The following is a 64234-nucleotide window of genomic DNA, read 5'->3' on the forward strand; positions in this document are numbered from 1 at the left end:
GATGAGTATACACAATGCATTCCTTCCCTTAGGATCTTGTAGGATATAAGCATTAAAATGACATTCTTTGTAATTTTCAGCTGTGCTCACTGTTTCTCAAGCAAGTAATCCATGGACTTTAGGGTAACCAGGGTCAGTCGTTCCCATTTGCCTGTTTGATGTGTTTCCTTTGATAGCATGTAATCTTTTGGGGGCTTTGCATATTTTGCAACTGCTGACACTTGGTTATCTTTACTACTGTATCACTTTGGAAAGCATTAATATATTCTTCTTAAAAAATAAAGTTTATAATTAGGAAGAAGTACTTTTGCTCTTTAAGGACCATGTTTCAAATTTGGTAATATAAAAGCAGTTCAGTTTGCTTAGTCTTTTTGGCCTTACTTTAAAATATTTTGTATTTCAGTGGTGATGAAATTCCAGAATCGGTCCCAGTGTCAAGTTCAAGGCCTTCAAGGCGAGCAAAAACAGTGGCACTGGAAAAAACAAGAATGAATCTTTCAAAACTTTTGGAAAGGGAAGCAGATCAATGAAGACAAAAGAAGAGAAAGCATCATTTGCTAATGCTGGTAGTTAACATCAGATTTGAAAAATGAGATTTGTTTTGTTGTTAGTATATTTAAGTCTATTATATGATCATTTAGAATTCTAGATTTTTAGGAACTTTTTTTAAAAATAGATGCTTTTGATTATTTTCCTGATATGGAGTCCATCATTCATGTAATAAAAACATAATAAATATTACCTGAACAAAACTTGGATTTTTTTTTTTTTAATGTTATAGAGGAGAATGCTTTTTGTCTGCAAATAAAAATTGCTGTTGGTGGCAAGTACTTAATAGTTAATGCTTTTTTGATGTTTAACATCATTCAGAGAACGTTTGACCTAGAGTGGTTGCTTGTGATGGCAGCAATTTTGAATGTACCTACCTTTAATGCACATACTTTCTTCATTTATGAGCACGTGGATCTGCTGACCAGGTTTTTATGGTTCATGTTAATATAAAATAGAATTAATCTTAATTGTGAATTCTGCTTTCTCCAGATATGTGTCCACTTTATTTTAAATAATGTCAAAATGGTAAAACTGAGTTACTGACATAGGTCAGTTACTTAGGTTTGTTACTTAAGTAACAAACAAGTTACAAACCTAAGCCTGGAAGCTTGCTACTGATCTTAACTTTGTTATATAAAATCAGTGATGTACTTTTAGAAAAGCATAGAAATATTCGTGGTACAAAATAAGATCCAATAAGGAATACTTAAGTACAGAAAGAGCAAAGAATGAAATACTGTGTAAGGTCTGTGTGCTGTCCTTTTAAAATAGCATACAATTGTGATTTCTTTGTAGCTTTGAAGTTCACAACCCTTTTTCTAATGACATATTTAGGAATAGTCATGGGTTTTACAGACAATAGAAGATTAAAGTCCATGTAGTAGTCACTGGTGGCTGAGCAGATTCACTCTGGAAATGCCAGTTTTTTGGTTTGGAAACAGCCAGTCATCTCTGTTACAATACAGATAATGTCCAAGGCAGATTGAGAGAACTGTCAGTTGCTTGACATGTGCGTGTCAGCTACTGATGCTGACCGTAGGTTTCTAAGGAATTTGCATTTAAAATAGGTAACTATACTGTAAATGATCTCTGGTAATTCTCAGAAATGGCTTAGGGACCCAAGGGAAAAGCAGCGTTCCCAAAGTGTAGTGCCCAACTATTATGCTATTTTCAAGCTTGCATATAGGAAATGGGCAGGACTGTGTTGCTTTTCCTCCCTTTCAGATTTTGTTGGAAACTTGTCAAACCACAGAATGCCATGACACACTTTTCTGCTGATATTTGCTATTCAGGAGCTTATGTAACTGTGAATTATTTTTATTCATCTTTTTAAACAAAACTCTGAAGTCCTGAGCTCCCTCTTTTGATAATTCTTTTCTTCAAATCCTCAACTTGTGTTCTAGTGTGAGTTTGCATACGTGCAACCACTTGAGATCAGAGAGAGTGTCCCCTTGACTGAGCATAGTTCCAAAGGGTGAAGTATATGTTTTCAGTTGTTCAGTTGATTGTCAGTCAGAGCTTCACTTGTGCTTTAAAGTTTAAGTGTTTGGGTTGGTTTTTTTTTTAATTTCAGTTATGAGTTGTCTCTCACCCTCACTGTTGAGTAGTTTGCTCTTCTGCCACTAATACACTTTCAACACCTGGTGCTAGTTGGTTAAAATGAGTTTCTAGGAAAAGCAGGAGCAATAAAAATTTATAAAGGCTTCTCTGCAAATGCCTTCCTGAATAATTTGAAGTTTTGCCTTGCTGTTCTGTTGTGCCTTGCCACACACGCAGGTTCTGTCTCTGGCATCTCTTAGGAATGCTGTGCTGAAAAGATCAGGTTTCCCTCAAGTCACCCCTCAGTGGATGTCTCTGCTGTGGATGTGGCTTCAGTGGTGTGTATTAATGGACAGCAGCCAGTGACAAACTGGCGTGAGTTCAGTGGAGGCCCCCGGGCTGCTGGGGGGCTGGAGCACTTGCCCTCCGGGGAGAGGCTGAGGGAGCTGGGCTTGTACAGCCTGCAGGTGTTGGGAGGACCCCCAGTTTACCTACAGGGAGCATGCTGAGGAGATGGAACTGAGCTCTTTGTTGCATATGATGGGAGGGGAAAAAAACAGTGGGTTTAAGTTGAAACTCAGACCAGAATATGAGGAAAAGGCAGTGGAACAAGTTGAGAACAGTTGGAACAGGTTGCCTGGAGAGGCTGTGCAGGCTCTGTCTGAGGAGGTTTGCCTGCTGTGACCTCACAGCTGGCCTGTAGCACTGCAGACCTCCTGAGAACCCTCTGTGCATGAATTACTCTGTGAACCTCTTTTGGGCTAGAAACCTCGCCAGCAACTGGCACATAATTTCCAGCCTCTCTGGGTCTTCTCCTGCCCTGCTCCCTGTCTTCTGTGCAACAGGAAATTTGGTATGCTCATGCAAAATTACTTCATCTTTTAAGAAGGATGGCTGCTTCACTACAGGGTAGGATAATCAGATGCATGTTGTATTTTTCAAAGCTGATTATTAGCAATAATCAAGGTTTAAACATACACAACTGACTTTCTCATAAAGTTGCATGTGGTAGCAATAGAGTATATCTGAAGGGAGTAAGGAGACAAGTCTGGAAGTATCTTACTGCATGCAGTGAAAAAATCGACTTAGTGTGCATTAATCCTTGTAGCTTAAAAAATGTTGCTGATTTTTATTTACTTTATTTCTGTGCGTTGAAAGTACCTAACTTGTTGGCTGCTTAATTAAGGAATAAAATGTTAATCCCTAAAATATTCTAATTGATTTAAAACCTGCCTCTTTGTTGCTCTGAACCAATTATTGTGCATCCTCTCTCTTTTTGCTGGCTAAACACAACAGGGTGTCAAACACGAGCCACAGTAGACCTAGACCTGATTCAATATCAAATGATGATAAAATAGTAGTGGTGATTTGTTGTCAAACTTAAAATGATCCCATGTTTATTTCTACACTAATTTTTGTTTCTTAAAACCAGTTTTGTGACTGTTTGCTTGTCTAACCAGTCTCTTCCGACTACACACTAAAAGACTTTCTCTTGATTAGTCTCCTTTTGCTGGTTGCTATCTCAAGACAAAGGGTGAGTGTTGCACCAAGAACATTTCTTTTTCTAATTTTGTAGTTTGTCTGACTTAGAATTGGGTAGTGAGCTTGGGTTGGGCCTGTATCTGACTCCCATCTGAAACTCACTGTGCCACAAAGGAAGGGATCATAATTGTTAAAGTTGATGAAAACAGACAGCTGCTTGGAGGTGACATGTCTGGAACAGAAAGGTTCTGGTTTTTACCTGGTCTTTCAAATGAGAAAGTTCACATGGCATCTCCTTCAGGCGCGCAAACAAGATACCGGCTGCATCAGTTCTACTGCTTGTGACTGGTTTTATGTTCCTCTTCGGACAGCCCTGACTCCTTACTGTTCTTTGTGCTTTGGTGAGGCCCCCCCGAAGGTCACTTCAGTGCCTCTTCCCCAGGAAGTTTAATTCTCTTTTTGGCTTTCTTGCCCCACAGAATACAAGTGCATTAAATAGTTGAGCTCTATAAAGACTCTAGACAGTGTGATGATGAATGTTCACTTGTTCTGCACTGTCTGACACTTCAGTGACTTGATATCCTTGTGGGATCTTGTGCAACTTACCGGAATTCACAACAATCTCATTTCAGTTACTAGATTGTAACAGTAAACCAACAAACTTCTTCACAGAAGAACTGCATCTCCACTTTTAAGTAAGATGATCATTTTAAGTGAATCCTTAAAACCTGTGTTTTATAAAATACAGTGTCTGTCCAAGGAAACTTCCTTCTGGAAAATTAGTCCTTGGCAAGTAAAGGACAGAACCTAGAAGTTGAATTCAGCAGCCTCTACTCTAGCTCTTGAATGTATGACTCCAGAAAAGAGAAATATATCATATGGTTTTATTCTAACACTTTTGTTATAGCTCTATTAATAAAGTTTTGATGAATGAAGTACATGAACCTAAGGCTGATCTAAGCATGGAATGTCTACAATTTAGTCAGCTATAACCATTTACTACTTCTTTGAGTAGAGCTTAAAATTTTGATGTTTACATTGAATTTCTAAAGTACACCAGAAAAAAAATGAAATAGGAAGAGCATTTACATCCATTTTAATTGGTGGCAGGCATAAATTCATAAAAACAAAAGGGGAAGAAAGACCATTAAGCAGAAACCTCAAAAAGTGCAGATACAGATTTGTTGAATGACAATCTTTCAAGAGCTTCTCCTGCAGCCTTGGCCTTTCTTTTAGACATTACAGTCATTAAACACTGTCACACAGAAGTTCTCAAGATAAATGAAGATAAAAGCTTACTGCAGAAACAATCTGCTTGTTCAGTACATTTCAATCCATTTTCAAAGGAGATATCCTCAGATAATTTACCTTTTTACTGCTCTGCTTCGAGGTAGTCGGTCTCCACCTGTTACAGATTTGTTTGAATTGTTGTTATCATAAATCTTTACATGGTGACCTATGCCACAAATTACAGAATATATTAATTTTCGTGCACAAAAATAAAATTGGGAAATAATAATTAAAGAACATAGAAAAATCACAATACTATTGAAGGGGAACATCTGATTCTGATATAAATTTGTACTGCAAGAATTTCATGGTGGTCAGATGTGAAACTTCATATTTAAAAAAAGAAAAAGTACATCAAAATGAATAATGCTAGTAGTGATATAAAGCCAAATCACACAAGATCATTTCAAGATCAATGTAATAAGTGCTTATTATTCAGCAGAAAAAAAAATCAGGAACAATGTACAAAATAATAGTGCAAGAACAGCTGCAATCTATTTGTTCTCATCAGTTTTGAGATTTTGGTTAAAAACTTTACAGCTGGCGAGAGATGCTGCTGAAAAACTCAGATTCCACTCAGTGGGCTGATTAAGGCACATCTTTATGGACTTCAAATGTTCATTTTCTGTGTTCATGTCTATTGAATTCTGCGGCTCCGAGACTTTCACTTGTAGTGTGCTGTGAGAAAAGAAGTGGGGGTGGGAGAGGGGGAAAAAAAAAATGAGAAAAAGTTTAGTACACTTTCTTCCTCCCAGGCAAACAAGCAAACTGCTAAGAGGCAAGATGAGGTGGTGGCAGATTGCATGTACTGTTGGTTTTTTTTGCTCTTTTACTGCACTACGTTCCAAGAAACACTGATATCAGAACCTGACTGTGCTGTACTCTCCGTGTTGTAAAAGTAGCTCGGGCTTGGTGTTGCTGAGGTCCTGCCACTTCGCAGAGACTGTCCTGGGCCGCTCTCGCGGTAGCGCCCGCCTTGGCCCAGAGGAGGTGTGGCTGCAGGCTGGCCTCTCCATCGCGTCCAGCTGACTACTGCAAAACCGTACAACAGGAACCCAGCAACAATCTGGGGTTGGGTTTTTCTGCTGACATTGTTAATTCAGTACAGCTGCAAAAGCACTAGTAGAGAGACAGTTTTTATTTTGTTTCAAATCCAGGAAAATAAGTAATACAAAGAAGGGAAGCAAATCCAGGCCTTTGTGGGGATCACTAAGCAGGCTAGTACATAAGTGTGTGTGGATTGAATCATACTCTCATCATTGCCATACAGGATCACAGAATGGAATTATAAAATGGTTTGGGTTGGAAGAGACCTTTAAAGATCATCTAGTCCAGCCCCCCTGCAATGAGCAGGGACATCTCCAACTGGACCAGGTTGCTCAGAGCTCTGTCCAGTCTGAATGTTTCCAGGGATGGAGCATCTAAAACCTCTCTGAGAAACCTGTTCCAGTGTTTCACCACCCTCATCGTAAAAAATTTCTTCCTTGGTATGTAAAGCACTGCAATTGCGCATACTCAGAATACAAGAAGGTAGAGTTTGGAAATCCTAATTTCAAAACTCTCCATCCCTACTATTTTTTTTTTTACTGCCTACCTCCTGCAGTGATTTGTGTCAATTCATTGTTACCATCCTTCTCAAAGATTTCAAGAACTGCAAGAGTAATACAAAATTAGAAATACTTCTAATTCCTGAGATACTAAAAATAAAGCTCTGTGTATTGTAATTAAGGGTGGTGGTAATGATCATGCTCTAATCTACCTGCACACAGTTTTTCCTATCAAAGGGGTGTTTAAGCAGCAAGAGTATCTCTTAATGGCTCTTACTTGCTGCATTTCAGGAAACAAGGTCCATCATGGGACTTTGGTGCAAATTATGAATCTTGATAATCAGACAAGCTGCTGAAGTAGAGTGGTCACATGGATGAACAGTCTAGCTGAGGACATTCAGTTATTATAAGGCTATAATCTAAAACATAGTAGCCTGTGTTATCAAATACTATTGTCTGACTTTCTGATTGAACTTTTTCTTATGTCAAGAGGGAGAGACAGCTTGTGTAACAGCTAAAGTGAGAATTCATTGTTATTTTTCACAGATATCTAAACCACAATTTTCGTTCTTTCACTTTTTACACAAGCTCTCCGGAAGGCTGTGACATGGTAGTGAAACAGGCATTTCTGATTTACTTAAACTAGTTCCTAACCCTTCGTAACTGGGGTGCTGCTCCCATGCCCTGCATTTCCTTGTGTCCTTATTTTTCTGCCTCTATATTTTGTCTTCTTTTTGCCCTGGACCCTTTTCCTCCAGGCACACACTCTCGTTGCTCTGATCTTTTCCTGCTGTAGGAAACACAGGGTGCAAGTGTAAAGGACAGAGAAGTAAAACTTTAGTCAGCAAGGTTACTTTCTTGAATATACAATCCCTTCAGACTTGAACCTTTGCCCTCACTTGCTTTGAGGAAAGTCAAAGCCTTTTCTCATGACCATGGGATTAAGTGTATATATGAGACGGTGCTAGGGCTGACTTTGGAAGTCTTGCAGCTATCCTCACCCCTACCGACTGTGTGCTTTCCAGGCATGGCCAAGTAGCAAAACTTCATAGGCCTGGAATATTGTTTTGCAGTCATTGGGGTTTTTTGTGTTGGTGTTTGGTGGGGTTTTTGTTTTGTTTTGGTTTGTTTTTTTTTCATGGTGGTGGTTGTTATCCAAAAGGATAACAAGAAATTGCAAACTATGAAGCAGTATGTACTTGCAAAGTGCTTTACAGACCAGCATTTCTACTGTCTTTTAAGCAGTAGATGCCCAGGATTAAGCACGGTTTGTGTAAGTGCCAGACAAAAAGCTAAAGATTCAGGCTTCTCAAATGATTTGTTATGTTACTTCTGTATATGAACTAGGATTTGGTGTTACTGTGACCTTCCCATTTGCTTGGACTGCAAATGAAAATGCAAAGTGCTGTAATACTACAAACCTGCACTTTCTGAGCAGTTGACTCTCTGAGGGACTGTTCTATAGTTTTTGTATAGGTTTCTCTAAAAGGTGTAAAAGGCAGGACTGAATTTGTAAAACTAGAACTGCAGTATATGCTCGTGATTGTCATGCAGTAATTTATCTCTTCCAGAAGAACTTTAGGAAACTTGAGAGTTGCCATTTTAAGAGAACACATAAAAACAGGAGTAGAAAAATGTTATTTTCTTTCCAGTTCCTCAGTATGGGTTACATCAACATAAAGCCTCAAGTATTTTAGGGAATTTCACCTTGATAAGGTGGAAAATAATATGGTTAGAGATTTGCATTAATATACTTATTAACCGAGAAGAACCTAATCTTTCATCTTGCTTTTCATTTTTACCTGTAGTGATTTATTTTCTAGCTATTGATGTAACAAGGTATGAAAGTGATGTATATAAACAGTAATTTTAGAGCAGAGAATGTAATTAAGGCATAAAATTAAACAGAAGCAGCTGAATTTCTCCAGCCAGAAGCATCAACATATTCTACTCTAAATTTTATTTCACACCGCTTACAAAAGGTGCACCGTGCATTAAGCATTCCTAGCAAAACAAAGAGGTGTTTCATACAGCAACCCTCCTGTCAGGAAGAACTGAGGTTACAGCCTGACACTACCAGAAACCATGAAGCCTATTTCAATAGAGCTTGGAATGAGGCTGTAGAGTATCCACAACCTCCTTCTGGAGTTCTCAACTACCAAGGCTTGCATCAGTAAGGGGATGGAGGTCCCTTTAACTTCCTAGACAACAGGCATTTACTGATCTTATATAATGGTCTCTAAAAAGGTTAGAATTTCCAATTCTGAAGCCATCTATTTACTATTCCAGCTATTATCCTCTGTTTTGTTTTTATTCACTTGGAATTGACTGTTAATCAGCTTCCACACATGGTTTGTGGAAGTCAACTACAGGTGCTTCTGTAACATGGAACATAAATTCCAGCTGTGGCATATTCAATAGTTCTGCTTTCACTAGTGAATTTGAAGACAGGCCAACAATGCTAAAAGCCCGGTGAAAAAGAAGAAAACAGTCCTTTCCATTTCTTTCTTTAGTTTTACCTAAGTTATTGTTATGATAACAGAAATAGTGATTTTTTAACAGGAAGATGTGAGAGCAGTACTATAGAAGTTGATAGGCTTCCAAGAACAAAAAAATAATATTCTTTGAGCTTCTTATTTTCTGTGCAGTTTGGATCTCTGTTCTTCAGGAAAAACAGGAATTTGACACCTGCCTTATGAAAACGACAAAGTTAAAAAAAAAAATCTGGCTAGCTTAAGTCCATACATTTGTTGAATTACTCTGTCTACGACAAGTCAAGGCCATGCAGAAAAAGTAGGAATAGGGATAAATGTTTCTTGTGTGTTTGTATGCTGTAAAACGACTACAAAGGTATCACTGTAGGGTTATATTTTTCTAAATATTTCTTTTGCAACAGTTACTTCATGGATAAAAACATCTCCTTCCCAACTAGCCGAGAGCTAGGTTAAACTGGTTTTTACCCTCTTGTCTGACAAAAGTTCTGCAAACTGCACTTGTTAAACACCATCATCAGTGATGTGCAAATTGACAGCTTGGAAAGTGTAAGAGCATTCATGATACATAGCACTGATTTGAGGCTTTTACAGAAAGGTTTCAAAGGTACTGAGTAGAAATAATAAGACTTTAGCAGCATAAAAAAATTTCTCTGTACAAACTCAAACATTTCCAGGAAAAGTAAGCAGTGGAATATATTAGGTTAAAACCTACAATGACTATAGTAGCCTCAGCATGCTTTCCAACAGAGATTGATTTGATAATGCAACATACATTGAAATTAAAGTAAACCAAGCGTGCACAATTTATTGTCTCTAAAATATAAACATCTTTCCACAATGCCAAATGCAACAACAAAGAACTCTAGAAAGAGATTTTTTTAATGTCTCTCTCCTTTCCGTTTATCAGATGGATTCTCATTGTAATAAGAAATAACATTTTTCAGCTGAGTGGATGGAATCCCGTTTGGAAATCTGAGAGGCAGAAAGAAATGCCCTGGAAATAGATGGCATACTCAACTAGATCAAAGCAAGCTGGAGAGATAAGCAATATACAGGCAGTTTTTTAAAAATCAGACATAAATACTGGGTTTAACACAGCTGGAGTACTAAGACAAATAAAACAATGCAAGACAGAACACCAAGACAATAGGTGAACTGAATGGAGACAAAAAAGACTAAAGTCAGAACTAGCCATAGTCCCAGACTGAAATTATGGTGGAAAAGTTCATTTTGCTCTTCACACTAGCTCAAAAATGTTTTATAAAAAAAAAAAAAAAAAAAAAAAGGATGGGAAGAAGAAATGGGAATAAAATACGTATGAAATGTATGAGAAAGATAACTAAAAGAGGCTAGTAGGAATTTGCTGAGCACTTGTGGCACATCAGTGAAAGAGGATTATTTACTCTAAGATTAACTTGCACTGAGACAACATTATATAGCAGTGGATGTTTGTTGCACCTTTTACATCACTAACTCATCTTCAAAGAACACAGCACCATAGTAAAAGCAAACTGACAACAGTTTCAGAGTGCACTCACAGACATAACATGACCTTCTCCCCAAACCATTCAGCTATAGAAAATGTTCTCACTCCCTTAAACATAACAGATCATAGGCAACATAAAAGGTTTAAATTGCAACTTCACCGTGAAAATTGGAAACTGAAACTAGTACAAAAAAAAAATTAATCAGACTTGTGCAGTCATGGAAGTACAGAGCTCAGTCCTGATGACTCCCCAAAATACAGGACAGAGTTGAACGTATGTTGGCAAGTTTAAATATAGACAACATTCCTGCCTCCTTTTTCAGTTATAATTATTCAAAGCAGGGTAAGTAGTTTAGAACTTGGATCCTTTTGACAAGAATCACTATGTTTTGTGGTAATACAGATTATTTAGCAGTCCACAGAAGGCACGGGGTTCTTAAAGAACAAGGAAGCAAAATATTAATGTAAACTCTCACTGAAATGGGCATGAAGAAGTTATAACATTTTAGAACATAATTTACTAGTGATGATAGCACTAACCTGTTAAAAGAAAAAATAGTCCTATGATCTCAAATTGTTCATAGCATACTGTCTTCAAAGATCTTGGAAACAAAAACCAGCTAATAATCTAACAGTTGAAAGGAAGTACCATTAATTTTATGATGAACAATTAATTCTTAGCATCTAGGCATCACTGGGAAACAAGTCTGCCTCTGATCATCAGTTCCATGAAAGAACACTACCTATATTCTACACATTATTAGAAGTAGCATACAAATAAATTTTAAAAACCCTAAACACCTGCTATGCTCATGAGTACTATTGCATTTGCCTTAGAAACATACTGTAACAGAAAAAAGTTTTTGCTCTTTTTATTCTACTTAATAATAATGAAAAATGGTTTTGAACAAGGTACAATAAAGCTAAGGCTTGGAGGGTCAGAACTACATCTGTTGGTTCAACCTGTTCTCAGAGGAAACAGAATGCCACCATCTCAATACTGTGACGAAGGCAGCTATCTAAATTTTGTCATTTGTGCTGGATTAAGATCAAATCTTCAATTCATAATAGTTTTTTGACATTACAAATCAAATTATGTTATGGAGGGATGTCATCTCAGAAATAGAATGAGACAGTCCCTCGGTGGTTTATAACCCACCAGACTTCTGAATTAAGGAAGGTCAAATAATAATTTGCAAATAAGTCATTTCCTTTTCTGAGATTTCTACTACTTAAATATAATTTAAAACCAGCTGTGAGTAATAAACTGATAAATATGAAACGTCTCAGCAACAAATATGATCTACAAAAAAATTTCTTTGAACACATGTCTATGGAATTTTAAACTTGAAACACAGGTAATAACAACCACCACAATTTCAAGAATAGATACCTTAAGTATAGCTCTTAAATCTTTACTTGCACTGTAAATTTCCTTAAATTTAAAAAACATTGTTACTAAATGGCTTGAAATTTATGCTACATGCCCAATAAAAACACCAAAACCTAACTTTAGGTACTTCTCTTTTTCCAAAGTTTAGCCTCCATTCCAAATGAAAAACATGACACATATATATAAGAGCACTATCTAAGTAAGTATAAGAATACTTTTTTGGATTAAGAAAAATATCATATGGCATTCTTACAGCTTCTAGACAATTTTTCAGCCAGGCTTTGATTTCATGTACAGAATCCATTTTTTGAATAAAGAAACCATTATTTGAAGCAAATAATATTTCAGCAGTTTGAAATAGACAACTTTAAGGACAACCCTGAGTCAGTAAAATATCCAGTATAGTCTCTGCATATTTGTAAAATCTGCACCTTAGATAATAGAAACCTATGACAAGATCCATCTGAAAAGACTGATTTCCTAAGTTTCTCAAATTTTTTGTATGCATGTATTTTAAGACAAAATGTAAATGTCATTCTAATTCCTGATGGGACCACAATTTAGAAATATTCAACCCTGGACTGCAAAGTGAAAACAAAGAATAAGAATACTTACATAAGACCTGCTTGGAAAATCATGAATGTAGTCACATTAATCACTAACAGCTTGACAACTGATATAACACATTCAAAACCAGGTAGAAATGCATAGGCTTATGATTTTGAAAGGATTTTAAGCCCTAAACTAATGTTAAATTAAGGCCATTTCTACTGGTAGGCAAGTAGCAAGAAAAGCAGGTCTAAGTCAATCATCACTGAAAAAAAGTGCTACAGCCAAGTTAAGATACCTGGCCCACCTACAGATGGGGTATTTTTACGTGATAAAAGACAGAAGCACAGATTCCTTTTATGTGTGCCTAGAAGGAGAGACAGAAAGGAGCATGTGGCAGTAAGCAGAGGATGGAGAGTAGATGAGCTGGCACAGCCACTGAAAAAAAAGTTTTTAAACTTCCCGTCTAAACTGAATTTGTGGTAAGGAACCAATAAAGCTGAACGCAGACATAAGTCAGGTGAGTTTCTGATACTGAAAGAACAAATCAGACAGTAATATGTCAGACTGACAAAAGAATACAGAAAAAAAGCCTAGGTCTCCATAAAGCATGAAGTTTCTCATTAAAGATTTACATCCTCTTTTAAGAGCAAGACATACCATTGTTTGTACTCCAAAGAACACTGAAGAATAATCTAAGCAGCCTTTACAGATGTCTAGAACATGAGAGAAATCAGCATCAGAAAAAGCTCCCCTTCCTTCAGTTATGAAAAATTGGAAAGAGAAACAGAAATTGCTTGACCTGTTCCACAAGAACAGAATGTGCAATTTGCCATGAGAATGGGAGCAGAAACAGTAACTTTTCTAGAATTATGAAGTGTCCAGAGCTGTTTGACCCAAAAGCATGGAGCTAGGAAGACAAAGTCTGCTTATATTTACATCCTGATTTTGGAAAATACATGTATCTTTACACTGTAGGAAAAAAAAAGAGAAGTTACCTGGGCTTCAGTAAGAAAAAAGTTGATTAAAAGGCAGGCATGGCTATTTAGAAAAGATTTTCCATACCTGGGCTTGAAGAAATCTACAACAAAAGCTGACTGACATCTTGCTCATATGGTACGAATCTCTTCTCAGGTGTAAGACATAGTACAGACCAGCAGAACTACACCATGATAAATATAGAGTAAAAAACAGAACAGGGAATAAAATTGGGGTGCACTCATTCTGCAGTGCTCCTTAAGAGTATGCTTTGGCACTCACAAACACACAGCTTGGAAAAAAAGAAAGCTGATGCATGATCTGAGAATCAATTAAAGTTTGGTACTAAAGGAGAGCAAAGTATGAAGAGAGGATGCGGATGAATGTTAAATAATTGGAGTGTAATGGTTTGAACAGTGGTTCAGACGTGAGTCTGAATAAAATAAATGAGTAAAAGCAATGTCATGACATAAAAAACAGTACAGCAGAGACCACAGTAAAGTACCAATGCAGGTTAGACATCTTTAACATGGGCAGCTATAGTGGATCACATAAGAAGCACGAGTCAGTAGCTGTAAAAATACAAGTATCATGATACAGAAAAAGCAGTGGGACAGCTAACACTGGAAGAGATAGCCAATGACAATGGTGTAATTTTCATTATGGGAGCTAAGCCATTATGAGAAGTGGTTAGACATCCTGTTTGGGCTCATCAGCCCCCCTGAAAAACTCTGCATGTTTTCTACACTTCTGTGAGAGGAAAAAAGGTAGAAAGCTGCAGGTCTGTAACATAGCTAGTCTGACTTACTAAAGTGAGTAATATAACAGTGTTGACAAAAATCACACACTGAGAAAAAAAATAAAGGGAGCATTTAGACAAGAAAAGAAGTCAGCTGAAAGATAGTAACCCAATAGGAGGAGAAAAAAAAAACAGATGGGAGGAGATAGGAAATTCAAAATGATACCTTATGCATTGAAAGAAGAAGATGGAGAAAGATGGTTCTCAAGAACAGCATTATTTTATAAAGGTATATTGCAACCAATCAAAACATTATTTTGAGTCATACGCTGGTTAGGAACCTGATAAAAATGTGTGGAGAACATTTTAATTATTGCTCAGTTACAAGAACTTCAATATTTTATTTGATTAGCAGTAAAAGATTTTATGTTTTCTATCTTTTCGTAAGGCAATATTTAAAAAATACTTGTGAACAAAGTAATTTAAAAATTCCAGTTAACTTCTAAATTGGGACCTCAATCTAGGTTCTATATGCAGTATTTCAAAGAGGTGATTTTCTCTTAAAATGGTACATTAGGAATATTCTCAGTTCATAGGTAGCACGTATCCCTATACAAATATATATAGGTACAGGTCTATAAATCATACATTTCTATACACTTGTATTTGTTAAAAAACGTAACTTGGATTTCCAAAAATTTTCTTTTTTTAAAAAAAATATTTAATAGTACCTTTTAAATAACTAGGAAGTCTAGGAGGTAGACTTTGTTAATGAGGACTCCAAAAACTTTCTTTGCTAGATTACACACCCAAGAACATCATCATGTTTTATATTACACTGAAACCACAAAGCATGGCACTGACTCAGTTACCACAAAGAGTACAAGCGTCAAACTGTGATGTTGTAGTGGTGTATGCATGTGAATGCAAAATGCTGTTCTTAAAATCCTGGGCTTCCCATATAAAACAATTTCCATTCAGACACATCCATCTAATTAGTTGTTGATCACTGTAAAAATATCTGGCTTAATTAAAATCTGAGGGCTGTCAACAGCTTTCAGAAACCCTTGGTATGCTTGCGAACACTCAAGATTCAAGGCCATTTTAAAGGGCAGAGTTTCATGTTGACCATAGGAAACACCAGAGAAAAAAAAGCCTTATGATAAGAAAATGTTGTCCCTAAAATATGGCAAAAATCTTATTTGTATTAAAATACTATCCAGTTACCAAATGAATACAAGGAAGAGGGAAGATGAAAAATGAAATATTATTTCTAACAGCTACCAAATGTTTACCTACATTTGAAACAAAATTTCAGAGAATAAAATTTAGAACTACTCCATAAAGCCCTGCAAACAAATATTTAGACTTTCTCGTGAAATAGTTTAAAATAATGAAAGCATTTCTACTAGTCTCAAATCTTGTCTAAACAATATATTTAAGGCACAACTGTGTAATTATAGCAAAATGAAAGGACACTGCCAGCAAATGGATAAACAATGAATAAATGCAGCATGATATTTGGCTTGAAAATCTGAAGAAGGTGTCAGATCACCACAGGGCACACTACAACTATCTTTTGACTGAGTGAAACAGGAATTAGGGAAGGAAAATCTATGTAAGTACATGCAAACAACAGCCCAAGCCCAGTCATCTCACACCACTCCCTCAGTTCTGGAACCAGAACCTGCATTTTTTGAATATAACAAACTGAAGATTCTGTATAAGACACTTTACAAAAATTTGATGAAAGACGAAAAACCACCACTAGCTTTAGCGTATATGCAATAGAGAAATGCAAACTAAGGCAGAGTACACGTGCCTCTATGAATTAAACCATCTTTCTTGAACAGGAATATTTTTCCGGAGCTCAACAACAAAATAAGGAATTGTCTCAGCATAATTAACCTTCTTTGTGATGGTCAGACTATATAAATACTTTATTTACAAGTTACATCATCACAGGCTGTGTTGATTGACCTTTATCCCTTTCTATCTAACAACAATCAAAGCTCTGCTTTAAGGCTGTAAACTCTTACCAGAAGAGAGTTTTAAAAAGGATACATACTTGTTATATTTTAAAAAACCTAGGCAAGCCTGGGAAAACTATTATTTTCCAGAGAAAGGCTGAAGCAGAAAGACAGAAGCCTGTCTATACATAGTATTACCAGTTCCTTAAACAAAACTGAAAAATGTAACCATTTCCTCAGGACAAATAGGGAAGCGTGAGTTTCTCAGTTTTTGAGGAAATAAAATAAAAAAGAGATAGAAAACCAGTACTGAATAATTTGATGAACACTCCCACCCCCAATTTACATATAAATCTGCATATACAAATCCTACACAAAGACTTAATGGTCATGATACTAAACTACAGAAATTTAATTGAAGGTAAAGGAAATGAAAGACTACAGAGTTGAGTTCTTTCAAAGAAGTCTACTATTCAAGTAAACAAAAGTAAAAATCTTAGCACAGAACCCTCAAAAGAACAAGTGGAACAACATACCAGAAGGCAGTATGTCAATGACCACAGTTTAAACCAAAATGGCACTCAAAATTTATACACCTCACAGTAGATCACATGATGGGAGAAAAAGACAAGGGAAAGAAAGACTATATAACTGCATTTGGCAAGTGAAATTCCAGAGTGTAAAATAAGATGGAGTATTAGACTGAGGTATTAGAGCGGCTGTTGTTGCATTAAGGAGAATGAGGCAAGAGACCATCAAGTTCATTAAATGAGTCAGGATTTATTATACATGTATAGTCAACTATATATCAAGTCTACGTTTCTGCCTTTATACTTCTGCATTAAAAATGGCCCACTTACTGGGAAGAGTCATTCATTTCAATATTGTTCTCACATTTTCTATTAATTTTCTTACTTTGTTTTATAGCTGGCTGTGAAAAAGTAACCTTGTCTGGCAATTACAGTTATGAAAATTTCTATCTGCTTACTCTGCATCACTGCTGAAACTTATTCTGAAGCCAAGTAACCTTCTGATGAAACACCTTTGTGAAAAGAGCTAAGACATGGCTGTTGAAAAGGATTTCTCAAAATCAACAGATTTATGATTGTTGCATTTTACCTAACCTAGTATTTTAAATTTGTTCCCCGTTAGAAGTGCAAAATGTGCTTATTCATGAAAGAGAAAGCTGAAGAATTGCTAAAGCAATCATTTTTGTCACTAGGTCATTGGTGAGACTAATGTCTTCCACAGCAGTAGGAAAGTGATTCACATTGTGTAGCCTTATCGCTACTGGATTGCACTACCAGAAGAAAGTAAGCCACAAAACTGAAATATTAATGCCATGCTAATACAGATGTGTAAAAAGAGTTCACAAAATTTTCCCTCCCAATTTCAAGAAAATTTATGGTAATGGAAGTCAAGTTTACGAAAAGTTCTGTCTATTGTCATGTTAATATATATGGTATTTTATGTGCACAATCAAAAGACCAATTAGACTTATAAAAGTACCAAGTTTTCATAGTTAGATTCCTAACTCTTGTAGTCAACTTTGAAATGATTACAAAGATTAGCAAATTCTCATTTTAAGTACTACACTAATCTGATCTTACTAAGGTAGCACTGAAAACCAGCATTCAAATATAATGAAATTTAAAATTGAAAATTTGTCTTCTCTGCCAACAAATACAATAGATTTTCTCCTAAAACTCCAGACTACTTGAAAAGCCAAATTATAAGGGAAAAAATGAAAAAAGTTCATTTTAGATGAAGAAAATATTCTAGCTTCAAAGTGATTTGAATTGATTTTTAAAAGCTCTTCTATGTGAACTCCCACCCTGATACAAAGGGTAAGTAAAAGGTATGTCATGTCCTCACAGCATGCAGTACTGCTTGCTGCTGTAGTAGGTCCACCACCTCCTTTGCATGTCATAAAACCACACCCTCTGAAGTAGATTTTTAAAATACTCAGTACATTGTAAGTTCCTAAAATGGAGCCTTTTATGGTGTCCCATTTTATTGTTGGATAATAGTTTCTCTTATTTTAGCTTGGCACTCTTAAAGCCTTTTTGGATCTAGTTTGGCCAAGTCCAAAGCACATGAATATGGTCTTCAGTGTTACAAGGAAACACACTGAACCACTCTCATGGAAAGAAACAAAAACGCTTTCCTAAAAACATGCTTACGTAATTTTCTTTGCCACCACAGAGAGCAATAATTTTTCAGTGTTTCTAAAGAAATTAAAATAGTCAGAACATAGCTTTACAGTAAAAGGGAACTGCCTCTCAACACATCAAATGCATTGTTGAAGCAACATTTCTGAAGTCAAGTAGTAACAAACAGCATACGGACCAATGTATCTACCATCCACCTTATCTTGAATAAAACAGGCAATATGAAAAAGTGATTAACTCTTCTGTTGCTACAATGAGTACATAGCTAGTTCTGGTTGCTTGATACTACCCTGAGTTGTAAGAACAATTGCTTTATTCCCACTTGCACATTCTAACAAAGATTGAGTATACAAAATAATTGGATAACAATGTTCTGCCTACCTGCTGCAATGCTTCACAATAAAACAGCATCAAAACACCTCTTTCTTTCAAGAATATTTGGTAAGACACCAAGATCAGTAAAACTTGAAGAAAAACTTTAAATATTGACCATAAATGTTTATATACAAACATTTCAAGCATGACAACAGAACAATGATATAATTTATGATACCAGATCAACAAAAATACAGTCCAAAGAACATATGAATGAATAATGATGTTTTCATGTGCATTAAACTTCCAGATGCAGGAATTATGTTTGAAAACACATGCATGCACAGCTAGAAATCATGTTCCTTCTTTTTAGCTAGTAGCTATACTCTAGACTAAAAATGTTTATATGATTTCCTTGGCTAGCATGGACAGAACACAATGTTGAATCACCATGCCAAAGGAAGACATCCTTTTCTATATCAGACAATCCCCTGATATTGCAAACAGTACCTCTAAAAAAGGTATGGGGTTACATGTGTGGAGAATTAATTCCAGAATTCATTGTCTTTTAACATTTCCTTTATCAATTAACTTCCTGTCATCCTTTCTAAAGACAACAATTGATATGAGAAACTATGAGTAAAAGGGAAAATAACAAAAATTGTAAATGAAATAATGTAAAATATCAAAACAGTTATCAGATTTCCTGAAGATCCAAAACTAAAGGAGGAAAGTTATCAGGTAAATAAAATTGAGTCCAAATTAAAACTAACATGAGACCATATCACAGTAATAGGCCTTACATTGCCATAGCAAGAAAAAGTTTAAAGATAAATAAGATTTGAATGCAAAATTTTCTCAACTACAGTCAAAATTATGAAATAAAAAGTATGAGAGAGCTCTTTCTTCATTTGCAAAAAAGAAACAGATAATGTTACACTTTCCTTTTCTACTTCTCTGGATTTTTTACAGCAATATTGTGTCAAAATTTGAACTTCTTAAAACAAGTTTTTTATGCTGAGTTTGGCCTCAAATCAGTGAATTAAAATACAAAATAAATAGTCTAAAGATAAATTATGTACTTTGGAAAAGCAGGGTTACACTGAATGAGCTTAATATGAATAATTTTATATATCGCATAAAGCACAAAAGAAATAAAGTATACAAGAGCCATAATATTGTTTATATTACAACTTAAATTAACTTTTCAGTTTATTATTAGGGATAGTTTTCTACAATATAGAACACAAAGGGGGACATAAGACTTTGCTCTTATATTTTGGATAGGTTTTTTAATTTTTTGGGCAATATAATCAGATTAGCTAATAAGATATTGTTTCTACAAATGAATACTTCTGCAGTAATTTAATTCCTATTGCAGAACTTCTTTTTACTTGGTATTTCACGCCTTAGTTATTTCCTTGAAATGAATTGAGACTTCTGTTCAAGGAGATTTCTTCATCCACGAGAAGAAATAATTTCACAAGTGTACCCTCTTTATAAGTAATGTAACGGCCTTTCAGAGGTTACAGTTTTATTAAAATGTGTTATAAACATCTAGCTTCAAAAATGTATTTAATTTCATACTAGCCTAAAAGGATTCCAAGCCAATGTATTTTAGTATAGTAACTATATATTGTATTTGTCTAGAATAATTTTGCATTTTAAATTGTTCTATAAGGATTCAATGCACAAACCCGTCAGTCAGCAGATTGTATTTGGCATTGAATGGATACTGAAATGGATCTCTGAATGAATACTTCTCAGAAGTACATTGTACTGTTTTTCTGTATAAGTATTAAACCATTACAGATTTGTATTAGATACCCTTTGATAACAACTGTTTTAAACTGTATGTTGATATACTGAATTTCTGCTTAATTTTATAATTTACTCTTTCTCACAATATAAAAAACTACACATTGAAATGAAATTCTGTCCCTTTGAAATCAATCACCAGTTGTGACTAACTTCAGACAGACAACAACTTGAATTCTGACATGTCTGAACTATATTAGTTAGCTCTTTTAATACTGGTGTTATAACTGTAACAGTATGTAACAACTACTGTAGCCAACAGATTTGTGCAAAATATTATATACATTTTAAAATTGCACTTTCTGCATTACTCTGATGCTGTACAATGTTTAATTTCATGACTTCTCTGAAATTAAAATGAGTATCATGCAATTAAAAAAAAAAATCCAAACTGCTTAGTTGTTTGACTTCTCCAATTCTTTAAGACTGCAATCTTAAGATGAAGGGGGGAACAGGAACTTACCTACTTGGTACTTTGTGTAATAAGTTGCCATTTGTCCACTACTGCATGATTGTCTCTTATGCCTTTTTCTTATATTTGTATCAGTGGTCTCCCATTGCGGACTTTTTCTTTTGTTTATTCTGATAAGAACTTCAGAACTACCAGCAGGATTATTATCATCATGGTTTACACCAGTACTTAGTTTTCTGCTGTGAAACTGGTCATCCAGTCTTTCAGTCACTTTAGAAGAATTAGATCCTTTAGATGTTTCATTTTCTTTTTTCTTTAATGCATTTTGCTTAGTAGAGTGGGACCTTAAGAGAGGATGCCTTTTTTCTTCCATATAGGTCTGATTGCTTTTACTTTCAACAGCTTCAGGAGAATAAATTACATTATTTAACTTAAATGAGTTGTGCTGCTCAATATGGTTGATTTTTCTCAGAAATATCCTACAATCTTTAAAGGTTTTGGCCTTCCAAGTATTTTGAAACAGTTTATCTTGGCTTTGTTCTTTGCTAACATGTTGTTGGCAACAAATTGTTCCATTTGTCTCTGCATGTGACTTAAGTATATTTGCTAAACCAGGATGTGGGTTAAAGTCAGAAGATCCCATCATCTGTTGAACAAATGCACCTCTGGCTTCATTTTCAGTTGGCAAGAGGCTACTCTGAGATTCTACCAAAGTCTGAGTGGGCTGGATTTCTACTGCATTTTTTTCCTGGAGCTTGGGCGTTTCATCACCGGTTTCCTCAGCTGTACTTTTAAACAACTGGCTTTGGCAAAAGTACTGCAAATTTTTCTTTTTTGCTTTCCAGCCTCCAGGAGTCTGATTATAGAGCTTTTTCGTTTGTCCCCACCTATCATGCTGTAACTTCTTAAATTCATTTCTTTTTAATCTGGCTAATGTGAAATTACTTTTCATGCTAAGGCCTGGAGACCTCACCATGTTATGTAATATTTGTAATTTCCCTGCTGGTTTTGAAGGAGAGGATAGTGCAAACTTTTTAAAGTGCTTTCTGAAAGGGCAAGTACTAAGATCAGATTGTTTCGTTTCCATCTTTATCTCTCTAGTACTAACTACTTCTAAAGGATTGCGAGCATTTGCCTTTCTCACCAGAGAGAGAGACTGTGTTTCTGTAGTTTGCATAAACCAGGTGCAGAGTTCATTCATATTACACTTTTTCTGAAAAAGCATTTTTATAGGTGATGTTTCAAGTTCTACAAGGCAGGAGTCTAAAGGGTTTGACATTTCAGTATTACAGTCTTGTTCAATGGGATCCCTTTTTTCACATACACATTTATCAAACTCATTTCCCCCCACTCGCAACCAGGTATTAGTTATCTGTTCAAATCTATTATTTAGTTCTTCCAACAAAGTGTCACTTGAAGTGGAAGTAGCCCACCACCTGAGAGAGGGATTTGATGAAAAAATGGGATCTGATGATACTTCATTCATGGGCCTGAATTCACTATCCTTAAGATCCTTTTTTGCATTTCCTGTATTTCTCAGTTCTGAGGTAACTTTGGATATGGTGCTCTGATTTGACTGCCTATGTTTTTCCTTTCGATCTTTAGCTTTTTTCAAATGAAGTTTGTAAGATTTATGGAGTAAGGCACTTCTACAAGTAAATGCACTAGAAGATGCTAATGAATGCAAAAAATGCAGTGAGGGTTTTCTGTCTCTAGCAGAATGTCTCAATGGAATTCCACGTTTTCTTGACACTGTTGTAATAACATTGTTTGATCCATCCTCTCTAGAATCTTTCTGCATGCTATTTATTTGACTCATATTATTGCACAGTTGATTTTTTCCCTCCTGTGGTATGTTTTTTTCTAACACATTCTGTTGTTGTAAAGGAGGCAAACAGTTGCTAATACTCACTTTTCTTTCCTGAGGTGAAACTCTATTAACAGTCACTGATATGCCGGAGATTTTTACTTTTGCTGGCCTACCAGGTTTTCGAATGGTGGTTAATGGTTTCTTAATTGGCCGTATAATATTGCTGCAAGGATGTGGTGATGCTAGGTTGCTCTTGATAGGTCTGACATAGTCATAACCAGAGACCTTGTTTTCAGTAGAAGAGTTCTCTAAGGCTTCTACCATTTCAGTCAAAGGATTTTCAGTTTCTGCATTGCGCCTCACTTTGCTGTGGTCGTTGGCAAAATTAGAATCAATGTGTTGTGTGGGTAGAATGCTGATTACATTTAGGTTACCTTCACAAACATGTCTCTTTGTTCTTCTTGACCTTCCAAAAACAACTGTCACAGTAATATTTTTGTTGCTGTTAACTTCTTCCATTACTGTTGGATCAGATTTGGTACTTCTACCATCACTGCTAAGTTCAAGTCTAGGTTCTGTGCTTTCAGTCATGTCTATTTTTGGTTTTGGAGGCCGTCCAATAGGTCTCTTAACCTGCTTAACAACTTGAGGACCTATTTTCTTTGGTCTACCAGGTTTTCTTTTTAAAACTGATTCACTGCTACTACTTGATTTCTCCCCAACTTCGCCATTTTGTTTCGAGTCATTTAAGTTAGTTTGACCAACTGGACAAGAGCTTGTAATTGCTTCCGCACAAACACAACTTGACTCCTCCTTGGTATCATTTTCACTGCAATCACAATCCTTGACACAGATTGTACGAGGAAGATCTCCTGTAGCCTGTTTGTCTAACAAAGTGTTTGTGTGCCCCTGAAACAAACAAATATCTGTGCTTCCTTTAGAAGATGCAGCTGCAGATGTCAAAGTATATTTAACTCCTTCACTACTATTAACCTCTGAGACAAACATAAGCTTAATAGGACTAGAGTAGTTTAAGGGAGCTGAGATCTCCCCAGCTTCAGAAGTTGTATGCAAGTCTCCATTACATGCAGTTGAACTGGATGAATCAAAGGTCAGAGATTTCAAAAGGCTGTCATTAATTTCTTGATCTATAACCATTTCTTGTTTGCTTGTCACACACAGAGTTTTGATTTTACTGCTGCTTGGCACATCTGAATGTGAAAGGAAGCTTTGTCCTGCACATCCCATTTCACTCAGAGTGAAAGGTAGGCCTCTTCTAGCAGCTGGGTTCATAATCTGTTCATAAGTATTATCATTTAATTTTTGGCTTATTTTGTAACTATCCAGCAATGAGTTGTTAGTTTTTCTGGCTAAGTTTATTGTATCTTCTAAACGCTCTACAACAACTTGCAGGTCTGTGTCTCTCACAATTTTGCTTATTTCACTGCATCTTTCAGCATGAACATCTTTAATTTTTTCCAAACTTTCTAAAGACTTTTTTGAACTGGATGCCTTTCTAAACACAATATTGTTCGTTACATACACAGAGTACCATCCTGGAGGCACAACATTACGTTTAGTTCTGCCCAAAATTCCATTACTCTCATCCTTTAGGGGAATCTGATCAGTCTCTTCTAAGGTTGTGCAGTCTCCTTGTGTTTTTGTGAGCTTTGTCTGGCTGGCTGCAATAGCACTGTTTTCTGAAAGAACTAGAAAGCCAGAGCCAGTCTGAAAATTATTAAGAGGTAGTTTGAAAGACTCTGTTTGGTGTACTGGAAAGCACATCGGTTTGGTTTGGCAATTCATGCATGGATTACTGTCAAGATGTTGCATAGCCTTATCTTCTATCACAGTGAAACTGTGTCTTTTATTTGGACATATTTTATCTTTTTTTTTTGTAGATTTCTTTGCATTTCTCTCAGAAATTGACTTTTTTCTTACAAGAGTTTCATCAAGGCTTGCAAGCTCCCTCTTGATTTGCAAAGACTGTCGTCGAATGAATGGTGAATCAGGAGAATTATACATTGAATATAAAGTTTCCTGACGCTTGCGGAATCTTGTTTGGATAATTTTACTTTCCATTTGTTTATCATGTTGGCGAAGTAATTCCATAAAGCTGTAATCACTTGCCTTAGCATTATGCAAAAGAGAGGTTATGAAGTCTCCTAATTTGACATCATTTTCTGGTGCTCTGTCACTGCTGGAAAGTTTTACAAGATTTGTTGCTATATCCGTAGTGTCTATTGATTTTAACTTTTCATTAATACGGTCCATTAGATCTTGAAAAATGGCAGAATGTTCACCCTTCTCAGAATTTATATAATAATTGTTGCTTTCTTCATCTGTTGATAGCAATGTTCCATCTGAATATTCAGTCTCTTTTCCTCTACATGTTTTACCTTCATATTCGAATTCTGCCTTGCTTCCTTCGGCTGGCAAGAGGAATGGAGGCTGGTTGATGGATATTTCAAGCTTGTTATTGTCTAAAGTTGGAAAATCTATGACTGATCCTTCCAATGATTCAAATTCTTTACTCTGTACAGGTGACAGTGGAGGTGGTGATGGGCTGCGAGATCTAGTTGAATTTTTAATGCTGTTCAAGAGATCACAGTCCTTAGTGGAATATGTACATGCTGCTGTTTTCACAGAATGCCTGTTATAATTTTGCAATTGTTCAGCACAATACTTATGAGAACTACATGCTTTGTTCACCATTGTCTTAATACATCCAATTGCTACAGCTTGGCATGACAAAGAATGGAAATCTTTAATACAAACAGACAGAGGTGGTAAACTAGTGTTTGGTCTTTGATTTTGTAAACAGCACCTTTTTGTCAGCGTATGTCCATTGCAATTGCAAAATGAAACGTGAACATCCTCTTCAGTAAGGGAACTGGGAGTTTCAGAGTGGACCAAATGCGTTTGCTTGCAACTGCAAACTATAGGAACATTTTCATCTTGTATTAAAAATTTTAACATAGCCAAAGTCTGTTGCCAGTGATATGAACAAAAAGACTCCAAAACTTTGTTTAAGGTTGATTTTCCTTTTTCCAAATTAGCTGTTTCCTCTGAATTTGCATCAGCTGTTGAGATTGAACTGAAAATGAAAACAAATCAAAACAAAATATAAATTACAGTAAAACACCATATCTAATGCTATAATGGTTAAACTCAAGCCTAAAAACCTGGTTTGCAAAACAGTTCTGTTCTATCTGCACTATTCAATCATACTTGCAAGGGTCACTAGCAATGCTATGCATCTTATCTACAGCAGTGACAGTCCTATTACAAGAAAAATAATCATGAAGAAATTAATGGACAAAAAGAATGGTTTGAAACATAGCTTCTCATAACTAAATGTAATTACAATAATGTTAGCTTTCTGATATTTCAAACTACCTTAGTCATTAATGAAGGAAAACCTCACCAAGAACCTGGGGAGTTTATTATTACTCCCATTTCACAAACTGAGGCACAGAGAGGGCAAATTACTTGCCTAAGGTAACAATTCAAGGTTGTGGCAGAGACAAGAATAGATCAATCTCTCCTGAATCCTACCCTAAGATACATTCATATACCAAAGCGTATTGAATGCTCTTAAGGATACTCTTAAAGATTCTTCTAAACACATTTTTATTTATATATTTAAAGAACTCTTAATAGGCTAACAGAAGAGGAAAGAATAGCCACTTGCTACTGTCACTGTTCTTTGCTAAACTTTGATAAAAGTTTCCCTTCTAGTTTTAAAATAAATTGCAGTGGTGTATCATAGGCTCTTCATTGAAATATATTACACACATGTGCATACACACACACACACACACACACACATTCCTTCATTAAACAGAAACAGAGATAATCACCACTGGAATAAATAACTGTCTGATAAAGGTTAATATCCTTTAAATCTCAAATACAGGGTAGGCCTCTATCTAAATAACAGTTCTGAGCAGTTTTTCTCAAAAATACGAACTCAAAATAAAATAACTTATAAAATACTATCTTAAACTATTTAATTAATTTCTTATAAATTATTAAAGCTAATGTCACTACTTACCTAATCAATCATTTATATTGAAAAGCTGAAAATTATCCATGGTAGAAATTAATACAGATATTTCTTCAATTAAATACAAAATCCTTATGTTGGATAGCAACTATCAACAGATAGTCAACACCTAATTCAAATGTTTTACTGAAACCAATTGCATGAGCAGAAAATGTTAGAAGAATTCTGTTTTAGAAAAGTATGTATTGTTTAAACATATCACCAAACTCTGAACATGACACTAACTTTTTTACCCTATTATCTCTTGTAATTTTTTGCATTTAAGCCTGTACTTTGGAAGATAATCCTTTTGATTGGGTTTACAACTGTACTGATCAAGGAACAAACATATTTAAAATTTAATGTGCTGTATTTATATAAAGTTACCTATTCATTAATTAGCTCATACCCAATGTTACTAGTATCAATAATAACTTTTAGCTTCAGATTTCTTACGGGAAGTTATACATGCAAATTTGTATTTGTATTGTCCCACATGGATTTTAAAGTTTAGAGCTCAAAACCAGCCAACTATGCCTAATAATTCCTCACGTCTTTTCCTTCTCTTGTAATATTCAGTATGAAATGGTATATATTCAAAATCAAGCATCTAGATGATACTAACTCATAACAGCATGAGATAATTGTGATGGTACTACTAGTTGAAATTGAGATTATGTTTAAAATGAAATCATTAAAGCCTTAAAAAGAAAACAAAACCCTCTCTGCACTTGTAATCTAAAGTAAAAACAGCATTATTCAAGGGCACGTCATTGTCATGATTTAACTGTTTTTGAAACGCCACTTCACTGAGTAGAGTCTGAGTGTTAGTGTTGACATGTACCACTACACTTCTGAAAACAAAGCTTCTTCTAGATATACAGCTATGGATAAAAACTAATTAATTGCCCTTCCTACCACCATGACTTTAATTAAATAATGTTTTGAAAGGCCAGACAGAAAAAATTCAACACATCACTAGGTCTTCAGTATTTTGTTTGTAAATCGCAGGTTTTAAAGTATTAATTTGCTATAAAAAAGGCTATAGTACAGTCTTTTTAGACTGGATCTCTAGACAGATATCCTTCTGTCTGTCTAGACTTACAAGCTATGTCTAATGGTCTTTCACTTGAGAGCTTTAATTGTAGACGACCTGTACTCCTAACTGCTATTTAAAATAGGATCACTGGTGGAAGAAACTTTCAGAGCCCTAAAGCCTTCTCTAAGTCAGTAACCAAAACTTCCAAAGGCCTCAAAACTGCTTTGAATTTGCTATGTGGAGATCAACTTGTTGTACAAAGTAATATCCTGGTTATTACAGACATACTGGACATTCTTCTAATACAATTTCCTTCCTGGTTATCTACCATTGTGCAACACCTATAATCTGCTTTCCCTTAGCGTGTGTTAGTTTCTAAAGCTGATGGACAACTTAACTTCACCTATTCTATTGTAATAGTATCACACTCCAAATGATCTTCCAAGTTCGTGAAAACACATCAAGCCCTTACTCGGTCACCCGTTTGGGAATGCAAACAAATTAAAATATTAAAGCAAAACATTTTCTTTGAAGTGCCTCTCTTCAACAGAGATGTCCATATATTTAAAGAAACTGATTTTTAGTAGCTTTTCAATACAGTTATGGATTTAGATTTCAGTTTCCTGTAATTCCTTCCTACAGCCCTTTATATCTGTGTTGTCACACAGTAGTTTAGACTATCCTCAAGTTAAAAGGCTTAAACAATAGTTTCACAAAAGGAAGAATGTCACAACTGCATACTTCCTTCACAGAACAGCCTTACGCTTTCTACAAATCACACAGAAAAGGAGGGCTAGAAAAATGGGTAAGAACTGGAGGGGGTTGAGAGGTGAGAGGATCAATATGCACTGTTCCCCCTGTACATTTGGTGCACAGTATCTCTGAAGACTAAAGCGTGGAATGACATTATTTCTCTCCTGAAGGACAGGGGCAGTTAGTATCATGGAGTGGGGACTGACTGGAATCCAAAACTGCCACTAAGGCAGAGATGTGATAAGGTTAAGTACTAGCCTTTCAGCATATTATTTTCTGTATGAAAAAGTAAACCTTTGCCTCCTCCACAAATCCAAAAAACTATCAGGAAAGAGTGCTATCAGAAGACTCCCAGAAGATTTCCCTAGCATTCTACCCTCTGCCGTCTCAGCCACATACAAGATGGATCAATCTAGCTACTTCTTTGCAGACTGGGAACAGGAACAAAAACTGGGAACAGAACATACTTTCAAGTACTTATATGAACAGCATAGAACTATTATACAAATATAAATTTATCTTATGGAAATTCTGTTTTCTGACATTACTAAGTAAATAGATCCATCAAAAAAGTTATATATTATCTATAGTATATAATAGATAATTTTTAGCTGCAGACTAAAGATGTGTTACAAAATTAGTTTTCTGAATTTCTTCTCATTTACAAGTAACGCATCAATTCTGAAAAATCATGCTTCCTTAAAGCTGCTATTTCTGAGATATAAAATTCTCTTAGTAAATTAGTCATTATGTGCTTAATTTGTACAGTTCTTGATCTTATGCCACTGCTAATAAACTTGTGCCTCAGGAGTAAGTCAAATGAGTCAGTGTACAGGTTTTTGTTTCTTTCTTTTTTTTTTTACTGAATGAGCAAATCAATCACACATCAGTGTTGTAAATTTATGTGCAAAAGCATTGAAGTGCTTTACTACAAATTACAACGTAGAAACACGTTAACTAAACAATTAAATTCATACAATCAGATTTAGGAATATAACAACACAAAGAAGAAACAGAATTACAGTACATTTACAACACAAGACAAATACATGGAATTCATTAGAAAATATTGTAATAAATAATTCATGAATTATAGTGCAATTGATTTATGCATAAATATAACTAATTGCCTAAAAATCAGTTGTTAACAAAAATCTGTCAAAAATCAAGGCAGCCACAGAGTTTTACTAAATTACTGCGACAATGGAAATACTGCAATTAAAAAACAAATACAAGTATTTGTACTGTAAACAACTAAAAAAATCAGTCTCACTAAAGTTAATATACAATTTAATATAAAATTGTCATTAGCTACCAGAAATGGTTTAAACAGCTTTACTGAGCAGTAGTTCTAAAAACAGAGGCACTGTTTTTTAATATAAAATACTTGAGAAACATTCAAATAAGTAGAAAGCATGTAGGGCTTGCTTTCGCCTTCATTTAAAATTCTGCTGAAACAGGAATTTTCAGAAATTTGTCAATTACTAAGTAGTGACTGGTAACTGAATTTATAAAACAGTTCAAAATGTGTAATTTAAATGACATTTAATGGAATACATAGGGTTGGGGAAGGAGAATCTACACATTTCCCTGCCTTTCCTTAGTTGTATAATCAAAGGTTAGCCTAATAATTAGAAACAAATAATTCTGTTCCTTTAAACACTTACAGGTTGAGTATCATCTATAAACTATCAAAAAATATTTTAATATACTATTTCTGACCAAAAAATAAATACAAGTACTAAAATGTTGAAAATTAATTATAATATTACATACAAAACTACTGAGTACTGTTAAGTCAATAGTAAAATGATCCCTGATTTTATGAATCCTGTTAATTTTTTGGTCAGGTCATCTTTTAAATGATATAAAAAGAGTACTTTAACTTGCCTTCAATATAAACTTCTGACTCAAGTTTATAGCATTGTCTGAGGAGTAGAAAACATCAGCATGGTACAAATATTAGGCAATGTATTGAAGCCCCAAATTTCTGCAAGTAAAACTGTATAAAGACAGATCTTGAAACATTTAAGGTTTTTTCAACTTCATTTTTCAGTGGGAATATATTCACAAATTAATCCTTCCGGCCCTCACAAAATATGGCTTAATTCTTTTGAAATGAAAGATGACCCTGACATCTGCTGTTTTGTGACCTCTTTGTTATCAGGTACAGTTCTTCTTAAAAAAAGGATTCATTCTGTAATATGCAAGTAAACCTTAGTCACTGAAGAAGATTCAGTATAGATCTGAGAGACCAAAGAACTGAGACACTGGTTGTGCAGTTTCAAAGTATTATTCTGTTTTAAAATGGAAGTTGTTACTTTTTACTAGCGTTGATAAGTACGGGCTAGATTTTGCCATCAATATTTCAGTATGCTATCCACTGAATTTAATGGCAAGCTTATCTATAAATTAAATTACCTGATGTGGTCCATATGTATCTAATGTCCCGTTTTATTTATATAATTAACCTATACACACAAGCAAATTTAAGTGGGGAAAAAAAATGTATGCATGTGTACCAAATGTACAAAAGTTGAAGTGTTTTTCTGTGCCATATTAGATGCATGCAGAAAAAAACTATATTTTGAGAGGAAAAGGGCATTGATGGTCAGTATTGAATGTATGAAGCAAGCCCCCATTCTTCATATGTAGACACATACTTTTGTGATATTACACAAAAAAAATTAAGTATGATATAAAGTTCAATGCAAGTACTTTGAAATTCATGTAAAAACTGCAATATGAAGGTAATTGGTCTCCCTTAAATTCTATTAAAAGTTACGTATTTAAAGTGAACTGCCTAACTTCTAACTACCAAATTTATAAAGAATTTATATTATTGAAAGTTCAAAACAGCTTCACTGTTTAATATTTGTATTTCTATCAAGACCCTGAACTGCAAATTTGGTTATTAGCAAAATGATAATGTAACTTGGTATTCATTTTGATAAACTGAAAAAGTTTTGAAATGTCACAGCAGCAAATACATTACAGTTACAGTGAGGTTCTTCAATAGGAGTGTGACACAGTCCTTAAATAAATTTTAAGTAGTCATAACATCAACTAACCAGCACGTTTAAACGAAAAAACAAACCCAAACCATTCTCAAGCTCATTCTGTGCACATTATGAACATGCTAAGTTGCATTCCAACTTTCTTTTTAAACCTTACAAGTTACCTTATTTGTCAAACTAAAAAGGAAAATTATGTTAAAGTTTAAATTATTTTATGCTCTTAGTATTCCATCTTATTTCATATTTAATAATTCTATAACTACAGTAATTTCTCAGGTTTCATAAGTGTACACTTTGTAAACACCAATTTCTTTCTAAACCACCAACAAAATTTTCTTAAAATGATAAAAAAATGCAGTTTATGCCTGCTAAACACACATTTTTAGTAACGAAATGTTTTTCTTACTTGTATTGGATATTTAAGTAACGATGAACTTTTTTTCTTTCACAGAATGTACTATATCCTACTAATACTTCACAAATCCACTTCCTTGTAAGGAACTAGCTTTTTAAAAAAATCCCTTGATTTGTATCATCTGAGTTACTTACAATTTATTGCAAGTATTTTGTGAAGTATAAAAGCCTGCTAACCCTTGGTTGTGTATTTTCATAATAAGATGGATTATTGAACGGGTAGAGTGGTTCTTCACCAATTAAAAATTATGCTTCACATGACAAATACTTGTTTTCCCAAAACATCTTTATGCTATTGACTACTAAATAAAACCTGAATCTTTTCACCTATTTATACAAGGATTATATTAAATACACACTATCAGAATTAAGTGAGCAACTCTATAATTCTGTCCACAGTGAAAACCCTGAATAAAACTATTTTTCAAAAGGCATGTATGTGGTTTTTGAACTGTATAATTTCACGTCTTCTGTCAGAGTGAGCATATGTATTTCTCACACAGTGTGTGTATACAGACATACATACACACACACGAAACAATTTGCTAACAATTATTCTACACAGGCTTGCTACTAGTTTTGCAGCTGCCAGTCCCTGAATCTGTCATATTAAATAAGCCAGTATCTGGTAATCGGAGCTTCTTCTTCGGTGGAGTCTTCAATGTTCCAGATCTTTCTTTTACTTTATATTCTAAAGTGCTGTGAGGTACCCCATAAATTCCTTGTGCTTTGGAAACACTCATTTTCCCACTCATTACCATTGCAATTGCTTCTTCCATTATTTCATGATCATACTGCCGGTAGCGGCCACGTTTTTTTCTTGGTTGCTTATTATCTTTACGATCCAAACTATCTTCTGTATTTTCTGAGGTTCCATCTACTGTCCCATTCTTAGCATTAAGACACAAAGGAGAGAGGTCCCCATGCAGAAAGTAGGAGTCAACACTTGAGTGAGTTACAGGTCCAGAACATTCAATTTTGTTCTGTTTAGGGAGTATATTTTTCAATTTTTGAAGAGCTGATCCTTCTAAGACTGAGGAGGTTTTAGAAACGTGGTACATAACATCCAGAAGACCAGCAGTATCAGACTGTGGTTTGGACACTGAACTTATTCTTAGCTGAGGAATTTTTAATTGTACAGTAGGACTTGAAGTTTCATATTGTAGATTTTCACTTTTTTCTTTAAATTGAGTGACCATTCTCTGTAGAGTTAACTGGTGGAGGTAACTGGAAGCTGTTGGGAATTTTAATTCTGAGGTTTCAAGTAGACTGAGTTTACTTTTTTCTGTGCGCTCTGCTTGAGCTCTTGCCCACAAGGCTACTTTTTGTAGGACTGCACAAGTTTCTTTACTGTCTTTAAATGAATAACTATCATTGAAATCTCGAGTTTTGTTTTTAAAAGGTGCAGGCTTTCCTGCTGGTAAGGCTTCTAAGTGGAGAAGTAAAGTTTTTTGAGGTATGCCATAAAGTATGCCTGCTTTATTTATGTCCAGTGCTCCAGACTGAATGTCTTTCAAAGCTTTTGAGAGCAAACCATCTGCAAACTCAGCACTTCTTTCCACATAGTCCTCTCTGTGTCTGTGTAGTCTCCTGGATGGATGGAATGAAACGATGGTAAACTGATGTATGAGAGACTCTCACACAGCTATGGAAGGGAAGGGTCCACTCCTTTATTATACTCCTTGCTTCGGTAACATCACTGCTTCTGATACTTTTAAGCCTTTGAGATGTGGTAGTTAAATGATTATCCTAGCAAAATGTTACAGTTCTGGTAGGACAGTGCGTCAAAAATCATACGGTGGCTTCTACAGCAGCCCTTCCAAGAACTTTATATCCTAGCTCAGTATTTGATAATATTCTCATGTGCTTGCTATATTCCCTTGTTCACATGCTTGCAGAGCAACAGTGTTATAATTTTAATTATACAATTAACGTTCCATTTAATACCCAAATCCTGAAGGAGTTTTTGTTAGTAGAAACGTGACGTTACCGCTAAACAAGTAATAAAAGAGTCAACCCCCTCATAGAAAATTTGCAGCAATAAGTACATAACTACACACAAACATCCCAGACTTACACAAAACTAGGCTTTCTACAACAATAAGATAAAGTGCTGTAGTTAACAATCAAGTCCATTTTGGCAAAATAAAACACAGTTTAAAAAACTTCTAGCCGCTATTTACAGCTCTCTAATTACAAAGTCATCCATTTTAAAACTTCTTCATATCAGCAAATTAATAAAATGCAAATTTACATCACCCAACAAATACTGCTATAGTAGTCCTATTTGCAATCAATTATTTGGTAAGACGTACAGGTGACAAAAAGGGTCCTGCTATGGCTAGTGGATGGGAGGATGCCAAGATCATAACAAAATCCAACAAAACAATGTGTTTGCTAGTTTTGTGGTAGCTTTCAGCAGATGCAATAACGTTTTTCTTGCTGAATGAAGAAATTTAACCATTTGCCACCACACACCATAGTCAGAACCATGATGTAAGTATACATATGACGATTAAGAGCTCTCTCTCACGCACTTGCTCTCTCTCTCTTATTAAGGAATATTATAGATAAGTCATTTAACTTGTTCATGTTAGTTGCAGAATATTTTAAATCTAAATATTAACATGGTAATTTCTGTCCAAAATTGAAGTTTCCTAAATAAACTCTGAAAGAATGTATTTACATTTTCTTCTACCATCCTATTACTCTTAATGTGTTATGTAATCAATTTTCAGTTCATTTTTAGTAACATGAACTAAAGTTTGGTGATTGTTCTGATAACTTTTCTTTAAACAGAAAAAAAGGAAAAAGACAAATGAAACATATGATATATACGTAGACACACACTTATGAGTGACAAAAATTCTTTTGAAAGCAAAATAGGAACCACATGTGTGTGTCAGTATATACAAATATGTTATGAACATAAAACCTGACTTCAGAGAAGAGAAACCTGGATTGTCTTTTACATAAGCCAAGGAGAGTCCTAAACATTGCTTACCCAGACACTGAGTTTTCAGAACACAATGGATCATATTTTGGTTCTTCCAACCTTGCGCTTTTCTTTGTAGAGAGATCTAGCACTCCATCCCCTGCAAACAAGGAGTAGCGATGATAGCAGTTGTTTAAGGATGATCTCAAGAAATTTTGTTAGCAAATGTTTGTACCTATGGCACAATTTTTAAGCAGAAATTTTTCAAGAGAAAGTAACTGACATTTTATTCCCTTAACAATATCAGCTGTCAGCAAATGGTTTTATATATTTGATTAGTAACAAAACTTTTAAAAATTAAGAAACAGGTAAAAAATAAACCCATTCAGAAATAATAAAATATAAAAGAAGAATCAGTCTTAAACAGAAACATGTGACTGCTTTCCTAAAAATCACATATGTATATATATATATAGCACTGTTTACTTTCAAGGCAACCAAAGCAATGCACCTGATATTATTACTATATTTGTATTTACATACTGTAAAACAAACAAGCTTGATACTGAAGTTAAAATTGACATAACTAAATCATAGGCTTACAGGATAATGCAGGCTACTAGGGATCTTGGCAGTCCTCTAAACCAACCTCCTGCTCAGAGCAAGGTAAGCTATGAGACCAGAACACGTTACTGGATGAGAAAGTAGCACCCCAGTAACTAGGAAGAGAGATCAAGATCAAGCCCAATATAGTTTTAAGCATGAGACTTATGTCATTAAAGGTTCTAATAATTTGTTTATACATTTTCCCCAGCTGCCCACCCCATGAAACTAGAGGAATGGAAAGACGTAAACTGGAGTGGGAGTCTAATCTAAGTCACTGGCAGATGTTAAATTCCAGATTTATAGTTGGCTGTTGAAGTCTATGAAGTGTTGAAATAGAAACCCATATTTTTTAAAAATCAATATTTAAGAACACTGAGAATTAAAGAAACTAATTATCACCTGAAATACTATTTTGTTTCTTGGGTTGTTTTTTTTTGTTGGGTTTTTTTTTTTTTTTTTTTAAAATCACATTTGAAGTATAGCTAAATCCCCTAAATGTATTTAATTTCATACCTTTCTTCCTTCATTATGTTTCAGACTTGGGCTGTTTTGTGTGCCTGAGCTCTGCAAATCCAATTTTGAGTTTCAGCATATAGCTCAACATTCAATTCTACAAGCAACCTTATGCTAGCTCTTTTTACATTAGTGTCATTTTCATGTTACTGTGTATTATTTCTAAAACATCAATCAACTCTATATATTTTCCCACAGCCTCAGATGCAGACAAGAAGCATTGGCTGAACATTCCAAATGTCAACACTCAAATAAAAAGTCAGAAATATGGTTTGGGTAACTCTCCTTTATACCAGTACTACAAAGAAATTGTGTTTTCTGTAATAATAAAATCCAGCTATTTGTTTTGGAATATTTTTAAACAATTTTGGATTGTTTTTCCCCAACTAGATTGTATTATTTGAAGAAGGGTAATGAGAGAAAAGGTTATATCATAAATCAGCATAAGGGGAAAAAATATTTATAAATATACGACTTATCAAAGATGCTCCTTTTCTCCTGAATATATTTCTTTCAAAGTATTCCTTAACTCTAAGAAAGTTAAAGGAAGGATTAGTTAATGTTAATCAACCTTTCTGATATAGTGATATTCCAAAGGAAAAAACAATTAAAACCACTACAGAAATATTCTATGGGGACTATTTGGACTACCCAGCTGTAAAGTATCCCAAGTACCTAAGCTCCCAATGTCCCCGAGTCCTGTGCAACAGACAGATTTCATCTGTTGTGTCCTATCAGTCAATATACAACTCCCTTTAAGTTTTTGTGTGTTCCCTTTCACAACAGTTTCTCCATCTTCAGTTGATATTCACAGGAACTATAACAAAAGTTTAGAAGAGATCACTGGACAAAGTCACTGTAGAAAAAACTACTTCAAAGTTCACAATTCATCAAGTATGAAAAGCTAACCATCTCTCTAGTCACTCTACAAAAAAAATGAAGCTAACTAGGTTTTTAGGAAAACCCAACAAGCAAAACGACTCTCGCAAGATTCCATAATGAAATCAAACCAAATTAATTTTAATTTCTAATATTTGAGAATTGGCTTTGGCAATACAAGGCCATTAGTAAGTTGAAAAATCACTAAAAAGTACACAGTACTGAAAATGTATGTTCCTGAAACAAAAAATTAGATAAGATTTTAGGCCTCTAAAGGGTAAGCAGAACTGAAGAGTCATTTCAGGTTCACGACAGTTGGATCCTCCACCAGAGCAAATGTATTCATTATATGACACCTCCCTGAAGATAATGCTTTATGGGAAGAAAATCCTCAGAAAAAATTGAGAGATTTGATGTATATATGAAATACCAGATAAAGAAATCACACACCAGGCTTTTATTCAGTGATTTCACTCAAATTAAAAACCCAAAACCCAACAAACCAAACAATACAAACCCACCCAAATTAATGCAGAAAGGGCTGATAAATCAAAAAGATTCATTTCTGCTTTGTAGTACTATAAATTATTGTTTATAATGAAGAAGCACGCAAAATTGGTAGGAAAATGAACATTTGCTATAAAGCTTTAAGACATAATGAAATGCTACCTAATGAAAGGAATGTATGTATGTATATATACACTGTAGAGATATTCAGTTTGGTTTCACTAGGTACCAGACCAAAAGGTTTGCAAGGAGGCATCCTACAGGGGTACAATGAACCTTGAAAATCTGTTACTTGCAAGGTAGGAATAGGTTTTTTTCAAGAGCCAGAAGTTTCGATTATTTTTAATCAAACCACTCAAAACAGGTATTTAGGCAAGAATTCTGGACAGGAACTGAATGGTATCAGGAACAGAAAAAACACTCTATAAGGTAGTTTTATTAAAAGACATGGAATTACTTCCACTCTTCAGCTGAAGCCATGACTACCAACACGACAGTCTTCATAAACAATGCTATGTAACACCAGATAAAATAGAAAAAAAATCTGGTCTGCTGCTCATATCTTCTAATGAAGTTATTTCTGTGCAAATTAAATTATTTTGATCTTCATAGAAATGGCTCAACCTCTGGCCTTTGCTTCTCAGCACCTGACCACCGGGTACAGCACTACTGTGATCAAAGATCACCTTCAAAACAATCAGGATAACAATCACTTGAAACTTCTTCAGACTAGTGATGTTAGAGAAACAGGGGTGGTAAGAGCAAGTACACAGAAACTGTTTGGGTCACCCTTGAGTTCCTACAGTTGGTATTTCTGTACTGATTCTAGCAAACTTCTGTTTTTTTCCGGGTTTCAGGAAGTTCTCACTAGCTCTTATAAACTGCCTTAGTAGGTGAGACTGCCTACTCTACCCAGTCCCTAGTCTCCAGGCATCAGAAAAATTCCACTCCTAGTGTGGGAGAGCACGTGAGCCCAGACAGTACCTGTAGCTCATTCCACTCCCGCTCTCCCAGCAGCTGCTATCACTGGATTAGGGATCTCAGAGATACGACCCTGCCTACTCTAGCTTTCATTTCTGGCCTTGGTTCTGTTAGATGACAAGTTGTCCAAGGCCTCTTTCAAACCCAGTGACACTGTCCATCTCCACAAGCTCCTGTCACAGCAGTACCTGATGTTAACAAACTGCTGTGTAAAAGCTGCCCCTTATCTGTTTTTCATGTAGAGGTTTCAGCAAGCCCTAAGTAGTTCTAATACCATGAAATTTAGTAAAAACTCTGCCTTTCTCTTATCCATCATACTGTGGTAAACCTTAAGGTTTTTCATAGCAACAAAATGACACTGTCTTGTCTTCAGTACCTTTTCCTGATGATGCACTGCCTTTTGCTGGCTGTTTTCTGTGCTGCTGCACATGGAAACCATGTTTTCAGAGAACAGTTAGTAATTTAATTTTTAAAATTCTTTATTAATTCTTAACTACTGCTTTGACTAGCCCCTTTTTGCCAACCTGATGTGCTGTTTTGTAAAATGAAAGCCTGACAGATGAAAACTATATGGTTCTATAGTGGGAGTCCATGGCAAGGTCTAGGCACATCTGAGAGGAGAGGCCAGGGCTGCTCTGAGCTAGAAACAGACAGTTCTAGCTGGTTCCACAGACCCACACTAGCACACAGTGGAGCCCAAAGGGAAAACTTATTTAAGGAAGGGCAAAAAGTGACAGACGGAGAGAGAAAAAGGAAACAAAATGCAGGAGAAAACAGCAGCAGGAAGCCCAATGGCAGAAGAAAACAGCAGAGAGAAACCATTAGGCACAGACCACATCAGGGTGGCTAGTGGTCACAAGAGAATCTGGAGTGAAGCTGAGCCTAGGAAAGCGGGGAGAAAAGGTGGTGTTGTAACATGTCTATCTGGTTCCACTAACTGAATCAATAATTAAGTATTTGATAGGCAATAATTTAAGGTATTTTCCCCAAGCAGAGTCTGTTTTGCCCATGATGGCAAATGATAAGCAGTGACTGTGTCCTTAACTCATGAGCTTTCCTTCTTGTTCTTCCCATTTTTTCCCGTGTCACTGAGAGGGAAGCAAGTGAGTGTCTGAGAAGAAGCTTGGCTGTTAGCCACCGTGGCAGCCAAAGAAGAAATAAATACCTACTCCCCTCAAAAATGCAGCCTTTTAGGGTGACCTTTTAATGCACAAGTATTAAACTGTCTCTTGAATATATTTACAGCTCATACAATTTATCTTTGGGAACACAGCATGTATACCTTCAAAAAGCATTGTATTTTACCCAATATATACTGTAAGAACAGTACTGAAAATAACGTTTTATTTTCTTAATATACTCTTTGGATTTCTTTCAGTAGCTCTGAACAAAGCAATCAAGAGGCCAGACATACTGTGATTCCAGATGCCGTACTAACTTCAGTGTGGATTTTCAAGAGATATGAAACCACTTTTCAAAAATCAAGAATGGTTTCCAAATTCTTGTCCATTATTCAGAAATCTTTTTATTTTACTATAAATTTTAGTGAACTGATATGCACATTGTTAAACTGGATTAAATGCCATTTTAAATAATATAAACAGAATTTTGACTTAGATTATCCTTTTCCTACTTCTTCAATAATAGCCAACAATGACAAAGTTACAGCTGTAAAAAGTTCATGCAGCAAAATGTCATACACTGCCAGCTACCTTCTGATGTCTTCCAATCTATGATGGATCAATGAAAAAGAAATCTGTCAGTTCTCTTGCAATTTTCTGCTATGTTTACACACTATCATTGTTCCTAGAAGATATAGCAACAAGAATAATTATGCTTGTGTAGCTGAACTAACAGATTGTTTATTTGTACGGCTTATACTTCTGCCTCTTGTAAGTCAAGCCTGGCAGCTTGAGAGTGATCAAGTCTCCCATACCTATCAAGGGAAAGACGCTTCTGCAAAGTTAGCTGCTGCTGGGAACACTCTCCAAAGAGCTCAGCAGCATGGCTGCACAAGAAAATAGTAAATTGCAGGATATTTCCAAGACTGGTCCTCACTCAGTGTTTTATTCTGCAGGGATGTTGCTTTTTCAATGGCTTAGTTTGGAGGACAAGTAATATTGCAAAAATACACAATACCACCCTTTTTTGTTAGATGCAGTGCACATAAAACAAATTTTCTTTCCTATACAGGGTATCCTTTTCAAGGCCTGGACAGCCTTAGAGCTATATGGATTAGCAAAAAAGAGCAAGATACAGGTATTTCTGGAGATGGTTGCTTCTAACTGACCAACAATGAAGTAATCGCCTGATTAGTTACCATAAAGGTGCACAGAAATTAAAGCACCTTGTTATCACACTTCCACATGTAGAAAAAAGCAGAGCATAATTTGGGACTCTACCATCAGTCAGGTGCTAGCTGGTTGTAACTGGTTGCCAGTGCTAAAATACTCAATACTGGATGATTCAGTACCACGGGTGCAATGGGTTGAGCCTGGCCAGTAGCTAGACCCCCACCCAGACCCTCCCTCACCTCCCCTCCTCAACAGGGGGGTGGGGAGAAATAAGATGAAAAAGGTCATCAAGACAAATACACTTACCAATTACCATCACAGGCAAAACAGACTTGGGGAAAATCAATTTACTGCAAACTAAAAGAGATTTGGATAATTAAAAAAGATAAAAATTAAAGCACCTCCCCACCCCACCTTTTCCCAGGCTCAAGCTCACTACCAACTCCTCCACATCTCTCCCCCATCCCCATGTAGCACAGGTGGGATTGGGAATGGGGGTTACAGTCCGTACAATTCATCTCTACAGCTCCTTCCTCCTCACACTTTTCCCTTGCTCCACTGTGGGCTCTCCAGAGTCCACAGTTCCTTCCAGAAATATCCAGCTGCTCCAGTGTGGGGTCTTCCACAGGCCGCACTGTGCCTATCTGCTCCAGAGCCTCTTCAATGAGCTGCAGGGGAATACCTGCTCTTGTGCCTGGAGTGTCTCCTCCCCCTTCTTGTCCAACCTTGTTCTTCACCCTGCTGTTTCTTACTCTCTGCCTCTCCAGCATTTTTGCTCTTTCTTAAACATGTTTTCACAGAGGCACCACAAACCTCAATGGTGTGCTCCACCTCGGCCTGCTGTGGGCCTGTTGCAGAGGTGACTGTGCCGAGCACAGGGAAGCCCCTGACCTCTTCTCATAAATGCCACCCCTGCAGCCCTCCGCAGCTAACAAAACCTTGACATGTAAACCCAATACACAGGGATATCAGATCTGAAAGTGTCAGGGCTGAGTATTTTGGGAGTACTTCAAAGATGGCCCACAGACATGGGAGAAAAGTAAGAAACTTTCTTAAATGAAGATAAGATCACCCAGACATCTTCACTAGCAGAATCTTTTTCCAGTATTGAACTAGCAGTTTGCTTAGATCTGTTCAGTGTAAAAAACCCACTTCTAGTGGTCTAGAAAATAAAGCTTACACCTTCCTCTCAAGCCCAAGAATTACTGATACAGGAACAATATTATCTGTTTTATTATTTAGATCATTAATTTTAAAGACAACTACTGTAAATATAAAGCATCTACCTGAATAGAAAATTAACCTGAAGCATTTATGTTTAGGTCATTATCTGCTTCACAGGATTTGAATGAAAACAATTTCAGCTTTGAGGATTCAGAGCAACATACAAATTTGAACTTCCTATTCTGTTACTGCCCTTCATTTGGAAATTGTAACAGAAATTACAAATAGCAAATAATAAAGAGTTGCATGACAATTAAAAGACACTACTAAGAAGGGAACCGTGGTATAGTTTTTACAAGTCTCCAGACTGAAGAATTATACTGTTAGACAGAATAATATATTTTTAAAAAGAATCAAATTTTAAAATTTCACAATTCAATACTGTAAGCATATAACAATTCAATACATCCAAGCTTTCTTCAGGAAAAGGACTGAAGTAAGCGGTAGGTAGAATAATAATACATAGTATCTGACAATAGCTCATTGAAAGAACTTTTCATGAATCATTGCACCTAGAACACAACGCAAATAAGAAGAGCAGGCTGACTTATTCCATCTTGATCTTATTTGTGTTGCTACCACTGTAGTGGAAAGCTAAGACAGCTCAAAAATTGATATGTTCATGGGAAACAGGAAGCACAATACAACTTCCCTGGTAGATAAGATAAGATGGCTTGAAATCTTTCTCCAGCTACAGTCTTGTTTTAATACTTCCTCTCATTTCAGTAGCTCAAATCTTCACAGCAAAACTAGTACCTTTAACATCTGCAAAGCACTCCAGCAAACACGTCACTGAGAATCTACAATATTTTACAAAGTTTTACATAGTAAACTATGTATGCTGAGAAACTATTTTAGCCTCAGATGTTTTGCTGAAGACACACAATTCTAAACTTGCTGTTTAGCCTCATCATAAGTAAAATTAAAATAAATACCTCAATTTCTCTATACTTTTAAGTTTTTCTCAGACAAAAGATCAATAAATTTTCAAATAGCTGAGGGTGGCAGCAGAATTTCTTTCCCATCCCTGCCCTGTTCACCATCTGCCTTCCCTTTAATTCCTCAAAGATTTATTTGGGCTCAGAGAGGACCAGAACTTGTCTTTGGGGACTTTTCTCCCTCACAGACATTTTAAAATAGCTATTCTTTATAATCAGCTGTTGACGTAAACAACGGGCTACAGTGCTGATATAAGGAAAGTACTTTTTATTGCTGCTGAAAAAGAAATGTGCTTAAACCTTGCCATTTTTCTATCTCTAAAATCTGTAGTTCATGCATAGCAGAGGGTATGACAAAGCATAGCAGGTATTTTCTCAGGATTTAATCTGCACAAGGTATTTGCTAAATCCAGGCATGAACTGGTTTCTGCAGACCATGCAGAATAAAAGCAGGAATTCCACAATTTCTTAATGCTTCTGCTGTCAAAGAGAAAGTATGCTTAAAATTTAATCTAGAATAGGTATTTTAGCAAGGTAAATCCATGTCAGAATTCCCCCCACACATACCAATTTAATGTCATCTAATTAAAGACTGCATCATTAAGCACACACATATGAAATCTGCTTTCATTTTGACCAATGTATATTTTTAAAATTTAATTCTGCAGTTCTACCTTCTTTTAACTTTTTTAGTATGGTACATGACATACAGGTAAATTTTTTCCCTTTGGTTTGCAGTATTATTGGATTAACAGGGACCCTTGTATGTATAAAAGACAAAAGCTGCTTTTGCCACTGCTTTTAGTTGCACATGACAGTCAAAACCCTTCCTGAAAATCGCTGCTAATCCAAATCAAGTTCAAAGTCTAAACCACTCTTGTGATTATATTGTTATCAGTTTTGGATAGCAATATTTCTTGAGGCAAAGAAATTATTTTTGTATATGAGGGTGAGACAGACTTTTTAATTTTCTAGCTTTACCCTCAATTAAGAAAGTTGCACTGAACTATAATGATTAAGGCATGAAGTATGGAAATTTCCTCCCAAATTAATCTCCTCTTTCCATCATTCTAACCACTCTATATTTAAGAAATCAAAGTGTCCAAGGGCTGACACAGATGGAATGACCTTTGCTCTCTGGAATTCCACTATGTTTCTTCTTCTTCTCAGAAGGCTTAACAGCCATTTCTTCAACAAAATTCTGAATCACTGGTACCTGTGACAGCCACAGGTGAGCCGTCTTAGATTCAGTATTCTAAAGCTGAAAAATTCCAATGCCGTATATTTAATGCGGGCATTCAAAAATGAGAATATTCATCTGCTAACAAACAATATGAAAAATGTTTCTAGAAAGAATGTGGGTTTGGTTTGTTTTTTATTTGGTTGTTGGTTTTTTTTTTGTTTGTTTTGGTGGTTTGTTTTGTTTTTCCCAGTTTCCTTATAACATTTTTCCTGGTGTTTAAAGGAAAATGTATAACTTTTCTTTAGGTGTTAAATTGATGCAATGCCAATTTTTCTTCAACCTTCTTTTAATTATGTAATTGCCCCCCCTTTATATTGATTATTACTTTGGAAAGACAAAACATATAGATATGACACAGACACTTTTTTTTTTTTTTAAAGGGAGTAAGACCTAATAAGGTAATAAGTGACAGCAAAACACAAATAAGCAGATATAGAAGTTTACCTTGCTGAGTGTTCTGTTCTTGAGTTCGATTCACAGTGAGGTCTAGAGGGCTATCCTGTTCTTCCTGAAGGGAGTTTTCCGTTTGGTTCATTTGGATACTTTTACATATCAGACTTGGTTCAAATGATGAACCATTTCTGTTCTCTTGAATTTTGCTACTTTTTGAAATGTACTCAATCGCAAACTGACGGATCATTTTTTTCATTAATTCCTGAGCAACTAGGGGAATGTTAGGATCACAGTTCTGAGGAAGATCTAGGAATAAAACAGAACAACACAGGCAACAGATGTATTAAAAAACCATATTTAATTAATTTTCTTTAAATATTTCTTATAAGCACAATAAGTGCTTGTAATAAGAACATATGTAATGAACAGATTAATTCAGATGTCTATAAGTTTTTCTTATGAGCATTCCTAACTAGAGGTCACTTGGAAGAACATGTTTAGCACACATCAGTAATTTTTACCTTATTCCTCTGTAATAGCACGCAAGTAAAACTATATGGGTGCATAAATAATGAAAGTATGGGAGTCAGAATCTGTATTTATTGTTGATAAATAAATGACTTTTCATTTGTAGACTGTTCATTTTCAGTTTTGAAAATAAAGAATTTTGAATCACACCATTGAAAGCTAAATAAATCTGTGAATTAATACATAATGAAATTACTTTCAAAGCACAACTGTAAGAAAAAAATAACTTTAAAGCACAATTCTATAGATTAGTCCTTTTCATAATAGAACAGCTGGACTTTTGAGGAAAAAAATCTGTTTCACCTACATATTATATTCATCTACAGCTTATAATCCCCACTGTAGATTCAGGATTGCAATATCAAAACTGATATTATGCTACTTAAAATGTCCCATAAAATTGCAGCAATACAAGCGATTCAATTTTACAATTAAGTTATAAATGTTTATTGTAAAATCTCACAGGATTTCCAGGACATTTCTAGGACATTTTCAAAGTGCTACCAACAAAATCATCTGGGAGAAAATCTTTATTTCCTATTCTAAACTGTGTGTACCCTTTTTTCTGTTTGTGTATGTATCAGTCCCATAGAAAGGCACATTTTAAAAATACAATACAAAGGGATCAAACATGAGATACCTATGACTTTATTTTAATGTTATGTCATCTAGAAAAAAGTTAAACCTCTTATTAGTGAGCATAGCTGAAACTACTTTTGTGAATCACTGAAGAATCCTAATATAAAGAGAAGTACCAGAAAGATCAACAAAATAAAGATATGTAACTTAGCATAGAGTTTCTTAATTGTGCTGCGCTTCAATGCAATACTGCATTGATGACTACAATATTTCATTTCACAAGACAAGCACAATTGCCCATACTCAGAGTATAAGATCTCTGTTCTTCCTTAAAGCAGCAGTAGTAGTACTCATTTCACTATTCCCCTCTTCCTTCTTTTCCTCATCTCTACACACACCCTACAAAAATATCCTTTTCAGTGTTTTAACCACTGTCCATCCTTGAGTTCACAGAAAATGACTGAAACAGATTTCAGCAAGAAGGGACAGCAATTTAAAGATTTAAAACTGTGAACATGATACAGAAGAATTAGCTTTTAAGTCAGCCTTGATTGCCTAAAAGCAATGCCAAAGGACACTGTGTCAGTTACCAGAATACTTAAATTCATCTGAAATAGATAAGACAGACAATAAATTGAGTTTTGTTTTCAGGGAGGTGGAGAAACTAAAAGGACTGGATCAGGTAGATGTTTGCACACAAAGTGTAAATTTCCTAATAGGTAGCTTGAGGTTCACACAGCATATTTGCTCAAGCATTTTATGTCAGTGAAACTATTCATCTACTAGTAATAAAGTGACCATTGAGACAGATCAAAGAATGCTGCTTAAGTTTAGGATGAATGTGTGGAAGATTGTTGTTTTTCAGGTTTGTTCAAAACATATTCCATGTTGAGACTTCATTTTCACCAGAGTATTGCAAGTATTTACAAACATACACATATGTGATCTTCTTCCTAAAGCATACGAGAGGGCAGCCTACTGTTCAGATGCTTCTTGTCAATACCTTTTGTTTGAACTTTCAATAATGTTTTAAGAGACAAGTGAAGCTCCACCATTTTCAAACACTGAGTATATGCTAGATTTCTTGACTTCAAGAGACCTTATCTAAGGCATTACAGAACAATTCTGCTTATGATTGAAGCTCTATCTTCTGACAATCTTTCAACCAGATCTCTAACAAAATTTTTTACAATTGATAGGAGTTTCTAGAGGAAAGGTATGAGGTAAAATTCTAAATGATGGAGGATATGTACAAAGAAAAAATGTCTCTCCATCATGTAACACCCAGGCACAGATATTCTTTATTGGTATTTCCCAATTCTTAAATAATGAAACTAATCAATGTTCAACTGGAACTTTATCATCTTAGACACACACTTACAGGGAAAGAAAAAAACTCAACAAAAGATACTGAAGCAACAAGGCAACAGGTGTAAAAATGTTAATGTATATGCAAAAAAATAGCAAAAGAACAAGGAAAGCATGTCTGCATGACAGGGGAATTTTAGGTCTAGACAACCAAAACCACCGATCAGTAGCTTAGATTAAAAAAAAAAAAAAAAAGCCAAACAAAACCTAAACAAACCCAGACACAAGCAAAGAAAAATCTGACAGACAGTAACCAAGAAACTCACAGAATGAGATACGTGAAACATCAACAACACTGAATGGTCTACTAGCTATCTGGTCTGGAATGACCCTGCTTATACAGAGAAAGCAGTTTGTTGCATGCATCCAGGAAAAACATCTTCAAAGATTTTTAAAGAACATGTGATCATCAGTGCAAATAGGAAAGACAGGTATTTTATATCCTGTGCATTTGAAAAGCAAAATATCATAAAGCATAGAGTACACCCACCATCAGCTGGAAAACATAACAGTCTGGAATAAATATCTGCTTATTAACCACCAACCCCACCATCAATTATTATAGAACTGCAAGAACAAAGCTCCTCCAGAATTGCCAAGTTTCTGTTGCCTTTCTGTTCCACTTCAGACTCTTCACACATTAACCGCTTTTAACTGCAGGAGAAGCCCACTTTTCCATTAGGAGTAAACTGATCTTTTGACCTAGTTGGGATAACAAAGGATTTTGTTTTGTTTTGTTTTTATATTTATTTGTTTTATTTTTTTTCTAATAATTTCCGAATACTCCCTATGGAAGACTAAATGTAGCAAAATTTCTCATCTATTCAACTGCTACAGCTACTGGCAGTTTAAAGAGTTTAAATTATTTACTCTTAGAAGGTAATTCGGTGGTGGAGATGAGGAGGTATCTCAGAGCATATAATTTGGAAGATATTCCAGGAGTGCATCCAAAGTGCTCTTACGGCTAATGTATAATATATTCAATCTACAGGACTAAATCACACAGTCTAAGATTAACTGCCATAAATGCCAATAGTGTCACTATCACATTGACTGTTCTATTGTGTAAGTCATTCAATTGTAATTTATGTTGGAAGGACCTTGGGAGGTTTCTAGTAAAACTGCCTGCTCAAAGCAGGGTTGACTATGAGATCAAATCAGGTTGCTCTGGGTTTTATCCAGTTAGGTCTTGAATATGTCCATGGACAGAGACTGTACAACTTCTATGGGTAGCTTGTTCCACTGCTTGCCTGTCCTCATTTTTCCTTACACAGAAAAGAACTCATTTCAATTTGTCTCATCTTCCACTGTACTGCTATACGTTCCTGTGAAGAGTTTGATGCCTTCTCAGTAACCTCAGAGGTACTGAAAGCTGCTCTCGATCTATTCCTATTAATGCTGCTTTCCTTCCTAATGGAGAATGAAGCTATGGATGCATAACTTCCAGAGTATTTTAAAGTCAAAAATAATTTCCCACAGGTCTCCAAATGATACCAAACAAAAATATGAAAGATGCTATTCAAAAGAAAGAAGAAAAGGTTATATAGTTTCATGTACAGGGTTCAAAAGGAAAATAGTAAGTTTTTGAAAGAAAGTACTTTAAGGGTAAATGCAACTTTTATATAATGTTTTATCAACATAAGACCCTTGAGTACACACATTTGAAGTGTATTATATAAAGTCTAATTACTTCCATTCAATGGCTGGAAATTTTATTATTATACAGTATGCAATGGAAACATGTAGAGACCAGTAATCTTAAGTTTACAGTGGTGAAATTTCACTACATATGAGAAATCTGTAATTAGTCATATAAAATTTTTTAATGTAGTTTAATGTATTTTAGGGTAAGTATTAGGTCTCTGAACTTAATATCACTAGCAAATATTTCTTAATTATTATCAGCAGATGGCACCAGATATACTTTGTATTACCTAAAAGGTTTTTATTCGAAGATGTTTTATTAGGAGTCATGATTATAGCTTCTTACAGAGTTTTATAGCTACATGCCTACATACGTTTAAACTTCCATTTTCCACATAGTTGATTTGCCTGCATTACTCTGTGGACCATGTAAGCACATACATACTACTTCAAACCCAGCAGAACAGTCCCTGAGGATATATAGTAAAAGGTATCTCTGATGTTCCTCTAGTTTCTCTCAGATCACTGTAGACCTCCTGATATTATTATGATAAGAGAAGGCTAAATGACGCATTTGTATGATACAATGATATTTTCTGCTTGTGATTGTCAAGATTACAGTCAGAATGCAAGAGAAGGCAGTAATAAAGATGATTTGATTTGCATGAAGATGATGTGCAGTGATTTAATTCAAAGCTCATATTTAGGATTAAGACTTCCCCAGCTTATGTACTGCACCACCTTGTAACTATCCAAATCAGTCTTCTTAACTCTTCTGTACATTAACACTATGTATGATCACTAGACTGCAATGCACAACATAAGAAATTTAATTGATATTCCAGACTTACATGTGTATTTGGCAGAACAACGGACAAGGAGTTAAAAGCTCCTACAATAGTGTTCCACAATAGTTTTCTATTTCTTGAAAAACAGTATTTTTTCATTAAAAAGTCAATAGTGACTTAATTTCTATTCTGATACAATACAAAAAAGCAGTGGAAATCAACAGTGAATCACAAACCCCTTGTACCTTACAGCCCTGTTGTGTGAGTGGCAGAAATAAGAACACTTGGATGCTTATTGGTGTTTCCTGTATTCACTGCAGCTCTTCCCTTTTCACAGAAAGGCCACGTTTTCTAGAATGACTCCACTTCAACAGCCAAAACCTCACAGCAATATTCTCAGCTCTAACTGTAAACTTGTCCACCCCACTGTTAGATCACCAGCAAGTTAAAAACACATTATAGCAATTTATTCTGAGCCATGTATCATTATTAAGCTTAATTAACTGGACTGATAAACAAATGGAAGGAATAAGAGCCTAGCTTACTCTAATTTTGTTCTTATAAACATTCAATGTTTTTCCTTCCTCTACTCAGATGGTAATTTTCATTACTCTATACACAGTCATATCTCTAAGGGTTTTCTTAGATGTAGTTTAAAATGACCAAGAAATTCAGAAGTCAGTGAATACAGTAACACTGGCAAGTGAGCAGTAAACACAAAAAGTGTTTTACTTCACGAAGGCAGCTGAAATCCTGCTTAACATTCTTTCCCAATAAACTTGAGAAAGAGGAATAACAAGGGTGTCACAGAAGTTTACTGCACAAGCTGTGACAGGGCAAATTAGAGTTCTTAAAATTATTAATAAAAAGAAATGGCAGGTATTGGATCAAGTAGCACATACATCTGAAAACTACACCTCAGAAAGTAACACTTTTTTGTAGTCTGAAATGATGTGTGCAAGATTACATTTCCATAGGTCTGCCAAGTTACATATGTGCTGTCCAAGAAGCGTAACCAGCTTGTGACATCTATGTGTTTGAGGTGTAACTAAGCAAAGAGCAGGAGAACTCAGAGTTAAATGCAGGTATATGATATGGGGTAAGAAAGCCACAGTTATGAATGGAAATATTTTAGAATACGAGACATACCTAGAAACAAGGAAGAACTTCAAAAAACTTACAGAGAAATTATTTTAGTATGGAAAACATGTCACTGAAGATACTTGACAGAGCTTCCCAGAGAATCTGGAAAGTGTCAAGTCATTCTGACAATTTTCTCCCTCTAATTTTGTGCCTCAGTTCCTTAAATTCTACAAAAGTTTTCCAAGTTTCTATCTTCTCCTGGTGGATCATATTCTGAAGATAGAATCTGATTCACAATCACGAATGTATTTAAATGACCTTTTCTTTTTGTTTTGTTTAAAGAGTTCACATTAATACTGCACGAAAAAAGAAAACTTCCAAGAAGATACAGTGTGGATCACTAGAAACCCAGAAAATTAATAATCCATGATCAGAATGTCTGATCAACCTCTTAACTATGGTTCTACCATGTAATGATGATCATGTATGTCACATTCTATGATATTCATAGAAAAAAACCCCTAATATACGGTTTTTAAAGAACATCATTGATATTCCTTTGTACCTGTGTTTTTGTGACACTTTTCCATTTACATAACATTAAAATACACCCATTTTCTTTTGTCAATCTACTCTGCTTAAAACACCAAATGGGTAAAGAGAGATGTTATACTTAGGAAGAAAGCACCTGGGTTTCAGTTATGTTGTTTACTGGAAACAATTAGTGTTCGATGACAAAAATTACTTTGGCTTTACTGAGATGCCTGCTGAGGACAGGGTTTTCCTACAAACAACTACCTACCAAACTGGTCTTTCACTAGCACATAGTAAAGATAGGCTCCTAACAGGAAGGCCACGAGTTTTGGGAGTTTATCCATCTTGTCAGTAATTCTATCATTCTCTTTTTTCCTAAATTGATAACTGATCTCAAAAACCTACAAAAATTAAGAAAGCAGACTTGGGATTTTCCTAGTAAAACTCTTCATCTTCCCCCTATAAAGCCAAGACAATTACTTAAATACCTCAAAGTGATTTCACATACCCTTTCCAGATTTCTTCCTTTTCACTTCCCACAATTTGAACAACTTAAGAAACTTTGCTGGAACCTAACTGAAACAATATTCTTAGAAAACTCTTCAGCAAAATAACACGTATGCAAGAATACACAAATACTTCAGAGAACCACACACAAAAAAAATTTGAAAAACAAACCCTAAGTATTTTCCACAGAGAAAACCTTTTTAACCTAGTGTTACTCAAAAAACCTAAGGAAGATGCTAAAAGCCAAACACTCTTTGCAAAAAACTTCACAGAAGTCAGTCACTCCTGTACAGTGAGGTCACACCAAGTTTCACTTCTCCCTTCATAAAGGTTCCTCTTAAAGAGTATCAAACAACAGCATCTCCAGCAAAAACATAAAGCAGGCAAATGGGAAAAAAACCTGTACATCAAGACCAAGAAAAGATCTGAGAAAGTAGAAATTTGAAGGAATTAAAATACCTGCCTAGGGAGATGCCATGCAACTGGGCCTGTGATGAAAATATAGTAAGAATTTCAGAAGTAGTGTGAGGTGGCAATTTCACTGGACATTTTATTTCAAATGTAGAACAGTTGGTTTCAAAGAAAGTCAATGAACGAAAATGGACTCAAAATGCTGTCACACTCCATTTAAAGTTCTTTAGAATCCTAAAGCAAAACTTCAGCTGAACACACAGATGCCCCATAGAGAAAAAGATTCCACCCACCCTAGATTCAAGGGCATAGTAATCTCTTCCTGCTACAGTAATGTAAAGGGGAGAAAATTAACTTTGTTTTTTTCTCTCACCTATGAGAAGGGAGAGAATGCATCTGACTCCCTCTAATTCTTTGTTAGAGCAAGAGGGCTGTCATCCTAGTCATACTCAGCTATTTGACATCCAAGCACACCTACTAAACCCAAGAAAAACCTGTGAAAGTTGTAGTTTCTGAGCAGGGCTGTATTCTCATTCCTTATACAGAAATTTAAGGAAGAAAATGAATATTTTTCTGGCTTTTGACAGTGACTAAGTAACTTAAATGAACCAAGCTGACTTGTCAGTCACTCACATACTTCTATAACTTGCTGAGTGCCAAAGAACAAGGATAGCCAAAGAATTAATGGGCTACTAAATACTGTATTTTGATAAGAAGTTTCAACCTCTGTCTTGGATGTATTTGAAGTAGCAGCTTTTGCATGAGAAGATCCCAAATCCCATTTTGTCATCTGTAAGACACATTCTCTGACGTTAAATGGTCTTCCTGCTGAAAACTAGAAGGCAAAGTTTAGGAACAGAAAATGTTTAGATGCTTAAAATTCCAGAGAATGGCACCTGAAGTTAGCATAAAAACAAAATAGCAGCTCATGGCTAAAAAAACCCAATAAAATATAATGAAAAGGAATTCAAGAGAATAACACACAATGCAATAGGCAAGTAGGAAGAGTAGTGTTTCCTTTGATGATTCAAGTAAGCCAAGAAAAAGATTAAGAAAAAACAAAGGAATAAAGAAGAGAAACAACATTCCATGACATATAAAAACTATTTAAGAATCAAAATCAAACCTAAATAATTTGATTCTTCTAAATTTGTGTTATACCATTGATGTAAAAGACATGCTTTTATTACCTTTCTTTCGAAAGAGTGCATTTAGATAGTTTTCTGCTTGGCATTCAATCTTATCAGTGTTGGACTGGCCCTGAGATGACAGTTCCTCTGTAGGCGTTGACTGTGAAGAACCGATAATTGATGCACGATCCTGGAAGATATATGAAGATAACAACATCTTTCAGAAGTTAGTATACTGATAGTACAATATACAATTAAATTATTGAGCTATTAAATGAAAAAGAATCACTAAAAAGATACTATAAAGCCAAACCACCCCACTCCATCTCAAACTATCTTGAGTCAAAATGCAGTATTAACCTATTTGCAAAATTCAGTTCTCCGATTCTTACTTTCAAACCACAACTTGGGCATTGGGGAGTCATTCTTGATACCATGTTGATACTTACACTGACTGTTTCTTTGTGTAAATTACAAAAGGAACATTTCTCATCCATAGACCAGTCAGTCAGCTCTTCTGGCTCACAGTCTTAAAAGAAAAAAAAAGGCAGATGTTTTAAACAAGTAAAAATGAATTTTGAGAACAAGATACAAATCCTACATTCTCTTAAATCCATCATAATAAAACATGCATTTATTGGTACAATATAGTTAGTAGTATCCAATTCTTCAGATATTTCCAAAGTCCTGTCTGGCTCACATAGTTCAACTTTCAAACAGCAGAGCATGCTCTTCTAAAAAGGAAAGGTAACCGCATAGATTTCAGTTGATTACCTATCACAGTTACTAGAGGCATCCGAATACTATAAATAAAGCTCTGAATTCTAGTAATTTGTAGTCACACTTTTAACAAATGTGTGTAAACCTGTAGTAAACTAAGCTAGGAATTAGGATATGGATTCCTTACCACTTGAGCTCTGTATGTTGTACTTGCAATATTTTAATTGATTTGATACCATCATTATAGGTAAACCAAACCACTATATTCACTTGTAGCACTTGATTCATTTAGAAAACTTTAAAGTAACTTTGTATGTTTTAATGAGAAGATGTACTTTGGTCTTGAGGGAATACAAGATTTGAATAGATCACCTATATCAAGTCCAGTCTTCTCATACTGAATGGAGACACTCCATCTATTTTCTTTAAACAAGTTATTAAGCTACAATTTCAAAAGTTAAAAGTTTTCCACCATATACCTTTCTCTTCCCAAACCACCAACTGCTTTAAGGCTTTTCCCAAAGCAACTGTGCTAATAGTTAAAATTAACCTCCTAATAATCTGTTTAAAGTAACTCATGCAAATTATTCCAGTTTGGTTTGGTGACAATGTTGTTCTTATACCCATGAACAATAACCGTTTAGGTATTTAGTACCTTGATATATTTACAGAGAATATAATGATCTCTCCTTTACACTTCATTTTGCTAGGTTTATCTAACCCACCCAGTTTTCTCTCCTGAGATTCAACCCCATCTTTTCTGCACAGTTCTCACTTGAATGCCTATTTCCTGAACACAGGTGACCAAGATCTCAAGACGATGCCTTTCTTTTGCATCTACACCTGACTTCTTTAAACTGTAGACAGTACATTTTCCTGCAGTATCCTACTTGCAGCATTTTGGCAGATGAATACGAACCTAATTAACTACACCAAGGTCCTGTCCATCCCATTAATTCCCAATTCATGTGCTTAACCTAAACAACCTTTTCCCCCCTTATTCATTACCAAATATGTTTCCTCCTCTTCTCTGTACCACTTGTGAGTCAAGATAAAGGCAGGGAGATCACTTACCAATTACTGTCACAGGCAAGCCAGAGACTCAATTTGGGGAAAATTATTTTCATTTATTGCCAATAAAAATAGGATTGCATAATGAGAAAGGCAAAACTAAAACCATCTTACCACCCCTTCTTCCTAGGCTGCAACTTCACTTCTTCATTCCTGACTCTTCTGCCTCCTCCCCCACCCCAAATAGCACATGAAGGATGGGGAACAGGGGCTGTCCTCACTTCATAACAGTTCTTCTCTGCCACTCCTTCCTCCTGACATTTTTCCCCAGCTCCAGTGTTGGGTCCTTCCCATGGTCTACATTCTTCATCAACTGCTCCAGTGTGGGTCCCTCCCACAGCTGCAGCTCTTCATGAACTGCTCTAGTGTGTGTCTTTCCTTCAGGAAGAGACTGCTCCACAGACCCACAGTTCCTGCCAGAAAACCTGCTGCTGTGTGGGCTCCTCTCTACAGGCTGCAATTCCTGCCAGGAACCTATTCCAGCATGAGCCCTCCATGGGTCAGTTCAGGGCATCTCCACCTGCTCCAGTGTGGGGTCCTCCATGGGCTGCAGTGCAGGTATCTGTTTCAACGTGGTCCTCCATGGGCTGCAGGTTCTACCTACTTCACCATGGTCCTTTCCATGGGCTGCAGGGGAATCTCTGCTCTGTTGCCAGGAGCATGTCCTCTCCCCTCTTTCTTCTCTGACCTTGCTGTCTGCAGGGCTGTTTCCCACTAAGCAGCCCCCAACCCCACCCCTGCCCCACCACTGCTGAGCTTTTACGCCTTCTCAAAGATATTACAGAGGCATCATCAGAAACAAAATGAATCAAAAAAAAAATAGGTCCTTAAGCTGAGTGTAACGTAACTCAAGTAACTCTGTATTATTATTTAAGTCTAGTTTACTCAACTCTAAAATAGTAATTTAGAACAGAATTCCGTATTAGCAACATGTTATATGCTTCCAGGGATACAAACCAGCAGTTTTGATAGGTCAGACAGCTGATGATTAAAAACAGAAATGGAATTTTTCTTGACAGTAACAAAAGCTAACGAGTTATTTTTTTCTTAATTAATCGAGCTCTCCCAGCCTGTTAGAATTATTTAAGATGTCCACAGATGAAAAAAACTGCACACTATTCTTTTATAACAAGATCATGTTTTCATAGTTTTCCTTGGAACCACTGTAAATCTCCTTATGAATGTTGGAATTCTGTGCACCAACTCCAAGACATGTCTTCTGCCTTGTAATAATCCTGAAGTTCCACTGTTAAAAGTCTAGCTAGAGAATAATCCTTGTGTGTCACCAAAAAAGCAAACCTTGAGGAACACAAGCTCTGCATAACACAAAATTTTTCAAAGAAATATAAACCATGTTCAAAATAACACATTAAGTATGCCAGGAACTAAGGAAAACTGACATCAGATAGCACATATATACCAGGATATATCAAATACCAGGCATCCAAGAGTCTCAGGTCACCACCACAGGAAACATACCAAGACCAGTGTTAGCTTTTGACTACAGACAGACAACCATACTCTCAGAAAGATCAGAAGCACAGATGGCAGTTTAAGCAGAACAAGCTTTCTCTTAGCTGCACTCAGTTTGGGATCATGATTATCTCCCCTCTCCATTTAATCTTGCTCGGGGTCAGCTGAAGAAAGGTTTGTTGACAACTTAAAACACTAGCTAGCCCATGAAAAAAGATCGTGCAAAGAGCATTTTAATACCGAGCATTACTTGAAACAATTTAGTACAAAGCTGTTAAACTTATTTCAATTTTTTAAGAATAAAATGGTGAATTTGACTAAAATTACTATGTTTTTTCATTTCTTAAGCCATAAAAATCTTTGTTTCCCCAAACAATTTTTCCCAAGGTCATGCTGAACTAAACAAATTACAGACATCTGTAGTACTGAACAGATTCCATGTTTACCTCTTTAAAATGTGAATTAATTGTCTAGTAAATCTAAATATGAAATAGCTTTAAAGTCAACTTACTTTCCAGTATTTTCTACATTAATGTCCCAATAAATTTTCAGCTATTTGTCACAATTCTAAACAAAACAACCCCTTCCTTTTTACACAGCACTACTGCTTCTTAATAAGTAGATTAGAATATTTAAGGTGTTTATCATGTTCCTTCATCTTTTTATTTTCATAAAAACTTGAATTATATTAGAGATTCATATTTCTAATATAATTTTTAACCCTACTACTTAAGAATGAATATTCCAGAACAACCTAAGGAAAAATAAATCACTTCCTCAAAAAAGCCTTTTGTCTTGTATAAAGAGGTTTCCTAGTACAGACAGAATGATGAGCCGCTTTTGCCCACAACAGTTTTTTCTCTGTCCGTAAGAGAACAGAACTTCAGCATATAATCCCAAAAAAGGAAATATACACACAGCAGATGATTAGAGGAAAAGCCTTCTACCAGTTCAGTAAACTATCCATAAGCAGAATGTAAAAATTAACAATTTATATGTGAATCTACTTGGGCAAAAATGGGTGTAAGTGAAGGATTAGAAAGCCTTAAGGATTCAATGATGGAAGAAGCCTTGAGTTTGGTTAAGAGCATGACTAAGGTCAGATGCCACGACATAGAACTCGACACCTTTGCAACCCTTGCACTATCAAAGCAATCAGGGAAAAAAACTGGTACTGAATAACAGAGTTGATGAGAACCGTTTAAGCAAACTCAAGGTAAGTCCTACCTATACATCATATAATAATTTTGAGATAATGGAAGAAATCTTGCCATCTTCAGGTTACTATCAGTTATAGGTGGCTATTTCAGTTTAATTAGTTTGGCTTCTCAGCAAGATTGTTTCTGAGGTTTGCAAGATATTTGTTTTGAAAAGTAAAAAACCTAGTAAAACTGGTGTGCCTTTTAATATCTAAATTGATCATTACAATTTATTATTCTCTCAAGCAACTTTAAGAGAATACAATAATCTATAGGTCAAATACTATGTTCAAGAGAACTATGGGAGAAATACCAATTAGCACACTTATATTCTACACACATTATTTTTTGTTATGTTATAAAATACATAAAACAAGCAATCTAAAAGAAGAAAATGCTGTTGTAGCTAAGAGGCATATATTTCACAATTGATTCTCACACATTTCTGGATAAGCCAGCCATATAATTTCTTGAGGTTTCTTCAAAGAAATAGACACTCTTGCTAATTATGCATAATGCTGCATGCTGACAGTACTGGTTTGGTGGTTATAATGAGAAAAATGGACACCTTATAAGATGCAGTGATTTAAGTATGTTGCTAAGAGTCTAAAAACTTGGATTCTGATTCTGCCAACCATGTATTTTGTCAACTAAGGCAAATTTTTTTACTTTGCATCTTAGTTTCACTACCTGTAAAGTGAAAAATGGTCTTTAGAGAGTAGAAAAGATTTATAACAAATCTAATGCAATTCAGACCTCAAATTAGAAATAGACTTGCATCTTATACTAGAAGGTCTACCTCCTCTACTGTGTACAAAACGCAGCCATTTCAAATGGGTTTACTGAAGTTACAGACACTGTATCTATAAAAACTAACCAAAAAATAGTAAGGTAAGGTGGGTATCTCAACCTAATGCTCCTTCATCTCTTATGCAGTTGCTCCAGAAATAAAATCAATTTTACAGATGTGTCAAAACACAGAAGCAAGTTTTAATATTTGAAAGATTCAGGCATGTTACTGACAGACATTCTTGCAAATTGGAAAAAAATTAGTTTCAAAACTTTACATTTTAGATAAACATAAATTCAATTGGCAGGACAAAGTCACTGAGGCATCAAATACCAAAGATCCTCTGCATGCAACGGAAATAACAGCTCTTAAATAGGTTACAGGAAATCTTCAAGAGCATGAGGTAAATAAACTAAAACTTCTCAAGACAGCTCAAATATATACATGCAGGAACTGTAAAGGATATATATAACACCTTATTGTGCACTATCAGGCTCCTTTAACACATATTCTGATTAGCTCAGTACTTTCTGCTTTTTTACATGTCCTGAATTTTCTTTCAAAATGTAAACTCTGATACAAAAGAATAATGCCTTAATCATTAAACAATGCAAAGCCCAATACATAGGAACACACTGCAATTACAAACAGAAAAAAGAGATACTGTACACTATTATAACAATGTTTTCTTCCCTACTTGTTTATCACAGCAGATGGGAGTACTACTCATGAAAATAAGCTTCAACCTGAATTAACACACTTTTCAAATGCTTCTGACTAGTGGCATGCTTAGCTTTGTAAGTGGTGAAAAAATATTCTTAAAACATCAGTAAAGTAGTATTTCAAGTTTTCCCCCTCTCACTTGAAAACACGCATATGATACAGGCCAAGAAACTTGCATAGTATGAACAAAACCATAAGCAAGTTAAAGCAATAAATTCCAAACCTATTCTAAGCAAACAAACAGTATATGCCACTCCGCCTCATGTACTAGCAGTATGTTACATGTCTTACAAATTACACTATCAGATAATAAACTGTAAAGAAATGAAACGGAACATTGTGAAGGTTCGGTAACAGAAAGAACATTATTTAAATCCATGAAAAAGAACTTGACAGAACACTTCAAAGCAATTTTGTGCTGGATTTTCCTTCTCTGCTTTTGATAAAGACAGACAAATCATTTCATACTTAACTAAAAACTCAGGTGTCTTTGACAGCTATTCCATCAAAACCAAAGCCATCTAGTCTACAGATAGGTCTTATAACAGTAATGGAAAATATATATGTCTATATATGTATACACACACACTTAAATAAACTCTTTATTTACGTATATACTTATAAAATATACAAAAATAAAAAGCTTAACTTCTTTATATACACATAAAGATGTGAAAAAATACTTTAATTTTCTTTGACTACTACAAGAAAATTCATTTTCCCAATTAATGTTGGTAAGAACCTTAGCAGCTTGTCTTCCCTTTCTAAAAGCTGTCCAAAAAAATGAAGTTGGAGATGCAGCATTTCAGAAGTCTTTCTCATGAGAGCTTCTCAGGTAAGCTTAGTAATCCAGAATTTCCCCACGTAGGAACAAAACCTAGGTACCATTTTACCTAGTGTTTTGCCTGTGCACAGTATTAACAAGAACATGATTAAATACACATTTGAAAGAAAAACAACTGAAGATTTCCTTTTTAGAATTCAATATATGCTAAAAGAAAAACTAATAAAGGTAAGTGGACTAAAATGCTGGCTCATTTACCTTCAAATAAACTGAGGTCTCTTCGTAGCCTTGGTCCATAAAGCCCTTCTAAGATACTTTCAAAACCTGGAGACAAAAGAAACATTTAAAACAGTAAATCAAAAGTGTGGTTAATGAAAGCAAATTAAAGAACACTGGCAACAAGTATTCTCAAATTCTGAGAGCAATTCCAAAAATTGTTACATTTATGACACAAGTAATTACTCCTTCCACTGTAGTACTATTCAACAGAATTAGAAGACAAAAATAAGGCAACTGCCATCTGCACACAATCAGCCTATTAAGCCATGCCCCAACAACCTCATTAGGCTTAAAATAACCACCACAGAATCTTAAAGGTGGGAGGATTAGCCTCATAGCACAAGTGTAGTCTCTCTTACACTGAGAATTAGAATCATGTATGAATGGGAGGGGGCACTGAAAAAAAAAAAAAAAAAAAAAAAAAAAAAAAAGGGAGAAAGCCTTCAAAATCAGAAATTTCTCATGTATGATCACCTGAAATTACATAATCTGATAGTTTAATATTTCCAGAAATATAAAAGAGAAGCTTATTTTGCTTCTGATATCATAATGTTCTCTCTAGTCCTCTGTATCTGTACAAAAACATTTTAAAATTGAGGATTAGATAAATCCAATTATTTTCCAGATTTACCAGCTAGTCTGTTTAGGTATTTGGTAAAATCACATACTGTGTGAAGAGACACAGAGCAAACCAGATGATTTAAAAAAGCAAACAAAAAAAAAACTCAATGGAAAAAAAAAAAGATGATGCATGACAACTATGAAATATGGTAAGAATTTACATCATTATCAATAACAGAATTTTTGATCAATATAGAAACAGTTTCCAAGTGTCCCTTCTTTTCTTCTTCCAAATAATAATCTTATTTTCAACTAAGAGGATAATTCAAAGCAGCACTTGAGGGTTCTAATTTATCATACTCAAGACCTGTCTATATTAAAGATGTAGCTATTTTACAATACTTTGCAAGACTGTTTCATCATCACACCATATAAAAGATACCAATATCTTCAGGAAACGACTAACTACCATCAACATTTAGAATCATAAAATTTGCTCATCAGCTGTGATGCCCTTTAAGACAACAAAACATACTACTCTCCCATCAAAAATAACATTCATTTTTTGGTTTAGAGTGTATGGTACACTAGTATAAGGAACAATAAATATGTACCATATCTTAATTAGGATGTTAAATAATACATGAAAAATCCTAACACAGTCAAGACAAGCTATCTTATCACACAGGAGCTGTTCAGCTTCATGGGTCACATTTTGTTAAAGTTAACCTTTCAATTTTGTATTATTTTACATTTTTAATCTATGATTTATATTATTAAATCCAATTTATTATCATTATACTTGCTATAAATCTACTTCAGCTATAAATTAACTATTTCTACTAATTTTCTACTTTTCTTTGTAATAAATATAGTACTATGTGAGAACACAAATTGTGACAAAACCACTGTCCTCTCACAAATATATATATATACAGTTTTTAAACACAATCTACAAAAATTATAAAGCAAAAATCCAAGGTCCAAGCATACACTGAAAATTACCTTAAAGCATTATCCACCGACTTTTAGATTCAATGTAATATAAATTCACATCATATTAGCATTGCACAAATTCCCAGTTCTTCTGGCTTCAAAGGGTTATGGACAAAAAAAGCAAGAGAGATGAAGAAGTCTGAAGTTAAGATAGCAATTCCCCAAACACAACAGACTAGAAATATAAATCACACTGTGTATTATAATGATCATTAATGTTATAAACTGCAAGCCACTTTAGCTCAGCAGATAGCCAATACTTAGGTTCTTGAAATGATTGTCACTAAGTAAAAACACAAATGGAGTGAAATGTCTCTTGGAGATGCTTGTACTTGTTCCAAAAGAACAAACACTAACTCCCATTTCTGAACTCTTTGTAAATCAAACAACAGGTAAACTCGTTTACCATTCCAGTCAGCTCCCAAAACCTCCTTGGTTTTTAGACACCTACTTTCCCCTTCCCTCCTCCCTGGGTGTAAGGGGTGTTACTTCTTTCTGCCTTTTACTTATACCTGCTTCCCCTACTGCCTGCTCCCACCTATGCAAAAACATGAGCACAGAAAATCCAGCTCTGTGAAACAGCAGTTTGTTAAGGAAGAATGAAATTTCCAAACAGACTTCCATGCAGCTTGTATTAAAGATGGCAATTAGCACCCTGTGGGTTGTGGTGTTTTGTTGTTTTTTTTCCTAAGCAAAGTACACACCAACCCACTTCTCTGTTATTTCACCAAACCTAGTTCCATCCCACCTATCCAAAGCAATGTCCTCCTTACAAGTCCTCTCAGAACTTCCCAATCAATCCATAATTTAGTCTTACTCAGTGTGGACATTTGCTTCGTCACCTTTGGATACTTGATCTTTCCTCTTAAAAGAAAGTTTACTTGTACAACCTAGCAACAGAGAGAATTTTTTTCCTGGAAAGATGTGTTTTACTTCCACTTTGTTTTCTACAATGTTGTTCTGCTGCTTTTCAGGATTGATACAGTTTTAATTTAGCCTAAACAGGAAGATACTAGTAGTTTCTAGTACAGCTACTGATATAGATGTGCTGGCACTGTTTCGTAAAATGTAACCATGTGAACAGCAGGCAGTTCAATAAACCTTTTGTTTTACTTCATAAGCCAATATGCATAAGCAAACAGTGGTAGTAGTTTTGAAACTTTTCAGAACCTTAAGAGCCTACAGATAACAGTCAGAAATATACTTTGTTTATACCTCTCGTGATTCACCAATGGAAAAAAAAAAAAAAAATCTGCTCTTAATTTTACAGAATTATTTGTGTCTCTTGGTGGCTGATTGCTTCCTTGATTCCAGACTGCCTTTCAAAATGATTGTTACTTGAGCCCTGACATTTTCTAGCTCCAAACTGAAAAGAAACATGGTTGGCTTTATTAACTTGCAATGCTCCAATCTGTCAAACCAGGACCAGGAAGGCTGGGAGTTGTGACCTACAGCAACAGAAAGGGTGTCTTTTTCTATTGGTAGCTATTCAAGTGCTAAAAAGGCACAAAGCCCAGGAAAGAGGTGAGGAAAAACAAGCTCCTTAAGTCAGGTTTGGCATCTAAGCCTGATGATGGGTCACCGTAGTGTCACTAAAAAGCAGTAAGGGTTAACAGTAATTGCAGACTCCCAGGGAGATGAAGGCTTCTGCACAGCAGCCAGACTAGTCGCCTTAAAAGTTCTGATGCTTGCCCATGGTCCAAATCTGGAACGTTGCAGAGAAACTCTTACAGCTCATCTGGCCAGCACAATATTATCATGTGTTGTCCATCTACATGGCCATCATGATACTGCCAAAGGAGACCTTCAGCAGATCATAGCTAATTACAGAAGTCCAGGGACAATGGTGAGTGACATCAGAGCCCAGGTGTTGGTCCAGGGGAAAGGCTTTGAGAGGAGCAAACACAACATCTGACTACATGACTGCAAGCAGAACTTCAGCTCTTAAGATCCTCTGGGAACAAAGGTTGCTTGAGAGACAGGATCCATTTGATAACACAAACCATCATTGCCAACAGGCTTGCCTCATAAGGAGGACTTCAAACTATGTTTGACAGAGAAGTGGAGACTGAAACCCAGAAAAGTGGAGAACAGCAAGAGGGCAAATGCACAGGACAACACAAGAGTGAGGATCTTACAGTCCCCCTGAAAAAATGGCATAAGCAGGGGCACATCTTAAGTACTGTACATGAATGCGCCAGAAGCAAGTACAAGAGATTAGAGCACATAATCTTACTAGCAGTACACAGTATGGTGAGATAGTTCACACAAGTGGAATAATGCAGTAGATGGATACTGGCTTTTAGGAAAGGAGAATTGAGAAAGTCAAGGACAGTACTTATGCAAAGAACTTCAACAAATGAAGCTTTAGTGTGGAATAGGCTACAGGACAGTTGAAAATCCATGGCTCAGGAATCAACCAGGGGAACATCATGGTGAACATCTATTACAGACTGCCCAATCAAGGGTAAGTAGACGAAGCCTTCAAAAACTAACTAGAGAAAATGCTGTACAATCATATGCCTTAGCTCTCATGAAAAATACCAATCATCCTGACATCTGCTGGAAACACAACATGGTAGCACACAAGCAACCTGTGAGATTTCTAGGGTGCTTGGAGGACAAACCTGATTGAGGTGGTAGACAAGCTCAATAGGGGAGGCAGCCTGTTAGACTGGCTATTCATTTTTAAAGAAGAACTGATCAGTGATGTGACAGTTAGCAGTGGTCTTAGAC

General features: G+C 35.5%; 3 protein-coding genes across 3 annotated transcripts in view; 1 reads left to right on the forward strand and 2 right to left on the reverse strand.

The window, feature by feature from the left end:
• The window catches only part of NCAPG (non-SMC condensin I complex subunit G), a 36680-nt gene extending 35592 nt beyond the window's left edge, over nt 1-1088 (forward strand). Inside the window, exon 22 of the mRNA XM_026846933.1 lies at nt 404-1088. Coding sequence (XP_026702734.1) covers nt 404-530 — 127 coding nt within the window. The 3' untranslated portion in view covers nt 531-1088. The remainder of the gene's footprint in view (nt 1-403) is intronic.
• A 3355-nt stretch (nt 1089-4443) lies between these two features.
• Nucleotides 4444-26718, reverse strand: LOC113479000. Its single transcript, XM_026846557.1, has 3 exons — nt 26604-26718; nt 20788-25643; nt 4444-5541 (listed from the first exon to the last, which is right to left on the reverse strand). Exons 2-3 carry the CDS (start codon nt 25523-25525, stop codon nt 5528-5530), a joined length of 4752 nt encoding a protein of 1583 aa, XP_026702358.1. The 5' UTR covers nt 25526-25643; nt 26604-26718; the 3' UTR covers nt 4444-5527.
• Nucleotides 26719-32025: 5307 nt separating this feature from the next.
• LOC113479001 (ligand-dependent nuclear receptor corepressor-like protein) lies at nt 32026-60217 on the reverse strand. The gene is made up of 6 exons (XM_026846558.1): nt 59921-60217; nt 53352-53431; nt 52963-53092; nt 44382-44636; nt 34822-34912; nt 32026-33407 (listed from the first exon to the last, which is right to left on the reverse strand). The coding sequence occupies exons 1-6, from the start codon at nt 60003-60005 to the stop codon at nt 32375-32377; spliced, it is 1674 nt and encodes a 557-aa protein (XP_026702359.1). The 5' UTR covers nt 60006-60217; the 3' UTR covers nt 32026-32374.
• Between the last annotated feature and the right edge of the window lie 4017 nt (nt 60218-64234).

This window comes from Athene cunicularia (genome assembly GCF_003259725.1).
Source record: "Athene cunicularia isolate RWA chromosome 4 unlocalized genomic scaffold, athCun1 chr4_part1, whole genome shotgun sequence".
Lineage (NCBI taxonomy): Eukaryota > Metazoa > Chordata > Aves > Strigiformes > Strigidae > Athene > Athene cunicularia.

Bases quoted from the DNA above. Each gene is read 5' to 3' on its own strand.
- LOC113479000 (XM_026846557.1), bottom strand. From the start codon at position 25,525: ATGTTAAAATTTTTAATACAAGATGAAAATGTTCCTATAGTTTGCAGT.
- LOC113479001 (XM_026846558.1), bottom strand. From the start codon at position 60,005: ATGTTTCTTTTGTCTCCAGGTTTTGAAAGTATCTTAGAAGGGCTTTAT. The intron at 53,093-53,351 runs GTAAGTATCAAC...TATATCTTCCAG, and splicing joins TACACAAAGAAACAGTCAGT to GATCGTGCATCAATTATCGG. The intron at 44,637-52,962 runs GTAATAAAAGCA...TTTTATTCCTAG, and splicing joins TGCACTCTTTCGAAAGAAAG to ATCTTCCTCAGAACTGTGAT.